This window comes from Strongylocentrotus purpuratus, unplaced genomic scaffold, assembly GCF_000002235.5.
Source record: "Strongylocentrotus purpuratus isolate Spur 01 unplaced genomic scaffold, Spur_5.0 spur5_scaffold_10, whole genome shotgun sequence".
NCBI lineage: Eukaryota > Metazoa > Echinodermata > Echinoidea > Camarodonta > Strongylocentrotidae > Strongylocentrotus > Strongylocentrotus purpuratus.
The window spans coordinates 2,776,280-2,848,368 of NW_022145595.1; the positions used below are offsets into that span (position 1 = coordinate 2,776,280).

The following is a 72,089-nucleotide window of genomic DNA, read 5'->3' on the forward strand; positions in this document are numbered from 1 at the left end:
TCAAATGAATTTAAATATTTGACGTACACTAATTTTGTTACCCATATCTGAGTAGTGAATCAACTTTACAACATGAAATTTGCATCAATTCGTATTTTAGCAATTATATGCTGCAATCCTTTCCTGTAATGCATTCCTGGGTATAACTAAAAGCGATATACTTTCCGAGCACGTATGCAAGGATTCGAACTACATCCATATCCCCATGGCAACGAAATTGGTTAAATGAGATCAAGGATGCGAGTCGTGCACGGATCAGATAGGAGCGTGTCTTCTTTTACCTGTCCTCCGAGAGAAAGAGATTAGTCTGAAAAGCAGACCGACATTTATTTTCGTGGGCTGTCTGCAAGAAGATCGTTATCTCTCCCCCCCCCCCCCGCCAAACAAAAATAATAACAACAAATTTAACACAATGCATTTACAGCCCTTTTGCGGCAGCCTAAGATTTATCATTATTTATCTGTTGTTGAAGGTGCAGCGTGCCTCCCCATAGTTAATACTTTGAATCAGTTCCATTTAAATTGGAAGAAAAAGGGAGAGAGAAACAAAATACTGAAATAATAAATGGCCACATAAAATTGTTTCTAGTAACCGTCTCCCCCGTCTATTTTTTTTGTTACCAACTTTTTATTTCGTTATCTGATATATTTAACTGACATAAAATAAAGAAAGTACCTTAGGTAATTCAGTGAGTAAAAGAAAAAATATAATAACAGAATTTCAACTTGTGTTGCGCCTATAATGTATGGGGAAAATGATTTTTTTTAATGTGCTGGAAATTAGGATTTTCTATTGCGAATTCTACACCAGGTAAATGGATTCTCTCTTCTTCACTTTCAAAAAGAAAAAAAATCAAAACGAGATACTAGGAATGAATTTTAATTTGCCTTTCATTTATTTGCCATGTCATCTATCGTATATATATATATATCGAACCTTCTTCTATTATAGAGTATAATGACTAAATTGACCATCATGACCATGAGCAATAAAAACAAAGACCGGAAAGATATAACGGACTGTCTGTGGGCTCTGGCCTAAAAGAACAGCAAATCGGTAAGCTGGCGATTTTTTGTTTATTTTACTGGTGAGTCAAATAAAAGAGATGTTTATAGGGTAGCAGCAGGCTTAGATGAAATGTTCAATATCCTATTTTAAGATTCAAAGTGTTTTATTAAGTCTGATCCTTCTAGCCTATAGTTAAAATTACCAATGGCAGGCGCATTTTGATTGCAGATAGCCAGGCAATTATTTTTGCATTCGATCTATAAACTAATTCACCGTAGTGTTTTAATGGAAGGCACTCGTTTTTCCGTAGTTTCATAATTCCAAAAATACTTAATTCCCAATATTAATAATTCCAAAAGCCTTATACGAATATCTCATGCCAAAAGGGTTCAGTTCCGAAAATGAAGTAGAGTTTTATTATGACGGTTCGTAATTACAAAAAAATGATACAGGGTTCTATCTGTGTCATTTTCGGAATTATAAACCCCATATAATTTCGGAATTGTGAACCCTATTTCATTTTCGGAAAATACGAACCTTGATAATTATGAACCTTCGGAAAAACGACATTTCGGAATTACGAACATTAGGAAATACGACCTTTGGATTTATGAACCTTCGTTGTAACCGTTTCAATGGATCAAAATATAACGGAACGATGCACAACCATTTTCATGATAGTACAGTAAATCATCATAATAGCAGAAGCGTAACCATAGTAACAACAAACGCGTGAGCTAGTGCACTTTCTCTTCCCATGTGTCGCCATCATAAACAATTTATTTTTCTCAGGTGACTTCCGATGAGCTTTTCTCTATAATAGTACTTTTGAAGTAGGGCTTAGATCCCAGAATCTTTAAGTGATCTAATATTCCATTTTATGTACCCTATACACAATTTACTAACATCACAACATCTAAAATTCATTACTCTTTCAGCCTTTACCCCCCCCCCCTCTTCCCCTACATCTCTCTCTCTCTCTCTCTCCCTCTCTCTCCCTCTCTCTCTCTCTCTCTCTCTCTCTCTCTCTCGCTCCCTATCTTTCTCTCTCTCTCTCTCTGTCACTCTCAATGAATTTCGTATGTTTGTTTGTCATTGTTTCTCAGTCTATTGCTTCCTCACTCTTTTCCGATCCCTCTCTAACTCAATACACTTCCTTCTATCTCTTCCTGTCTCTCTCTATTTCTATCTTTCTACCGCTACTTTCCATCTTTCTATATATATATTTCTCTCTCTTCTCTCTCAATCTTTCTATTTAATTTTCAATTTATCTTTCTATCTATTTCCATCCATCTTAAGTTGTTTTTGGCATCTCTAGTTTAATCTCTCCATCTCACCATTTTCCCCTCCTCTCTCCGTTAATACCTTCATTACTCCCCCTCTCTATCGTTCTCTTTCTCTCTTGTCCGTCTCCATATTTTCTTTCGGTCACAACATCATAATCATAATACTCTGCCCTAATCATCCCTCCATCTCTCTCTCTCTTTTCTCCATTCAATGTTCTATCGCTAGATTCGTCACCACTTTCACTCATTCGTGACGTCAAACTGCGCGCCAAACCCCACGAGTAAACAGGCGCTAGCCGTGTGTCCTAGCGTTTCTTCATCAGCCATTATACTACTCTACACAACATGCTTCGTACAAATTCGCTCCTATTTCGTTTGTACTTTTGTATGTGATACAGTCAACAAACACTGTAGAATCCACTCTTCAACCAATGCAGCATTTACTAAGCGATGAAATACCTCACCATTCGCTCGCTGTTTAACATTTCCTACTCGTGGAAACCTCTTGCCGTTTGAGTTAACGTTTGGAATACCACTTATTTATCTACGTTTTGCTAGTCATGATATGCAGCATTGCAGATTCGTGTTTACATCAAGATGTGCTCTGACTACTACCATGTGGAATTATCGTAATATCATCTACTCAGGATGACGTTAAAATACAGTAGCGGTATCATTTCTGCAATTTGATGGTGAGTTATTTCCTACATATACAGATATAACTATACATCTCCGCGTTCATTACATTGCATTTGTCATGTTAGTGTTCGTTTTGTAATTGGATATGTGATACAAATCGCACAGAGGTATATGCATGGTATGTAATATAATTTTCATTTAGCCTATCACTTGACAATTAATTGGGTATTATTCAGCAATGAAATTAGGAAAAAGTTGATTTTGATATTTTATCTCGAAAAGTTGGGGATCTATGAATAATCTTTCAATCCGCTTTATTTTGATATATTTATTTAAATTGGCATGACTGTTCTACGCATGTAACGCATCTTATTAGGCTTTATCTGCTATATATCTACTATTTCCATGGAAGTACCGTGACCGTTGTCTGTAGTTTTAAAATAACCGAAGGAAGATTCCTCCAACTGATCATAACATTAAGAAAAGCATGTATTCTCATGATACATTGTATTGACGGACGTGTTGTTTGCTTGGGAAGTGGATTAGTGGTAGATTGGAGTATCAAAGAAAATGAACATTTTAACGATCGGGACACATGCATGTATGTATGCATTGTATGCAAAAATCAAAACAAATTGATAATGGAAATTTAATTAAAAATATTCACAGCATCACACTGAGAGAGATGGAGGGAGAGAGAGAGAGAGAGAGAGAGGAGAGATGGAGGGAGAGAGAGGGAGAGAGAGAGAGAGGAGAGAGAGGGATGGAGGGGATAGGAGAGAGAGAGAGAGAGAGAGAGAGAGAGAGAGAGAGAGAGAGAGAAAGAGAGAGAAAGAAGGGAGGGGTAGAGAGCGAATGGGAGAGTGGAGGATTGGAGATCGGAGGGAGGCGGACAGTAGAAGAAGAGAAATGAGTTGGGAGATATAATTAAAGTTCACTTATCTTGCGTTCTCTCCCCCCCCACCCCCCTCCCACACGAATAAAGCAAGAATTAATACACAAATAATGCCTAGTATGTAAAGCCTATGTTGGGGGATGCTTATTTTGCGTGAAAATAATTACAAAATGTAAGGCTTCATAAGGTACCTCATTATGTACGCTCGATATTAAATGCTAATTTTATTGTAGGAGCTCGCGCCTTTGAATATTTTTCGAAGCAGATATATGGCGCCATACAAATGCTGTTCATTATCATCATCATCATTTGAACAGCGTGGTCTTTATGTTGTTTTGTTTTTGGCAGAGAAAAAAATGGATGATGATAATTGCTTAATACTATAGACACGTAGAGTATATACGCTGTGAGCATTATATCGCCGAAGCTTGGGCATCTTTTTGAATAGGAAAATTGAAATACGACATGCATACAACAATGAAATCCTTGGTGAATTCGTCCTTAAAACATAATGCAATCGCAACGTCGGGCCTATCATTTGGCAATCAAATAAAAACACTTCCCAATCATGCCAATTGTCAGTCACTGAACAATCATGTTAAGATATTTATTTCACTTGGCCAGACCATGCAGACGATAAACGATGTATGAAGACGTCATATAATTTCATTTCATTCACGTAACGATGACCAACTTCATATCTAAATCAGATTGTATTCACGGCCAGGAAATTACATACAGATGATTTGATTTGGACTGAAGGCTCTCCGTAGTCTGAATCATTTCTCAATGCGACACATAGTTACGGGGATCTTTTTTTCTTTCGTGCGGAGGACTGCCGAAAACCTTTATTCAACATCAGGCACATGCACAATGAACACTCATAAAATAATCTTCTGTCAAGTATTATTATATTTTTTTTCTCTACGGCGTCTCATTATTATGGACCAGACGTTTCGATCTATGGTGCTAGATATGGGGGTCATAATTAAGTATGCTCTCTGTATGGGTTGTCTAAACTTTTTTGGCACATCATGCTATATGTATATGTGTCCCCCCCCCCCTTTTTTTTTTGCTCCGCACACGAATGATATATTGAGATTAGATATTGCAATTCAAACTTATGTCGAATAAATGAGTTTCAGTCTCTACATGTTAGCGCAGCTTAGATTTTCAATCATCTTCATGCTCTAGTGAAGGGGAGGGGGAAGGGGAGAGGGGTGGGATGGGAGATGGTGGGAGGGGGAGGGGGGGAGGGTGTCAAGCCAAACTGAAAGATAGACTCACATTCCCCGATATATTGTTTATGGCAGGCACTCCTATTATCTTTTCATTAATACTTTGTTTGCACTTTGTTTTTGCACCAAACAATATGCACCTACTGACGGAAAGATCGTTTTTTGCAACAACATAGTTTTTTTAATTAAACATTTTCGGTCTTGATTAGCTCCATGACAACCCTTTTAACACCAGTATAGACTCATTCCGTTCTCGAAACATTTAAATAATCTTGAAGTCTTTGGTATATATATCCATTATGATACAACATGTACATGTGGCACTGGTACATTATCTGGTTTATATTATAGAGCTAATTTCCACATTGAATTCGTTTAGCTTTTAGAGGAAGTAATGGAATTATAATTTTCGATCGAGGCTCTTATTTATTCATATTTCATCTCCGTGTTTACATCATCAGAATGAACCGGATGGCAATTATTTGCGGATGAATTTGTGGAAAGTACTCCGTGTTTCATAGTTCATAGTTTGCTCCCATCAGAACACTACAGACACTGACGGACAGTTAATTGTAAAGCAAAAACGTCTTCATCACAGGTGAATTAAAGCCCTAAATTATTTTCGATGAGAGCCCTACAAATTATGCTCGATACATGAGAACAAAAGTCAAACATTGTTGGACACACTGCATCCATTTTCATGATTACATTGCGCATGTGAGTTGTAAAATACGCTTTAAACTCTTTGGCCCGAATTCACAAAGGAGGTTTGTCGACAAACCTAGGTTTTTGTGCGTCATAATTTTTGACGCGTTTCGACGCGTTTCAAACCTAGGTTTGTACCTTGGTTTGAAACGCGTCGAAACGCGTCATATGAGCACATAACCATGTTTGTCGACAAACCTACTTTGTGAATTCGCACAAGTTGACACATTACCAATTTCCTCATTTTGAAGACAATATGTGATCAATTTAGGCCCTAAAAAGACATTATCCTGAAAGGGTTAAGCAGGCTGGAATACTGTGGTCTCTAAGAGCCTTTTACAGCTCTTCCTTTTCCTCTGAGAGCTCACTAGTGAGGTTTCGAGCTGCTTGGAATTCACTTCACATCGGCAAACATCGGCAGGGTAGATAGCAATTCGTGATAAGAATTTCTATCTACGTTACCCGGTACAAACAAGCCACAAGCATTGTCCCCTAGATAAATCTTCACTGACATGTATAGGGGCATCACTTGACAGTTCACAAATGGGGGGGGGGGGGGGGGGGTGGGGTTGGGAGATTTGAGAACTCGGTTGAATATAGACATACTGTTCTTTAGTGCCTCAAATCAGAAAAAACGGTCACCATTCCTTCTTTCAAACTGCAGACAGCCTGTAGAATTTTATATTTGCCGACACATACAATTTTGATGGGAGTGTCACTCCGCACCCACCCCTTCCTCTTTCTACACATCAATTCAAACACGTTCCTTCCTTGCTCTCCGACATGTGTGACTTACATACAAGGAGATAATGAAGTGAAGAGATAATTAAAGGATGGAGATTAGTATGGAAGGAAAGAAAGGAACAATAGAAGTGAAAGAGATATTATGTCGAGGGGCGGATGGAGCGGCGTCGCTCAAAATATATGATAGGGTGGGGGGGGGGGGGGGGTACGGACTTATTTTGGTCCTCGCTCTGTCCATCAATGGTATCATCAAACGGCTGGAACGGACCCCGGTTGTTATATCTTCTCATAAAAGAATAAATAAACAATAAAAAGCATATTGTTACACTCAAGTGCCGCTATACCTTAATATTCACTGACAAGCCCCCCCCCCCCCCCACCCATCGTCACGAAAACAATATTTCTCTCTTTCTCTTGGGCGCCCATTAGGGTATAGAGTCTCAAAAGGGGCACACACATTTAGCTGCACATTTGTGTGTGTCGTACATTATACCGAAGCTGGCTTTAAAGGAGACTCTGTGCCGGTTGCGCCCCTTAAATCCATCATTCCATCAGCCACTCTTTAGCTAGTGTCCATGGTTTGGGACTAATAATCTACTAATCAGGATGAGCTGCTTGTCATCAACCAACTTGACGTATTTTGACAGATGCTCTCATTCTCCCCCACAGTCAGGATTCTATTCTACTCCAAATGATGCGAAAGTCTCTAGCAATTAAAGCAGAGAATGTATGCTTTGCCTGGTTAAATCATGCTCTTTAGTTCAAACACTGTAATCAAAGTATTAAAGAGAAGGTTGAGTTCTGGGAAGAGGTGAAAAATAATTTGTGAGCGTTATCATTCTTATTATGCAAGTGTGGAAGAACATCAGATAAGACATGTTCCCTGAAAAGCATGGCTCTTCAAATGCCCTCATATTCTAAATATGTCATGCAACATCGTAAAAAACCAGGGTAGGATTTTTACGCCACGTACAGTGTTTGTAACTTTACCAAGACTTGGCCAAATTTCTTATCGTTTTGATGATTCCAGAACCTTGCAATACACACAAATTCTTATATGCTAGATGATCAACCTTTTCTGGTCGATTCCACACCGTTTCTTTCTCAATGCAATCGCATGACCAGAACTCAACTTCATCTTTAAATGAAGCTATACAGTACAGTCCCTAGAGCATATTACTGATGTTTACCTTAAAAAAAAACTATATGACTATTAACATATTGTTTGCTTATGTATACTGAGATTTCATTTTCAGATTCTGCTGCCTCAAATTAAAATGCAACAGAAAATAATGAGTACATGTTTTTCTCATTATTTATGTTCTGATATTATGTAATCCATGAGATAATTGTCTCGTAACGGCGAACCCGTCATCAGCCTCATGTTGTCAGGGAGTTTGCATCTTTCTACTTTGTTTATCTAAATGTAAACATTGCGCTTTTGCAACAGGAAGATAGTCATAATAATTGTTTTGGCGAAATATACAGCAACTTGCGGAAACAGCACGTGAATTGTGGACAGCACGCTATAATATTCATAGCGTTATTATCATTAGCATTATTAACACCAGACCAATACGTTGTTTTCATCGCACCACTACTTTCGAAATATTGATATTTTTTAATCGGCGTTATTATGCTTCCATTCTGCCGCTATAATAAATACGAGCTCGTATAGCACTGAGTTATATATACCGACTCGAGGCAATTATCATTTCGTATTCCAATATCACGAGTCATCATTGAGATTAAAGCGCGTTAACCCCTCTCACCTCGCAATACTATATCAACTGCTATTTTACGAACCAAGCCTTCTTATTCTACTATCATCATGGTGAAATAGTGCTTATCAATTATCCAGGAAGTGTTGCTATGGTACTACAAGGCCGATAGTAGCTGCTACATGTCTATCCATGGACCTACTTCGTATAGCAGGTCTATGATATATCCCGGACAATGTCGATCCGTCGATAATATCAGGGTTTCTGTGTGTGATGAGTGTATTCACAGGGAAGCGGAATACTTATTATACGGGATCTAGCTGGCTAATATACTTTGTGATGATTAACTGAAACATAGGAAAACGATCTTGGAGGTAAAACAAATATTGAATATTGTATTGTATAATAAACTTTTATTTATGACCTGTAACCTGGATGTAAAGTTCAACCGTCACCTTCAAGCATTATTCTTGATCGTGAAACCTCGTAAAATGACCAGTGTGTTATAAGGTTGTTCGCTTCCACAAGCTGACAAGTGAAAAATAATAAGGCAAACCAATTTCATTGTGAATTATACGGAAAATGAATTAATTTTTTTACTAGTCAGTAGAACGTAATACTCAAATGAAATGTAATATTAGCTTTATGAAGATCTTTCACTTCAACAGTCTGGTCAGACAGCATGACACATAAATACGATTATAACCATAAAGAATAAGGAATAAAAATCACTCAAATATTCCAGTATCATTAATCTTGTAATTCATTTTATCTTGGTCAATCGCTGTCATTATTCCGATGTACATGCACTGTATCACATTAATAGTCATCAAAAATGTATTTGAGCCCTTCCGTGGATTTTTAGTGGGAAAATGCTTTCCACCGTGATTTTTGGTATTTGTTATTTAAGATCCGAATGATTTGATAAGCCCAAAGGTTAAAATCCTTTGATAACAAAGTTTTTTATATAAAGATGTTGTTCACAAATGAATATGAGATCCTAAGAATCCGGTAGTCCCTCCCAATCAAGACATGATTTAGTTTCAAGGGCTAAATCGATCACTTGTTGTGCTTCAAATTGGCAACAAAACTATTTTTCTTTTATTGCTACATTTTCGTAATAAAATGTATAAACCTATTACATTTGTGGACATTTTTAAAAATTGCTATTTTTATCGAAATTGTATGATTCTGAACCCCTCAAGGTTTTACACATGTAATTTGAGGAGTTTGAAGGTTGATTTCCTTTTTAAAATTCGAACACTGATCTTGCAACAAAATGGATGCAGACATTTTTTGCCCTCTTTACTGACGCATTTGGTATATTTTTTCGGGCTCTGAATCAAAAGTTGAACCAAACCACACCATGTGAAATGATTGCCGCGATCATCATGACAGTCTACCCTAAGTGTAATTACACTCAACTGAGGAACCCCCCCCTATTCTCTTTGCTTAGTCCTAAACGTTAATGTGCATGGTCTAATACGAAGAGAACAAAGTAAACATCATTTACATCTGTATCCATTTATTCATTAATTCCACTCCGTCACTTGTCACTAAGAGCCCTTTGACATTTTGCATGTTGGTGAGGTTTGAAAAGTATTAATCTTAGGATGTATACTTTCATTAAACTCCATCTCAACTCTCTCTCTCTCTCTCTCTCTCTCTCTCTCTCTCTCTCTCTCTCTCTCTCTCTCTCTGGTCTTAACGCAATGGGAGGGCACATTTTGAGGGTACTTAAAGTAAGCAAGAATACGACGAGAAAAAGTAAACACCATCAAGAGGAATACTTGTCAGAAACATATTGAGACGCATATGTAGAGACGAAGAAGAATTACAACGAAAGAGAGAGAGAGAGAGAGAGAGATAGAGAGAGAGAGAAGAGTGTTCAACTTCAGGGAAGTGTATTGAAAGTATTATAAAGCCTTGTCAAACATTACAGAAGGTAAAGTGTGTTTTAGTGACATAGATGCAATATATTTAAAGTGAAAACGTGATTATTACAATTCAAAAGAACCCAAGGAATACTTATTGATTCGCAAGGGTGCTCCCCCTAGCTGCCCGGAAGAGAAAAAGCCATTCAAGATTAGTAAGACCAGTATGTCTTCCCTCCCGAAATGGACTATTATTTCTCTCTCTCTCTCTCTCTCTCTCTCTCTCTCTCTCTCTCTCTCTCTCTCTTTCTCTCTCTCTCTCTCTCTCCTCTCTCTCTCTCTCTATCTCCCTCTCCCTCTTGTCCCACTCCCCTCACATTTTTATGTCATAATACCCCATTCCTACTCTACTCCTCTATTTTCATTTGCGCTTTGACTATACGTCACCCTAACCCCTCGCTTCAGACTTATTTTTCTTCAAAATTATCTCCCCCCCCCCCTCTTCCCATTTCTTCCCCTTTGATTTGTCCTTTGCATTTTCATTGCGACTGCGCTTTTACCCGGGAGCGTTAGTGACTCGGTCATATTGACTTTCTTTTCAAAATGATCCTGCTAGCATCCAGCCGCCCACGTATTAATATGTCTTCATGAAAGTGTGTCGGGTCAATGCAAATATGTACAGGACTTAATGAGCATAAAACAAAGGTCGAATCGTGTTCAAATTCGTACTCGATACATCATGTCTAAGAAACCAAGGAAACAATATATCTTTCATAAGCTATGAACTCTGGGAATCCTAGAGCAAAGTGATCACTTGTGGTGTTCCTCTATGACCATGAACCGACATTATGTTCCATCTTCATTTCGTCACCATAGCGATCTTGCACATATCAGTGAAATATACATCAGTAGTACCAGCCGTGGGATAAGTATTTTTAAAATGGAAGAGGGGTTTGCATAATTTTGAAGACAACACAATATCGCAATTATAAGTGGAAAATTATTTGTGGTTGTGAGGCAAAGGTAAGGATTCAATGGTGGACAGGGCCCACCTCCTCGAATTCGCAACCGAATTTTAACAATTATATTTATATGAGAAATTAAGAAAGTAATGTCACGGTTTAAAGCAATAATCATAATTTGGTTATTTCCATCTTTGGATCCTCTGAATGCATCATGAGGATCTGATCTACTTCTGTTATGATGATTATTCATTTAACAGTAATTTCCTAAAAACCTATTTCATGACCTAGATATAGCCATCGCTTAAATGCAAGACTAGACCGTGTCACTAAACACTTCGTCTGAAGATGATGATCAAACCCAGTGCGTCGATTCCTGGGAGAGTCAAGACCATTCAACAATATAAAAATAATAATAATCACATTTGTATAGTGCTTGATCCTACGTTTCTAAGCACTTACATTATAATTTTCATTACCCCAGTCATTTGATTCAATTGCTAATCCGCTCATGAAAGTGTAAACGCCCCACTCCCTGTGGAATGTCATGGCCATGCATATTTTATACGCGCGCACATGCGCCAATCCAACCTCATTAACGTTTGCATCCCACCGGGTACCAACACCGGGTGGAGAGTGGTAAATGGAGATTAATGTCTTGCGAAATATGTGATCCACAGTTCGGTAACATATCCACCAGCCCACGACATCTCTACCACAGTACTCCCGCTTATGTCTGTACACTATTCAAAGTGGAATAAGGAAAAATAATACGTAACTCGTTTCTCAATATAAACGAAACGCGTTATTCAATATCATGGTTAGGCCTTTCATTGAAGCATTTTCATATAATAACTCATGCATGACGCACTGATACAAGATTATACGCCGACAAATCAACTAATAGGAATTCATAATGCAGGCCACGTATTCTCACGGGCTTAAAGGCAGATATAAAGAGACTTTTACTCGCTGCTCGGCCTCTCGTACTATTCGGTTCGTTGACCTCGGTGACCTCGAGCGTCATGCTGAGTGGCACGTGACTTGGTTAACATCTAACGTAGATATTGGGAGGAGAGGGCGGTGCGTGGGAGAAACCGTGAGGAGAATACAAATCTACAACGACGTCGACGACGAAAACAATACTACCACCAGTAATAATAACAATAACAACAATGATATAGCTATTACGTCATAGTTATCAACAACAACAACATCCTCAATCTAATAACAACAACATCAAAAAAAACTACTTCTACTTTTACTACTACATGAACTACTACACAATAAACTAGATTCTCTTAGAAAACTCTATTTTTCACACTAAAACAAAATTGTCCACGATAATTAGATTTTTTTGCGATTCTCTTTGTGTTTCGGTCGATGAACTCAGTTTATCCGTCGAAAAACAGAGCTTTTTCAAGTTAAAAACATAGTATGTTGCCAATAAACTAACTTTTTGGCAATTTGGCTTCAATGATTTGTATTCCTGATAAACTGAGTTTTTCGACGATAAACTCTGTTTAGCACTTCGAAAAACTCTGTGAACTGAATTTATCCGTCGAAAATCTGAGTTTATCACTTTATTAGGCATTTGGCTTTCTATAAGCGTTCGGAGTGAGATGTTTCCATGTTTAATTTAACCATTAAAAATGCAAATATACCAGGCACATGCTACATGCAGTAGAACGTGTGATTGAATCAAACATCGGGTAGACGGTGTAAAACCACATTATACACCATTATACACTGTCTGGTACACCGGGAGGGAGATGCGTGCACAATAACCATTAACAAAGCAAATAAACCAGACTCATTAGGCAATGTATTTGTCACTGCCATCTGAACAAACATTGAGAACATATATAAAACCAAGCTGCAGTTATATGCATTTGACTCGAATGTAAAAGGGTTCGTTTGGAGCTAAGCTGAGTGTGACAAAGATGCAATGTCTATTGTCTTTGTAGTACATTATGACTGAATTGTGCTGTACCTATTTTAATTTTTTTCTATAAATTAAAGTTGATTTCTCTAACATGTGATATAATAGTGAAAGTACGTTTTAAAGGGGCTTGGTAACATTGTTCAGATGGGAGAAAATGGTGCTAGATGTACAATTAAAGATAATCTGAAAGTTTGATTAAAACAGACTATTATTAATGATTAAAAATGGGGAAAACTGATCTGATCGATTCTATAATTCTCCCAACTATATTATTACAATTAAATTACATTTCAGGTGAATGTAAATTGTTACAAAGCATTGAATTGGTTCTATATACCATTCCAGACAATTAAGTGTTAAGATGTTTTTAAAAGCCTGTCTAATGTCTTATTTTCATGAAAAAACGGTTGGCAAAATTCAAAAATGGTTGGAAGAATTTACTGTTAGAGAGTGTCGCACAGTGACATCTTCAAAGAAAACCTTAAATATCTTTGTAATTTGAGAATTTTTTCAGGATTGTTTGGATGTCAGTACAGTAGAAGAATATAGTAGGTAACATTTCATACAAAAAATACGCAATTTTTTCATCAACCTTCAACAATGTTATGCAGTTTTGAATGGGTTGTTATTCAATTTTGAATGGGTTGCTATGCAATTAAAAGTAGTTGCTGATTATTATGAGGGTTTGACGTCATCACAATTATAACAAGCAGATTAATTCAACAGAAATCACTGGACACAGATGTGAACATAATATAATGAAATCATGGGTTCTTGTATAGTGCTCATGTTTTGTCAGACACTCTTGGTACTCTACAATTACTACCCTGGCTTTGGCCTCGGTACCATTAAGACGCATACACTTTTAAAAAGAATGTATTCCTTCCAGGTACCCCATCACCTGAGGCGGATTGGGTGTATTATTCCATAGTCCTACCTGAAAAACCTTGTGATATTTTCTTGTATGTGCCTGGAGAGATGAATGAGGCAAATTTGAGAATAAAACAAAAGAACTTGGGAAAATAAAGCAAAGACAGATGGACGGGACGGAGGAGGTGGGTGGGGGGGGGGGGGGGGGGGGGGGGGGGGGGGGGGGGAGGGGGGAGGGTAACGGCGGTTGATAATCTGAAAATCGATATTTTCTCTTTCTCTACTTGTCAGAGATTATGTTGGACTGGGACCCCTCCAACTTGCCTCCATTGTGTTCGAATAATGTAATACGTCATTGTCAATTCGCACAAGTCAAAAGGCGACGAATAAAAAGAATTGTACAATTGCCTTGATTTCTCAAATTATTTGCTATCGTGTTATGCTTTTTTTTTTTTTTTTGCTCATCATTAACGTTTGGCAAATTGGACCCTTATTATGAAAATCTTTGTGCTGCCCTTTAAATGATATGTGGAAGGATTGATTTTGGACCACCAGAGCGAAGAATGATTTAAAGAGTTTTTTTTCTTCATTTCATTCTCTTTAATCAAGGCGGCGATGCTGATTTTCCTGATCAGATTGTAATTCTTTAGATTTGATTGCTCTATTGTGTATTCATGCAGGATTTGCAGCATTTCATTTAAACATGATTCTCCGCTTTTTGCCAATTCTTTTTTAACTAATGAAGTTTCAAAATTCTAGGACGATTACTGCAACCGGTTTTCCATTTGACTTGTCTTCATTGATTGTTAGTTGTATGTTCAATGATGAGTACGCCATTCATCGAGAGGGGATACATTGTTTGGACAAGGTATACTCGATGATTATTTATCAATGAAATTTACTGTTTTTTCCCTGAATTCGGGGATTTTACTCGAATTCTCAGACTTTTACCCGACTCCAAGGAACCTTTGGCAATGGCGGCGAACTAGTCCTACAGAGGCCCAATATCTTCTAGTCTCTGTCTCTGTCTCTCTGTCTCTGTCTCTCTGCCCCCCCCCCTCTCTCCCATTGGATATCTCTCACTCTCTCTCTCTTCCCCCAATCTATATCTCTCTCTCTCTTTTCTCCAAATCTGTCTATCTCTCTATCTCCCTCCCTCTCTCAATATCCATCTAGCCGTCCTTCCCCTACTCTCTGGCTCAACCCCCCCCCCCCATTTTGTATTATGTACTTCCTCTACCATGACATAATTATTTCATAAATATAATAAAGAAAATGAAAGGTTGCATTTCTAGTTCAACAATCAATCTTTACCACGTTCATTTGGAAACTCAACGTCTGCCCTTTCGGGAAATGCTTATGAGGTCTTTAAATGGACCGTGTTTTTTTTCTTCAGTCGAAATGTCACATCACAGGAAGATCAATAACGTTTAGAGAGCATCCTATCAATTTCAATTCAGTCTGCTCGATTCTGTAAAGCCCCCTTTGCAAAGTTCAGCGGTAAGAGAGCATCGATCATCGGGGAAAGGTGAGAGCGAGCCCTGGGCCTGGAAGCGAGCGACATTTGCATTTGTAGACTCCAGCCTCATTTCCTAGCCGGTGGTGGGGAAGGAAGAATTATTTCCTAATTTCCCTCGTCTTTTGGCGTCTTTTTTATTTGTATTTCTCTCTCGGTATCCTTATTTATCAAAATCTCTCTCTCTCTCTTTCTCTCTCTGTATTCTCGCCGAATATGCCTTTCTCCTTTATTTCGTAGATTTTTATTTTATCCATTCTTTCTCATTCCGTCTCACCCTCTCCCTCTCTCCCTCTCACTCCTCTTTCCTCCTCTCCCTCGCATTCTCTCTCTCTCCTCTCATTCTCTCTCTCTCACTCTCTCATTCTCTTTTCCTTTACCCCCTCTCTCTCTTTCCTTTCTCCCTCTCCTCTTTCTCTCGACCTCTCCCCCTCTCTCAATCTCGAATTGAAAGTGGCTCTTGAGCTTAATCAGTGTAATGCTAACATAAACCCAAATTCGGACCTTTAAATCTCTCTCTAATCCTCTCATGGTTGTTAACCTTTAATTTTCTAGAGAACCCCCCCCCCCCCCACACACATACACGAAAACGTTCCTTCCATAACTTTTTTTAAAATTATTCCCTACTCTTTTTTTCCCCTCCTACATTTCAAGAAAGCTTGCTCTTTTTTTAGTTTAGATTTTGTATTTCTTCATTACCAAGCCATCTTTTCTTTAACCCGCTAGGTCATAATTCTTCAAAAGAACGACGCTATAGCAGATGCATGAAGATACTGCTGCTAAAAAGTTAGTTGTCATGATAAAAAGAGATATTATCACGACAAAGTTGATATCACAACACTAGTACTTATAATGAAGAGTGAAAATGATGATAATTACCACCAGGAGACTTGTAAATTGAAAAATCTATATCGAGTGATTTTCTTCAAAACACCCACATAAGTATGCGTGTATTGTTCCATCGATACATTAAAACTATACACAAAAGAATGAGAACGACTGTTTTTAATCATTGTGTGTCTCTCGGACTACATCACTTGGTAACCATGGAAACAGGTAGAAACAGGCGTATACAGCATCCATTATTGACATACAAGCGACACAACGTGAGCGTTATGGCACGGTTATTGCTTTGTGTACTCTGCAATTATGCTGTCAGTCGGCTGCCAATCATTGTTAATAATGTTTGCGGAATATAGATCATTGAGGCTTACATGAGGGAAGACGGATAATGAAATCGTAATATCTTTGGAGAAAGCAGTGACGATAAACTTCATAATATCCCAGCATAGAGTGTTGAGGACAAATAAATCGCCATGGCAACAGAAGTATAAACAAAAATTGATTGAGGGCAATTTCGGTTTTCTCCTTTAAAAGATTTGTACAAGCTTTTTAGCTTCTAGTTTATCATTTTGGACTCTAACAGAAATAACATTTAAAGTGTTTCGGAAAAAAATATTAATATATAGAGAATTTTTTTTAATTGTAAACAATAGTTTAAAAAAGTGAATACATATAAAGTTTATCATTTAATCGTAACAAACCTAATTCAATTCTTTATTTTATCTAACGTTTTGAGAATAAATCATATTCAAGTAGTTATATCTCCTTCATCGTAGAATACAGCCTTCTTCAAGAATTTCAATATTAATCTTTGTCTATTACCATGGGAACAATCCTTTAGGCCTAACGAACGGAATAATAACAGAAAAGATGACATTAATAGCGCCTTTAGAGGTATATTGTAATAAAGAATACAACAGCGCTTACAAAATTACATATTTCAAGATACAAAACCTTTAAAACAGTAATTACTCATGAGAAGAACTTTTTAAAAAATATCTTGAAATTGGCGAGACAGCTTATTTCTCACACACAAACTTTGATGCCTTTGCTCCTGGTTTTTATGCAATAATGCACTGTAACAATAATTATATACCCAAAATACACACGTTTTTTTCATACAATGTACATTATTGCACTATTATAGGTGCCGTGGTGCAGTGGTTAGTTCACTTTACTCTCTATCCAAGGGTTGAGGATTCGAATCCCAGTCCAACACCAACGTCCTGTGGCAGGACGTTAATCCGCATTTGCTACTCTCCACCCATGTGTAAATGAATACCTGGCAATAATGATGTAAATAATTGTAGTGCCCGCATGAATAGCATATGGGGCTACCCTTGGTAAACTAGACCCATTTATTATGGTTATGGTAAACCGTTATGCAAACCGTTATCGGTCAAATGCTACCGGCTCGTAAGGAGAGAGCGGGGGAAAAGTAGCATATACTTTTTTTTTGCAAAATTAATTATACTACGTTGTTGATCAATGCCAATCGGTGAGAGCCATCAAAAAATTAGTCATGGAATAAAATTAATATCGAATACAGAACCACTCAGCGGACACGATAATGAGCCTTTAGTACTCTGTTATTGATTTCGTTCTTTCTATCTTCAAATCTGTTCAAATTTATTTTAATCGCTTGATGAAATTGTCCATAGTAACCAAGTGCTCATTAAGATGTGGTTTGCAAAGAAGCAGAACATTTTTGACGGAGCAGAATACATATTTCCATAAAATTATTGATCACCAAAAAAGCAGGAAAACGCGATTACGATGCCGGATTTTTGGCAGTGAGGACTCGGAATAAATAACAAATGGATGTATACAGAAGATCTAGAGGGAATAAAAAGGAACCAAGAGATGATACGGGAAAAAGGCAAGAATCGCGAGAGAGAAAGAGAGAGAGAGAGAGAGAGAGAAGAGAGAGAGAGAGAAGAGAGAGAGAGAGAGAGAGAGAGAGAGAGAGAGAGAGAGAGAGATAGAGAGAAAGAGAGAGAGAGAAATAGAGAGAAGAGAGAGAGATAGAGAGAGAGAGAGAGAGATAGAGATAGAGAGAGAGAGAGAGAGATAATGGGGGGGGGGGGGAGAGATAGAGAGAGAGAGAGAGAGAGACAGAGAGAAAGAGAGAGAGAGAAAGAAAGAAATGGGGGGGGGCAGTGAGATGAGAAGGATTCAGTATGGCTTCATTCCTGCGTTGATAAACTGAAATAAAACGTGTCCTTGGACGGTTTTCCTGTCGGTGCTATTTTTAACTAACACCATCGTGTATGAATATGCTTCTTCTTTATTTCTATTCGCTTAGAATATCCTAGAATTATTTTTCAGGCACTCCAAAGTTGTTTATTATTATTATTATTTCGTTGATTCAAGTTATCTTAGTTTTTTTTTCTGTGAATCAAACTGAACATTTTGCTTCATTCACTAAAATTACAAAAAAATGCTGCAAAGGTATTGTGCTAAACTAAAGAAATAAGCATGGACAAATGTCCTCCCTCCTTTATTTCACGTTTTGTATCAAGCTTCATCTTCATATCTAACAACCCCCCCCCCCCGCACCCCGCCCATTTTTCGCTCTTTAACACTCTTTCTTGAGGACTCTTGCAATTTCATATTATTTGTCATATCCATCATCTTTATATTTTCTTCACACAGGTTTTTTATGTAATTATCAGTATTCAAAATGTACGAACTATATAAAACTTTTCTTTATTCTCTGTTTCATGTATGTACAGATTTGACTCGGCCCATCCAATACGGCCAAATCGGCCAACATGGGAAGTCGACCCACTCGGGTGCGCAGTGTCGAAATTCAACCGGATGGAGTTGACGGCTCTGCATCAAAGGTCACCCTCAATGAAGTCCAGACAGAAAACACGCAATTGAAGAAACGACTGTCCGATCTGGAGAAGGTAAATCCAGATGAGCTGATCAAGGAAAACGATAGACTGAAAAAACAAAATGAAGATTTACGAAACGAGTTGATAAAGATCAGGGAGTCGTCGGTGGTCGACATTAAACGATCGTACTCATTCCCAGTTAAAAAACAATCCGATTTAAGCGTCGGAAACCATGGAAACGGTCATAACAATGACATGTTGTCAGACAACAATATGACCCTTACCCCGTCGCCGTCGATTGATAGGCGAATACTCAGTGATCGGAGCAGCTCGCCTGGTTATTCATCATGCAAGACAAGCCCGAACGTGAACGATGGTCGAAAACGAAAGATCGACCCAAACTCGGTGTTACAGAGAATGAGCGACATCGATGCGTACGGACAAGGACTCCCCTAGCGGACTCAACTCTCATGGTGAAAAACGTACGACGGACGCGGCATCGGAAACGGAAGACAACACAGAATTCGAAACCGAAGGACGATTCACAGTCAAATTCTGAAGGGACGACGAGTCCTACCGAAATACTGCCGAAATCCTCCGAGGAGGGGCATACGGACTCGGGTGTTCATTCAACCGATGTTGAACAGCATGTGCCGGATCAGAGGCAGCATCTTAGTGCTATTGTTATGCTATAACCCAGTCAAGTCGAATGAATGAGAGAACGTGTTGTACAGCCTATCGAGGTGACAATGACGTCATGTGTTTGAAACCTACTTCTAAATATCGCAAAGTTAAAACATTTTGAAGAATAACTAGCCTGGCCAGCTTGATCTCCAAGTTTAAACAGCCTTTAAGTTTAGGAAGAGTTTCGATGAGGATGATGAGGAAGACGATGGAGATGGTGATATTGATTAGGATGATAATGATTTGCATTTTACTTGACTGCTAATAAAGCAAGTCTATACTTGTCAAGAAGCAACTATAGGACCTACGGCTCTCAATCCTATCCGAGGGACTTTGTGATTGTGGATTAATGCCTTACTCTATTAAAAGGAATCAGCCTATCAACTAATTTCGAAACCGGGAACTGAGCCCGGTATTCATAAAGGAGACGGAATTGTTAGTGAACGTTCACCGTGTTATGAATACCGACCAAATATATTTTTGTTGAGCAATTTATTTCTCTTAATCCCTCTTATCATCAGAAGAAGTTTGTTAGAACGCTGCTATGGCAACGTATGGAAAAGAAATGTTACACCAATGACGCCAGTAAAAACACGAGGGCTCTAGCATTTAATGAGCTGTCTTCGGGGTTGCCTAGACGATGTAACATAAACGAGCAATAAGCTTCTTATTCACAAACACTTTGATGAGTTTCTTTGAGGCATCACGTTATTATTATAGCGGCGGATTTTAGCGGTAATACTACGCCGACTACATGTCACAGGCAGACTGGCTTTGTAGGTAATTTAGGAAGTCGTAGTCATGAGCAGATCAATATTTCGGCTTGAGGGCCGGTCAAATTTGTGGTCTAAGGGGCCAATTAATAATATCGAGTGGCCCAGTTGCATAAAAATTCTCCAACTAAATTAAACCTTGCTCAAATATGATGCGGCAAAAACCTCGGTGGATTAAAAAAAATATTTACGATGGCGCAAAGTGTATCTAATACTACAGAGTTCAATGGATACGCGCACGTCCAGTTTGTCGCGCGCGGATCGCCATTCATTTACATGTTAACGCGGCGATTAACCGCGTCATATTTGAACGAGCCTCACAATCCCATTCCGCCCCTGACTACTTGCATGATTTATAGATGGTAGACATGTGCTCTGGAGACGTAATGGTACAAGCTTTATTTCTACAAGGTTTCCGGTAAAGGCTCGTTCAGATTTGGCGCGGTTAAACCGCCGCAAAAAAAAAAAACCCCACCGCGGTTTATGTTATCGTGTAACATGCATGGCAACTGCACGCAACATAGTTCCTGAGAGTATTCACTGAGCTCTGTGTTATAAGATACAGATATGTGAAGCGTTTAACCCTTAACGTCATCATAACATTAAACACCGCCGAGGTTTGCCGCGTCAGGTCTAAACGACCTTTTAAGGTTGCAGCTTGATTTTAGGTGTAGGGTTAGGATTTGAGTGATTGGTCACAAGTAGGAGTTAGGCATTCGGTTCGTAGCCTAAAAGTATTGTAGAACCGATTAATTGGATCGATTTGCAAACTCGTTGAGATGAACATTTTTGTGTGTTTTCTTTGATTGTCGAAATGAATGTGTTTATTCATACATGTGCACTTTCACGGGAATGCACCCTAGAACAATAACCGTTTTACATTTTAAAATGTTGAAAATAATAATAATTTTGTTTTCATAGTACTATTTGAGATTTGTTGGGGTTCCTAAAATCTATATTCAAATTGCATGTCTATATGAAGAGTTTAATTCCAAAAGGAGCTAAATCCATTTTTGTAACTTCAGAGAAAATAGAAATAGTTTACCAGATTTTGTACAGGCGTCTACGAAAAAGTGATATTAGAAGGTGCATTTTTTCATTATTGTTCCCAAAATTTAGGTAAATTATTTTGTTGAAAGACGGGCTCTGAAGTAAACAATGTTTTGATATCAATTACTCAATTTTCATCAAAAGTGGATTTAGCTCCTTTTGGATTTAACTCTTCATATTTTGTTGTTTGATGAAAAAAACATTTAGTATGACTTTATTACGTGAAAATAGCTGAATAAAAATAAATGATTTTGAATCTGAGGCGAATCGTTTTGATTGATTGATGTAGCTGAAAATGTATAATTATAAGCTGGAGATAACTTGAACATAGTGCTGTAAATACATTTGTACATGGGGTTGAAGTCGTATCAGGAAAAAAATATCTACTGTAAATAGCACAAGATCAAATATTTTCTATTACATATTTATATCAATTTTGATACATATCTATGACAAATCTTTCTTGTCTGAATAGGATAAGCTTTTCGTATGTACTAGCTATTAAAACCAATTAGATTCTCATCATTGTCGTAGAGTAGGGGAAGGTCCTATTGTCTTTTAATAAAGGGCAATCTAACCCTTGTAATAAGTTGATTTGTTTGAAAGCAGAAAAATAAAAGAAACAGAATGGCAAAAATTTGAAATGAATCGGACCATTTCATCAGTTTGCCTCTTTGATTTATCAGATTTCTTTTAGAGTATTTGCTATTTGGATTGGATTTCCCTTCAATTTACGTTCCAATTATACCATCTCCATTTCTTCTTATCTCATTTACTCTTTTTAACTTTATTAATTTCCCCTTTTTTTTCTTAAAGTGAACATACAGTGTAGGCACTGGCGTTCTGATGGTTGGATGGGGTGGGGGAGAGGGCTTTGAATACAATTTAAAAGGGGTTTATTTCTAATTCGATACCAGTGATTTACAAATGTTGCTGAAAAGACGTGTTTTCCATGTTTTTTTCTGATGCGGATTTTTTTTTCTACCCCCGCCCCCAAAGTTTATGCTTATTACGCCGCTGAACAGGGGCAGACTGAATTGTTAATTGAATAGAAAATATCCTCGTTATTCAATTTTCTTTGGTAGGGAAGGGGGTCTACATTTTTTTCAGAGCATACCGAAACATTGATGTGCTGAAGCATTTCGATAACATAGACATTAAGGTCCGAATTCACAAAGCAAGGTTTGAGCTCAAACCTCCTTTTGTTTCGCCAAACCTCCTTTTGTTCTTTACAAACCAGGTTTGTAAAAAACGCGTAAAACGTGTCATATGACGTACGAAAACCAGGTTTGTCGACAAACCTCCTTTGTGAATTCGGGCCTAAACGATTGACCTATACTGCCTATATTTGTTCAATTTTGTTTCGATAAAGTGCTTAAAAGGGCAATGGCTGGAACTTAGCAGAAAAACCTGATTTATGACACGAGCCGTCAGATTAGATGATTTTATTTTCATGAAATGAATGCACAAACATGACAAAACAAATTAGTATACGTGCACACGATTCATGTACTATTGGTGTCTTGTTTGTGAGATACATACTACATGTATACAATACTGGTATGATGAAAATGGTTTATTACCGATATTAATTTGTCATGATATGGAAGCTAATGAAATAAAGGAAAATACAGTTCCTGGATAATTGCATTTGCCTAATCGTATGTGATGTGTTTAATACAGGCAGAACTGATGTGCAGAAAAAAGGAAGAGGGAGAGGAAGAGAGAGAGAGAGAGAGAGAGAGCGAGAGAAAGAGAGAGAGAGAGAGAGAGAGAGAGAGAGAGAGAGAGAGAAATGATTCTGATTTTGAATTGATTTATTTTCTTCTGCAACATACTAAACAAATTAAATTTCAGTAAACAACAAATACAAAATATAACAACTTTTTTGAACGTGTATATAATAAATAATAATAAATGATGACTTTGAAACAAAATTCAACTGATCAATACCAAGAAATATTTATTAAGAAAGTTGCAGAAGAAGAAGGGCTGTTATTGCTTGATAGCGTGTTAGCCGGGGGGGGGGGGAGAGTTAAAGGTACTATGTCCCATTTGCAGGCCCCAACAAATGAAAAGGTTAAATTCCAACGGCATGTGAAAGTAAATGCTAAATTTAGAACTTCCCTACAAAAAAGAGGGATTGAAAATGTCTTTAAGTGGGAAAATGACTATTAGTTGTCGAATCGACTTAAAAGCTATAGAGCCAATAAGTAATAGTCTGATTTTCAGACCATTGTACCGAATGGTCGTACGTTTTATGTTGCGCAAAGATTCAATCAGTTTAATTTTGGCCATTACAAGAAGTGGGTTATTGATGTAGACAAATGCTCATGTACCCTGTACAGCTGATTTTATGTATGTTATTACCAAAGAAGAAAAAAGGCCAGTCAGTCACTCAATAGTGTCTGACAGTGAAGTCTAGCAAGTTAACGGGTTTCCTTGCATAATTTGAATATTAGGACACTGCTAACGTTTAAATTCCACAGATAGGACATACATGACATATTCTTGCAAAGTTCTACATATTTTGATGTTGGCTGCAGAAGGGACACAGTATTTTTAAGGGGGCGGTTTGATGATAAAAACATACTATTAAAAAAAAAAAGGTTGTGGTGATGATGTTGATGATGAAAATGAATTTGATGATAGTGATGATGTTGAAAATGGAAACGAGAATTATGCTGATGTAAATATGTCTGACACAGAGATAAAGAACAAAAGGGGTGACAGACTGGGATGTTCTCATTTCTTAAAGGTAAATGGCGTGGTATTGTTGAAAGAGAAATAATTATAGAAAGATAAAGAGATAACGAGAGAGAGAGAGAGAGAGGGAGAGAGAAGAGTGAGAGATAGATAGAGAGAAACAAGAGCGGCGGAAAGGGAGAGGAGAGAGAGAGAGAGAGAGAGAGAGAGAAGTATTCAGAAGCTCGTCGTGCGTTGTCGTGTGTTCTTAATTGCTTACGTCAATCAATTACGTAGGCAGAGGTAAGCCGACATCAAATAGGAGACGATTTTGAAAAATAAATCCGAATCATAACATACATCAATATTGGAATTATGTATATGTTTTTTTTTAACCATATCGAGTAAACATAATTTACTCAGGAAAGACATTTTAGGGCCTTCTTTGACGTACTAATCAATAATCATTTCCCTGATAACATTTACAGAAAAATAAATTATCACGCATTTTGATTTTTTTCTCGCCATATTTTTCCTTCAATGGGATTTTATTGATATTTATTTGCAACAAATTAACAAATACATATTCAATGTAATTTACATCTATAACATGAATAAAATGTACTACTCAAGATACAAGTATTCGTTGAAGTGTTGAGTTTACAGAAAACTTACAAAATTTCAACAATGTATTTCGGACACTCATGAAAAGAAAAAAAAAGAAAAATATTACAAAAGATACATATTATTGTTTATTTATTGGGCTATAAAATCACATCGTTGTGACCACTGCTAATGATTAGGAAAATATCTCAAATTGGCGACACCTTAAAGGTAAAGGCCAGTATTGGAAACGCCCCAATTTCAAAAAATGAAATGGAAGCTCTCATTACCAATCATGTGAAAGAATATGTTTTGACTAATACATGATGATAACAAATTTGCCGGGAAACCGCCTACTAATTCATATATTTGGTAAATTTGTTTCTCTCATGGACTGTGAGAGATATAGGGTAGTCCCATATACCAGGCGCGGATCCAGGGGGCCGAGCGGGCCTTGGCCCCCCCCCCCCCCATCAAAAAAAAGAGAATGAAGGAAAGGGAAAGAAAAAAGAAAAAGAGAAGATATAGGGAAGGAAAAAAGAGGAAGAAGAAAAGAAAAGAAGGGGATATCAGTTGTGCAATTTTCCCGCCAACAAGTTGTGGATCGGGGGGGGGGGGGGGCAAAATGCCCTTGCCCCCCCCCCCCCCGTCCTCCGCTTAAAAAAAGAGAATGAAGAAAGGTAAGGGATATCAGTTGCAATTTTCCCGCCAACAAGGTATAGATCGGGGGGCGGCACTGGCGTACTGATAGGGAGGGGGGGGCGGGGAGCTTTGGGGAAATTTAAACGTGGTTTATTCTAATTCCATAACGGTCGTTTAGAAAAAAAAGCTGAAATGACATAATTTTCCGAGATTTTTCCTCACTTTTAAGTAAATTATACTTTTATATGCGTTTGTTGGAAAATGTCAAATTCCTAAATTTACAGCCAGTCAAGAAAATGCTTCTTGAGATGCCTACATGTCAAGGCCCGCGGAACGACGGGAATAGGGATCCTCGAGCCCTCTCCCCCCCCCCCCCACTTTTTTTGAAAAAAGTATATTAAAGAGAAATAGAAAGAAAGAGAGCAAGAAAGAAAAAATAGTTAACTGCCAGTGTCACATTATAATGAGGTATCAAAATATGCTTATCTGACCATGATTAAATGCCTAAGACCTCGAGGGCTCTGCCCCCTGGATTCCACCTAGGGCCCTAAGGCGGGCCCTTAGATGCTCATCTGACGGTAATTTAATGCCTAAAACCCTCATTTCAGGCGGCTCTGCCCCCTGGACCCCACCAAGAGCCCTAAGGCGGGCCCCTTGATGCTCATCTGACCGTAATTGAGTGCATAAACCCGTTGAGCTTCCAGGGGCTCCGCCCCCAGAACCCCACGCCAATTAGTGACCTGCCAGTGTCACAATTAGGTATCAAAATAATGCTCATCTGACCGTAATTAAACGCCTAAAACCCCTGAGCTTCCGGGGGCTCTGCCCCTGGACCCAACCAAGAGCCCTAAGGCGGGCCCTTGATGCTCATCTGACCGTAATTGAGTGCATAAAACCCTTGAGCTTCCAGGGGCTCCGCCCCCAGAACCCCACGCCAATTAGTGACCTGCCAGTGTCACATTTAGGTATCAAAATAATGCTCATCTGACCGTAATTAAATACCTAAAACCCCCGAACTTCCGGGTTCTGCCCCCTGGACCCCGCCTAAGGCGGACCCCTGAATGCTTATTTGACCGTAAATGATTGCCTAAAACTCCTAAGCTTCCGGGGGCGGACAAGGTATCAACACATGTTCATCTGACCGCAGGCGCGTAGCCAGGGTGGGGGGGGGGGGGGCTGGTGGGATGGTCCCCCCAAAAACGCTGGCCAAAAAAAGAGAGGAGTGAAAAGGAAGGGGGCGTAGGAAGAAAAGGGAGTAGACAAAGAACATTTTTTTAATTCTGACAAGGATCAAGAGTCGAGAACGATACAACGAAACGTCTTCTTTCTCTAATAATTTAATAAAACGTCAAAGCTTCCGCGCTTCGCGCAGGAGGGGGAGGTGGAACTGAATTCAGACAAGGATTAATAGTCGAGGATGGTGATAAGAATCGTCTTCTATCTCTAATGATTTAATAAAACGTAAAAGCATCCGCGCTTCGCGCGGAGGTGGGGCGGGGGGGGGGCTGAATTTAGACAAGGATTAAGAGTCGAGAATGGTGATAAGAATCGTCTTCTTTCTCTAACGAATTAATGAAAATGTCAAAGCTTCCACGCTTCGCGCGGGGGTAGGGTGGGAACTGAATTTAGACAAGTATTAAGAGTCGAGAACGGTACAACGAATCGTCTTCTTTCTCTAATAATTTAATAAATTGTCAAAGTTCCCGCGCTTCGCGCGATAGGGGGGGGGGGAGAAACTGAATTTAGACAAGGATGAAAAGTCGGGCACGGTACAACGAATCTTCTTCTTTCTCTTATGATTTGATGAAACGTAAAAGCTTCCGTGCTTCGCGCGGGAGGGGTGAAACTGAATTTAGACGAAGATTAAGAGTCGAGAACGGTACAACGAATCGTCTTCTTTCTCTAATAATTTAATAAAACGTCAAAGCTTCCGCGCTTCGCGCGGATGAGGGGGGGGGGGGGGGGATTGAATTTAGACAAAGATTAAGAGTCGCGAACGGTACAACGAATCGTCTTCTTTTTCTAATGATTTAATACAACGTAAAAGCTTCCGCGCTTCGCGCGGGAGGGGTGAAACTGAATTCAGACAAGGATTAATAGTCGAGAATGGTGATAAGAATCGTCTTCTTTCTCTAATGATTTGATAAAACGTAAAAGCTTCCGCGCTTCGCGCGGAGGAGGGGGGGGGGGGGGGGGGGACTGATTTTAGACAAGGATTAAGAGTCGCGAACGGTACAACGAATCGTCTTCTTTCTCTAATGATTTAATACATTCCGCGCTTCGCGCGGGAGGGTGAAACTGAATTTAGACGAAGATTAAGAGTCGATAACGACACAACGAATCTTCTTCTTTCTCTAATGATTTAATGAAACGTAAAAGCTTCCGCGCTTTGCGCGGGAGGGGTGAAACTGAATTTAGACGAAAATTAAGAGTCGATAACGACACAGCGAATCGTCTTCTTTCTTTTATGATTTAATGAAACGTAAAAGCTTCCGCGCTTTGCGCGGGAGGGGTGAAACTGAATTTAGACGAAAATTAAGAGTCGATAACGACACAGCGAATCGTCTTCTTTCTCTAATGATTTAATGAAACGTAAAAGCTTCCGCGCTTCGCGCGGAAGGGGGAAACTGAATTCAGACGAGGATTATTTTTGGCAACGGTACAACGAATCGTCTTCTTTTTCTAATAATGTAATGAAATATCAGAGCTTCCGCGCTTCGCGGAGGAGGGAGGGGGAAACTCGCCCCTCCCTGCACCCCCTCAATTACGTCACTGCTGGTTGCCATTACGTACCAATATTTGGCTCGCATAATTTCAAATTTGGGCCCCCCCCTAAGAAATCCTGGATCCGCGCCTGCCATATACATCTTTCTCTGTATAGTGCTTGTAACTTTACGAAGAATGGGCCGAATTTCTTATCATTTTGATGATTCCAGAACCTTGCAGATGCTCGATGCTAGATGATCAACCTTTTCTGATCGATTCCACAACGTTTCTTTCACAATGCAATCGCATGATCATAACTGGTCTTTACCTTTAAAGATGATGCACAATAATCCAGGTCGGAGCTGCGACTTATTTCCGGGGACAGCAATGCCACGCACCCTCTCACCAGCACAATAGTAACTGCTACGTCAGACAAACTCCACCATTGCACCGATAAAAGACAGCCATCTGTCGCACCACAATCAGTATACAATTCAATGCATAATTATTAGAACTTCTTAAACTAAATAATATATCTTGTAATGAAAATATTAATTTATTTCCGGGTCCAGTATGTATCCAGTGGTCCAACCTATCCGTTTCAATCTGTTCATTACAAAATGTACATTCTTTTCTTGGGATTAAATTCATTTTAAACAGTAGATCGTTCGTATATAATATGCGTTGCAAAATGATTCTAGGTAAATGAGAAGAAGAAGAAAAATAAGGAGAAGAACAACAAGAAGAAGGAGAAGAACAAGACAAAGAAGAACAAGAACAAGAAGAAGAGCAATAAGAAGAACGAGAAGAAGAAAAAGAAGGAGAACAAGAACAGGAACAAGAAGAAAAAGAAGGAGAACAAGAACAAGAACAAGAAGAAGGAGAAGGAGAACAAGAACAAGAAGAAAAAGGAGAAGAAGGAGATTAAGAAGAAGAACAAGAAGAACAAGAAGAAGAGCTATAAGAAGAACGAGAAGAAGAAAAAGAAGGAGAACAAGAAGAACAAGAAGAAGAGCAATAAGAAGAACGAGAAGAACAAGAAGAACAAGAAGAAGAACAAGAAGAACAAGAAGAAGAGCAATAAGAAGAACGAGAAGAAGAAAAAGAAGGAGAACAAGAACATGAACAAGAACAAGAAGAAGGAGAAGAAGAACAAGTAGAAGAAGGAGAAGAAGGAGATTAAGAAGAAGAAGAAGAAGAAAAAGAAGGAGAACAAGAAGAAGAGCAATAAGAAGAACGAGGAGAAGAAGGAGAAGAACAAGAAGAACAAGAAGAAGAGCAATAAGAAGAAGAAGAAGAGCAATGAGAAGAACGAGAAGAAGAAAAAGAAGGAGAACAAGAACAAGAACAAGAAGAAAAAGAAGGAGAAGAAGAACAAGAACAAGAAGGAGAAGAAGGAGATTAAGAAGAAGAAGAAGAAGAAAAAGAAGAAGAGCAATAAGAAGAACGAGAAGAAGAAAAAGAAGGAGAACAAGAACAAGAACAAGAAGAAGGAGAAGAAGAACAAGAAGAAGAAGGAGAAGAAGGAGATTAAGAAGAAGAAGAAGAAGAAAAAGTAAAATAAGAAAGAAAAGGAGGAGGAGGAGGAGGAGGAGGAGGAGAATTATACTTATCATCATCATATGTAAAAGATCGAAAAGGATGTCTGTCGCGAAACGACCGACAGTGTGAGTCAACAAAAAAGTTTACACTCAGAAAATTGTCATTAATTTTAAAAGTCAGCTATGAACGAAAGGTTATCATACATGTGTTGAAAGCGTGTTATATATTCCGATTTGTCTGGTACAGTTTTGTGGGGTATGTATTCACGTTTAAATGAACAGGAGGCATTGTTTGCGAGAGTGCATAAATCTATTCATGACATTAGAAATGGAAAATCGAATTCAAAATAACATTACTTTTGTGCATTCATTTACTCAAATAAATTATTGGAATTTTCGCATTATGAATAGGTTGACACTTGGCATTAATCAATTTACTAACAAATTCTTGTTTAAACCTGGAGTTTTAGGGAAGGTTGTGTTTTGGGAAAGATGAAAACAATTATTTGAGAGAGCTTTTATTCTTTGAAAGTCACTTTGGAAGAAAATCGTAGAAAGAATATCCTCTGAAAAGCATCGCTCTTAAAAATGTCCTTCAGTATTATTAGGGGCCAACAAACCCTGTCGAAAAAATAGAGACATTAATGATTTCCCTGCTGATCTTGCAATTAAAAAAGAAAACCCCAGCTGGTATTTCCAATACTAATTCGCAGTAATCATGGAAACTTGGGTCGGGATATAGATATTATGTTTTAATTGGTACTGGCGAAAACTTGCTTAGGTTTTCACTATATACTGGCAGAAATGCTTATCTCTCAAGAAGCGAAGCTTCTTTTACTTCTTTGTCTGTTCTTCACCAATATTATCTTTATCTCAATTCTCGTGAAGGAAAATATACTTTTCAGTACCCATAATATGAAATGGAAAGAGAAAGGTACATTTGTATAATTTTTTTGTTAATGGATAGTTTCCCCTATGTTATAACTTGCATGGTGACAAATATCCTTCCGGGAAATTCCCTATTTTTCCATATTCATAACATTTGAAATTCTTTTTCCATTTTTGTTCATGTCACTTCACTACTATATTTTTCCCTTTTTCCATCCAAGGGTTATATCCCAATTAAATTTGACTGATTACATAATAGTTTTATTACGTTTTAGCTAGGTCTTGAAAACTTCTGACAATGTCAAATTTGGGATAACACATTCGGTTCCCCGAAAATCTCCGATACAAATCAAATATATACTACGGAGCCCGAAGCGTGCTTTCTCTGTCGAAAAGTCCATCTTCTGAAGACGACAAATTGTCAAGATGTTTTCCATTCGAAATGGGATAATTTTTTCTGCCTTTGTACAACTGCGGATCGGATGTTGTGCATGTTGTTTTCTTACATTTCTTATATGTTGCACGGTCCCTGGACACATGCTATTAAGTGAACTTGTATCTACCCCCCCCCCGGAAAGCAGATACCTTTTATATTTGGCGCATGCTCTTTCTGTTTTTGGTTGATTAACTCGAAACGTTTGCTGTGATCCAGCGAAAAAGCACGATCCCCAGCATGTGTATGTAAGGTCACATGGGCGATGTTTTTGCTCCGAAGTATCAGGAAAAAGCGCGGACAACGGATGTGATGATAAAAGATATTTTGGAGAAGATTGTCCTTGTGTTGATAAAGGTGTTGATAAAGAGGTGTTGTGGTCAAGTGGATACTTCACCGACTGTCAATCACAAGGTCCGCGGTTCAAGTCCCGCCGCGGCACTAATGTCCTTTGGCAAGACATTGATCTACAATTGCCACACTCAACCCAGGTGAGGTAAATGGGTACCTAGTAGGATTATTCCTTGAAATGCACTGTGCGCTGATGAGGCTGCCGGAGCTATTAAGCTAGGGTAATAAAGTCCAAAGCTCCAAAGCGCATAGAGATGTTATTTCATAACGTATTATGCGCTATACAAGAACTGAACTATTATTATTATTATTAAACAGTCTGTTTGAAGAAGAAGATGACTCACTCGTTATAAGCCAGTGATTCCTTGACGGTGATGTAAAGTGTTCAGAGGCAAAATCTTTAATAACGCCCGGCTGGAATGCTCCCCAGGGAGTGGAGATAGTGCACACAATGTGTGCGGGCAAGCACTGAATCCAATGACTAGGGTAATAGTATATTTGTAAAGCGCTTAGAGACATTTGTATTAAGCGCTATATAATAATTAAATATTATTATTATTATTATTTATTATTATTTCTTAGATAGTTTTTGATAAGTTTAGATGTTTTTGATGAGTTTAGAATAAATCGGAAGCGAAGTTCAGAACGTATACTTATATTGTGGAACTTTATAGAGCTTAAACGCTTACGATATTTCTAATCGCTTGACGGAAATGTTCATATAGTAAAAGAAAGAGAACGAAAAAGCACTGGCGTACTAATGAGGGGGGGGGGGGCAGCTGCCCCCACAAATAAAATTCAAACGTGGTTTATTTCTAATTCAATACCAGGGGGTTACAAAATGTTGCTGAAACGACATGGTTTTCTGGGATTATTTCTCATTTTTGGGGTAAATTATACTTTTTTATGCGTTTGTTGGTAAATGACATATTCCCAAATTTACAGTTAGGCTAAAGATACGATTATTAAGAAGCCTATATGTCAAGGAAGCCCCCCCCCCCCCACCTTTCACCTCACTTTCTTGTTAAAGAGTATGTTAAAGAGAAATGGAAAAAAAGAATAATGACCTGCCATTTTCACAAATGAGGTATCACAATATGCTCATCTCCCCCCCCCCCCTTCACCTCACTTTCTTGTTAAAGAGTATATGTTAAAGAGAAATAGAAAGAAAAAAAAATAATGACCTGCCATTTTCACAAAATGAGGTATCAAAATATGCTCATCTGACCGTAATTACATGCCTAAAAACCCTGATCTTGCCGGGGCTCCGCCCCTGGATGCACATTTGACCATAATTAATGCTTAAAACCACTGAGCTTCCAAGAGCTTTGCCTCCTGCTCCCCACCAAGAGCCCTTAGGCGGGCCCCCGGAGCTCATCTGAACGTTATTTAATGCCATAAAAACCCTGGGCTTCTTGAGGCTCCGCCCCTAGACCCCATGCCAATTAACCTACGAGTGTCACAATTAAGATATCAAAATATGCTCATCTGACCGTAAGAAATAAATGCCTGAAACCCCTGAGCTACCGGGGTCTCCGCCCTCTGGACCTCACCAGGGACCTTAAGACGGCCCCTGAATGCTCATCTGACCGTAATTAAACGCCTTAACAAAACCTTAGCTTCCGAGGGCTCTGCCCCTGGACCCCACGCCAATTTACGCTTTGCTAAATACCTTAGGTCCCTTCTAATGTTTAGATTGAGAGATTGAGAGAGAGAGAGAGAGAGAGAGAGAGAGATAGAGAAAAAGAGAGAGAGAGAGAGAGAGAGAGAGAGAGAAAAGAGAGAGAGAGAGAGAAAGAGAGAGAGAGAGATCACTTAGACAATCACAAGATCAATATTGTTGAAAGTTTCAGCCAGTTTTTTTTACGTGTCTTTGCACATCTTTTCCAGACGTGAATAACTGTATTCGATATGCTCATTCAATACTTAACTAGTTTTCTTTTTTATTGATAAATCCGGGATTTTATTAGAGGAGGCATGTGGAGGTAGGGGGGGGGGGCTATGGCATATAGTCTCAACATACAATATATCTCCGAGAAGTTGAAAGAAATGTACATGAGGTTTACCGGTTTTCAACTCTCAAATCTTCCGACTAAATTGTAATCACCTCAAAGAAAAGGAGAGGGGCACTATCTTTGCTTAGGATGGTTTTAGGACAATGACTTCCTGGGTAATCACCCCTGCCCCGGTAATTACCAGCGGGACAATTACCCCCCGGAAAATTACCCCTAGGACAGTAACCCCCTCCCCCCCCCCCCCCCTCTTTGGACAAATAATAAGTATAATTACCCTCCGAAAAAAATTATTATCAGGGTGGACTTCCTTTTAATGAACAAGGAGGTGATAATTTTCTTAGTGGTAAGATTCAGGGGGTGGGGGGATTGTCCAGGGGGGGGGGAATTTCTTTTGGGGGTAGATTTACGGGGGGGGGGGATTTTCCGGCGGGTAATTGTCCGAGAGGTAATTGTTATGATACGGCTTAAATTGCCACTTGGGTTTAAAAAGGGAAGCAAGTGCCGCCATTGCCCTCATGATGTTTTCATGGAGAGTGTTGAATAAACTTTAAATGAATTGAATTGTTTGATATATTAACCACCCATGGTACTCGGTTCATATCTTTGATGTCCAAACCCTCAAAATCCGCATTTTTATTTCCAACACACTGGTAATTTTCGTATGTGGTTTTCAGACACTTGGAAACAACACCGTCTAACCTTTCTCAGGAGAAAGAAATAAAGATGGTTGAATATGAGGACAGCCTCGCATCGGAAAAACACTTCCAGGAATAATTTGACGGCCATCAAGCTTGATCATTAGACACCTGAGAGCAGTGGCGTAATGAGCAAAAACGTTTGGGGGGGGGGGGGGGGGCTGACAAAAAATAATCCGAATCACCCCACTCTAACATGCAGGCCCCGCTGAATTACGTTTCTCAAAGTGGGGTATAGGGGCAAAGGCAAGTGGGGTTCAAGGGGCGAAGCCCCCGAAGCTCAAGGGGCATGGGCATCAGTGGCGGATCCAGGAATTTCTTACGGGGGGGGGGGCACAAAATGGCATGGGGGTGAAATTTATCTAAAACGAAGAAGCAACAGAACAAGGCTTTAACGGCGAGGGAGCGGAGCGACCAAGCAGGGGTGGGTCTGGGAGGGGTTCTGGCCCCCTCCCAGAGTAAGAAGCATTCAATATATTTGTTTAAATTCAATATATGTGTTTAATATCGTTTATTATCTGTATAAAAATTATATACACTTGAAATATTGTATCAAGCCATATTATGTTCATGAAAATGTATGATGAAAAAAAGAAAAAAGATGCAGAAACCAATAAATCAAATCAAATCAAATCAAATCAAATTTGCAATTTTAGAACCAAATTAGACGCATTTTCAGGCACTTCCTGGAGCGAAGCGCGGAAGCTTTGACATGTCATTAAATTATTAGAGAAAGAAGACGGTCCGTTGTACTGTTCTCGACTCTTGAAGCTTGTTTCGTCCCTCCCGCGCAAAGCGCGGAAGCTATGACGTTTAATTTAATTATTAGAGAAAGAAGACGATTCATTGTACCGGTCCCGACTCTTCATCCTTGTCTGAATTCAGTTACCCCCCCCCCTCCCGCGCTAAGCGCGGAAGCTTTGACGTTTCAATTCATTATTACTCTTAATCCTTGTCTGAATTCATTTTCGCTCATCCCGCACGAATCAACACCAGTCGAGGTTCTAGAATAATAATTAGGAGGGGAGGGGCTAGGGATTCTTACATTCCTTTTCTAGTTGTGCCACATCTTAAATTAATATTATAATCAAACGTGCTCTAACGCTGGTTTTCATTTACTCTTTAAAATGTAATGATAATTCAACCTTTAATTCTGTTTGTTACCCTTTTCGTTTTTATCTGTCTTGTTAGATTCGTATTATGGTTTATGTTTTTGTCATTTTAATGCATGTTGACAAACGGTAGTTTGTGTACTGATGGGGCCACTCTGTTAAAATAAAACCTTATCAAATGTAATCCAAAAAAAAACTAGATGGAATTTTGACTGCGCGCAGTCGAAAATGACGCCTCCGCCATAGAGCAATTTAAACAAGTTTGGAGTTTAAATCTCCAGTGGTTCTTGAGATATCATGATAACAATCTCAATGTATGGAATTTCATAAGTTGACCTCTGTGACCCTTGACCTTTGACCTACGTGCTCCAAAATCTAATCAGATTGTCTTCCTATGGTGATACACACTATCATTAAGTTTGAAGTTTAAATCTCCAGTGGTTCTTGAGATATTATGATAACAATCTCAATGTATGGAATTTCATAAGTTGACCTCTGTGACCCTTGACCTTTGACCTACGTGCTCCAAAATCTAATCAGATCGTCTTCCTATGGTGATACATACTATCCTTAAGTTTGAAGTTTTTACATCTCCAGTGGTTCTTGAGATATCATGATAACAATCTCAATGTATGGAATTTTATAAGTTGACCTCTATGACCCTTGACCTTTGACCTACGTGCTCCAAAATGTAATCAGATTGTTTTCCTATAGTGATACACACTATCACTAAGTTTGAAGTTTAAATCTCCAGTGGTTCTTGAGATATCATGATAACAATCTCAATGTATGGAATTTCACAAGTTGACCTCTGTGACCCTTGACCTTTGACATACGTGCTCCAAAATCTAATCAGATCGTCTTCCTATGGTGATACATACTATCCTTAAGTTTGAAGTTTAAATCTCAAATGGTTCTTGAGATATCGCGCTAACAAACTCAATACAAGGAATTTCATAAGTTGACCTCTGTGACCTGTGACCTTTGACCTACGTACTCCAAAATCTAATCAGATCGTCTTCCTATGGTGATAAATACTATTCCCGAGTCTTAAGTTTAAATCTTAAATGGTTCTTGAGATATTGTGATAACGGTCAAACGGGACGGACGTACGGACGGACGTACGGACGTACGGACGGACAACCCGAAAACATGATGCCTCCGCCACCGAAGTGATGCCTCCGGCACCACCTTCGGTGGCGGAGGCATACAAATTGGAGTTAGCTTGAGTTTGAGTTTTGGTGTGGGGGGGGGGGGGTGTCCCATGCCCTCTCCAGAACCACCCTTGATTAGTGCGCACATATACGAATAAGGACGACATTGAGATAGGAAAACCGTCATAACCACCGGGATATAAGGTTTATCTGAGAAATCTTGATTTTTGCTTTGTTTACTGTTTCCGCTCTATTAGTCAAAAAGCAATCTCGTCACGTAAGAGTTTTTTTTTCTCTCTCTCTCTTTTAAATAAACACTTGTTTTCCACATATGCATATACAGGGAATAGGAGAAGGAAAGGGAAAACTCGAAATTGATTCGAGAGCAAAGATGAAAAAACGACGTAATTCGTTCTTAATATGTTCGCTCCCCCATGGTTTTAAAGCCATTTTCAAAATACCAAATCCATCCATGCATATAGTACTTTCACACAGGGGCGGATCCAGCCGGCGGCAGGGGAGGGGGCCCAATTCCTAAGAAAATATTTAGCGGCGAAACAGTCGGCCGATAATTTGCTTAGTGGGGGGGGGGGGGGGGGGGGGGGGTAGAGCACTAATTTCATTTTTGCCCTCGGAAATTTGAAAAATCGCACCCCCCCCCCCCCTTGAGTGCCAGGGGAGGGGGCCCTTCTCCAAAAAAAGCCCGCCTCCCCCGCCCCTGGATCCGCCACTGCTTTCACAGGCACATTAGTTCATGAAGCCGGGAATTGTTTTCCTTTCAATAATTATTCACAGATGAAGACAATCTTTTTTTTCCGGTAGAGTTAATTGCAAGTTCGTAATCCTCGGTGCAATATTTTCCCCAATGGTAGTTTTTGTATTGGAGAATCGAATACAATTTGGTTTACCACTTCAATAATTCTAATCATTACCAGAATATGGGGAGATCGATTGGGGAAAGAGGAGGAAAAAACGGAAGAGATAGAGTGTGTGTGTGTGTGTGTGTGTGCGTGTGTGCGTGTGTGTGTGTGCGCGTGCGCTTGCGCGTGCGTGTGTACGTGTGTGCGTGTGCGCGTGTGCGTGTGTGTGTGTGTGTGTTGTATGTTTGTGCGTGCGCGATCGCGCGCGCTTGCGTAAATTAGTGTGGGCGTGTGCTCGTGCTAGTATGTGATGGCTATCGCCGATCATCCCCCACTCCTCGATACGGATTTACGCCCCTGTTATAAAGTAACAAACACCGTACATAGAAAGATGTAGCCTATATACGACTACACAAACAAACTTTGTATAGTCCTAGAATACAATATGCATTGCAAAGCCAGAATGTGTTGTTATTGTATCTGCTCTACTGACGTCGCTCTTTTTCCAAATCCCCCATTTTAAGATATGACTTTCATTACGACTAAGTTTGTAAGCTTCAGAATGTTGGTAGTGAAGAATCGTAAATCACAGAACGTAGATAAAAACTAAAGCATATACAGTCATGTATGTTCTGTTAACCCTCTGAAGGCAGACAATGCACAATGCGATACACCAGCATCGCATTGCACTTTTTATTTTTTGTTTTACCGAAATGTTTTTAAAGTTAACTGTAATGTTCTCAAATATGTGTACATTCATTCTCTTCATTATCATTCTCATTTTCTTTTTCTTTTGTATTTAGTACCTGTTTACTCCTGATTATGTTGTTGTTATTACTTTTTCGTGGGGCGGTGCGTCATGGAAACAAATAGAACACATAAAGTTAAACAGACATATACGAAAAGAAAAGGAAAAGTTAGGATTCACGATCAAATACTATATCTAACGTACACCTTAATCGGTTATTAGGGACTTTTAAATTTGCATGAAGACAATGTGGATTGCTACGGTCGACGTCCTTTTAATGCACTGCCTTGAATGGACGTCACACGTATCAGTCCACGCAAATCTGAAAGTCCCTATTTACAAACAAGTCAACGGCGAGCTCTAAGCATCTATTGTCATATAGCTTTTACTACGTAGTCGCGCGCTCAGCGACTCAACGTTATTGTTCGATCGCTTTTGTCCAGATTTGCGGTTTGCCAGATTCTATCGTTCGGGTTGAGGATTAAGGATTTGGGAATCACCCAATTAAGTATTTGGTCAGTAGAATAGGTGTACATTTGATATCATGTTGATGTCTCGGCAAGGCATGTGTGTGTGAGGTGGGGGGGGGGGTCTCGTGAACGATCGGACCCTGGACCCCACCTAGGGCCCCTAGGCTCCGCCCCCTGGACCCAACACCAATTTATGTCCGGCCAGTGTCCCACAAATAAGGTATAAAAATATGCTCATCTGACCGTAATTTATTGCCAAAAACCCCTGAGCTTCCGGGGGCTCCGCCCCCTGGACCCCAGCCACTTTGTGACCTGCCAGTTTCACAAATAAGGTATAAAATTATGCTCATCCGACGATGATTTGATGTATAAAACCCCTGAGCTTCTGAGGGCTCCACCCCCTGGACACAACACCAATTTGTGTCCTGCCAGTGTCATAAATAAGGTATAAAATTATGCTCATCTGACGATAATTTAATGTATAAAACCCCTGAGCTTCTGGGGGCTCCGCCCCCTGGACCCAAAACAAAGTTATGTCCTGCCAGTGTCACAAATACGGTATCAAAATATGCTCATCTAACAGTAATTAAATGCCTATACCCCCTTAGCTCCACTCCTTGACCCCCGCTGAGAAACGTTCAGCGGGGCCTACATAAGAGTGGGGTGATGGGGATTTTTTTGTCTACCCCCCCCCCAACGTTTTTGCCACTGCCGGTGTCACCATTACGTACCAATATTTGGTTCGCATAATTTCAAATGTGGGCCCCCCTTAAGAAATCATGGACCGCGCCTGGTTGTAGTAGTAGTAGTAGTAGTAGTAGTAGTAGTAGTAGTAGTAGTAACAACAGCAGCAGTAGTAGTAGTGGAAGTAGTAGTAACAGTAAAGTAGTAGTAGTATTAGTAGTAGTAATAGTAATAGTAGTAGTAGGCCTTATAGCAGTAGTGGTAGACTAGTAGTAGCAACAGCAGCAGCAGTATTATTATAAGTAGTAGTAGTAGTGGTAGTAGTATTAGTAGTAAAAGTAGTTCGATTTGAAGTAGTAAAACTACTTTGAAAAAGGGTAGTGAACATAATTTTTTTTTTTTTTTTTGCCGCCGGAAATTTGAAAATCGCGCAGACCGTTATTTTCGCTCAGTGGAGGGGGGGGGGGTTGTGTGATCACTAACCAAAAAACTAAACTAAAAGAAGGCCAGAGGGGCGAGCCCACCCCCCCCCCCCCCCCCCCCCATGGAGCCGCGTCGTGTAGTAGTAGAAGAAGTAGGCAGTGGTGGATCCAGGGGATCCTGGGGAAAAACGTGTAAAAACGTTAATTTTACCTTTTTTTGGAGATGCCCCACCCCTAGCGCTTTATCAAATTTTCGAGGCCCCCCCCCAAAAAAAAAAAATAGTGCTCACTACCCCCTCCCCCCCCCCCCCCCCCGAGCGAAATATTGGCCAGCACGATTTTCAGCACACTAAATTTCAAATTGATTTCAAATTTGGGCCCCTCCCCTAAGAAATCCTGCTTCCGCGTCTGGGTGGATGGATAGAAACAGGTATAAGGGATGATCGATAAAGAGAAAGATGATTATAATGAAAGACATACTTACATCATATGGAAATGAAATCAATGACGAAAAGAACCAGGTACATCTCAATATTTCTTTCATAAGAATAGTATTGAATAATTGGTTAAGATAATGAAAATGCCAGCATGCCAGCAAGGCCAACGCTCAAAATGCACGGGGGCGGTGGGCGATTCGCCCCCGTGAGCTCCATAATCGCCCCCGTCAGGTTGGTCACGGGGGCGATTGCAAAATTGAAAATCGCCCCCGTGGAAATATAAAATAAAGATTATCTTTTCTGATATAACTTAAACACAATATTGAGTATCAATTTTCAAACCTGAAACAAATGAAATGGAACTTAGATGGCGCTATCTCTTCCATCTCTATGAGTATTACCGATAGAAAAAAACGGAAGCTCGCACTATATTGTGCGACCGTCAGCAGTGGCTATACTGCGCCGGTAGTACAGGTTTGCACGCTGACGCCCAATATCTGCTGGAGCTGGAGACGATCACGCAAAGACTGACATATGCAGACGTATTTCGTTGTGAAAAGTGTGAATCCTCTGAGATCTGGTGACTCTAAAAGACCAGCAAATTATGTACCTCGACCAGTAATCAATATCGAGAAGAAGAACAAGACCAAAGATGTTGCAGGGGCGGATCTAGGCGGTTTAGGGGGTTTAACCCTCCTACCCTCCCCCCCCCCCTCCCCCTTGGGCTGCCAAGTGAAAATGTGATGTGCATAGAAAAATGCCATCATTGTGTCCAGACCTACACAGTATAGATGACATTAGATGCCAGGAAAGCATCACTTACGGGGGTTCAAAATTGCACCAAAAAAAAAAGCTCCGCACGTTAGTAGATGCCAGGAAATATCACTTACGGGGGTCCAACAATGCACCAAAGAAATCGCCTCGCCGCTTCGCGGCGCGTAGACGAAGTTCCGCATGTTAGTAGATGTCAGGAAAACGTCACTGTCTTACGGGGGTTCAAAATAGCAACAACAAAAATCGCCTCGCCGCTACGCGGCTCGTGGACGATAAATGATAAAAAAACAAGGAATTTAGGAATTTCATGGGTACCAATTCAATGGAAATTTGTATTAAAATAAGAGCCCCGTCAGCACTAAAAGAGCCCCCGTGGACAAAAAAATAATTTGAGCCCTGGAAGAGGCGCTTCCAGGATTCCAATTTTCTTTTCTTTTTTCCTTATTTTTTTCTCCTTTGCTGAAAGTGTCAGGAAGTTAATTTCTGCGTCTAAATTTTGGTCTTCAAAATTTGGACGCGGAAATTATGCCCTCTCGTAAAAGTGCGAAAACGACGGGAAGTGTTTCAGAATCGTAAAGATAGTGATGTTAAACAAATGCAGATTCACAAATTTTGCACTCCGCGTCTTGTCCGCAGCCTTAGTGGACAGCACGTTTAAATGGTGTAAAATAGTGGATATAAAGATATAAAATGACATGAAATATTTGAAATTATACACTTGAATTGTCAATAATAATTATGATAACAGCTAGTTCTTTTATTATCATAATAGCGCTTTTCAGGACCGAAGGCCTTCTCGAAGCGCTTTACAATTGTATATATTGTTACCCCGGTCATCGGATTCAGGCTTTGCCTGGGGGAGCATTCCATGCAGCCAAGCGTCATTTTTACAAGAGCACACTTGCTAATCTAAGCAATTTAAAAACAGGTGCGTTTCGCTGTGAACAGGCGCGATAACAATATCGCCCTCAAAGCTACGTCTAAACTATGTTCCCGGCTTCACGGCAGCCACGTTTGCCTGAAACCATGTAGTAGGGTCCATGCTGAAAAATAGTGGTCTGTATTCAAGATTTGTTGGGTGTTGCTAAGTTGTCAAGGTCTATCACGGTATCCTTCCCCTCGTTGCTTCACGTCCATCCCGTTTTGTACGCAAAGGCCGGCGTGAATAGAAATGTAAACATAGCTTTAAACGACGTCACAATCGGAAAATGAGCGCCATTTTTTTAGGGAAAGCTCACTACGCTTCAACAAGTTGCAACTTCAAGCATCTCCATCTGGCTGCCGCCAGCTACAACTTTAAGCATCTCCGTACGGCGGCCGCCAGCTGGAAAATTTAAAGTTGCAACTTAACAACCTATTTTTGGCGGCGGCCGGCTTAGCCAATTATGGACGTGCCGGCAGGCGCGGGGGGGGGGGGAGGGGGTGGATGGGCCGATTAAATATTCCGGGGTAAAGCGCAAGCCGGCTGGGCTAATAAGTGAAAATTAATTGCCCCAGCCAGGCTTCAGCCGGAATTGTAGCCTCGATCAGCCAATACGTGAGGCGGCAGCCAGCTGGTATCGTTATTTTTGACGCCTCGCCTTACTTCATTTTCGCACAAACAGTAAACAGGAAAGTGGTCGCTTAATTCAGATAAAATAATACCTACATGGGTTTGACAAGAATCATTTGAAATAATGTTATCAATCAGGGATATGGAGTGTTCGTTTACATGAGTTGGATATTTCACAAGAGGGAACATGGAATACAACATAAAAATCTCTAGAAAATCATTAACAGATTATAATTTACCCACCTTAAGAAGATCAATATCAAAATTCCTCTGTAGGCCATCCATAATGGTTCAAGGCATGCCCACATAGAGGATTTGTTTATGTTGGGGGTCGGGGCAAAATGCAATGAATTATTGATAAGTTTTGCATTTTCTTTGTGTTTTGGGGGTATTTGTGGGAGCGGCGACGTACCCTAGCCCCCGCTGCGTAAAGTCATGATTCAGTGACTAAGCAATGGCCTCGACCGTTACTGTGAGGCCCCAGGATTAAAACCGTGTCGATGTGCTATATTAGTGTCCTTTTACGAGGTCATTTATGACTTAGGGACGTAGGTCCCCTAGTTGATTAGCATAGTAGCATACACATGCTTTATCAGTCACGCAACACAAACACTCACAAATTATTATTCAATAAAATATGAGAATGTAACCTATTATCTCAATCTATTAGGAATAAATCATTGTCAAAATGATTCCATAAATTGGGGTAAACATAATTATTTCACCATTATGACCAACAGTGTATTACTAAAAAAAAAAGCGCTCCAAATTATTAAAAACCAATGGATACCTTGCTCCTTCGTCTATTCATGTAACAGCTTGATTCAAACGAATCACCTAAGATATTCAATAACGTGTTTTAAAAAAACCAACAAAACTATGATTATCCAAAGCGACAATCTCATTCATATCATTTACCGAGAATGAGAACAGTGTCAGCATAAAATTATTTTTGATTTTGCTTGACCAAGTTTTGGAATTCTCTCGAGCTAACCTTGGCAAATGCTCCCACTTTTTGTGCTCATTTATTACGCCGTTTACGGTAAGTGAAAGGATGTTTTTTTGCAAAATTATCAACGTGCAAAATTACTTGTTGATGAGCGTATTAAATGAATTAAAGGTGTCATTATATTTACGTAGCTTCTTCAATGTTGTGTTGAACTCTACAATAAAGCAGAGTACTCATAGTTACGATTATTTGTGGATACAGGACTTGGCAACCCTAACCCTAATATATTCAGATGTATATATCATTAAAAAATCATGCACATAACATAAATCATAACTTAACAGGTTCCTCCCTTTGCAAATTTCAATAGGCTTCTCGTGATAAGCCTGACAGTCCTTCAGAGTTACAACTGCGTACAACCCCTTTTGTTGCAATATACTTGCTTGAAATCTTAAGAATTTAGGATGCTGCATCCTCTCTCTCTCTCTCTTTCTTTCTTTCTCTCCCCCTCCTCCTTCCTGTTCTTTTTTCCTTCTCCTTCTTCCTTGTCTATCCTTTTCTCTTCCCTTTTCCCTCTCTGTCCTTGCACTAAACTAGTTCTTTTCCCTATGTTTTCATTCTTGAATACAAGTTAGATTTTTTCCTAAAAGGGGACCTATATCTTCTCAAGCTCTGCTTCTTTTATAGGTTCCTCAACTTATTCTCAAATTAAGATATTGTTAAGAATGATGATATTTTCGGCAATTCTTTGATAATGGTGCAATATATATGCTCACTAAAGCAGTATGTACATAGTTTAATGAATAAATCGCAAGATTAGTATTGTACAGGTTGTGGTAATCCACTTACTGCTTTGTTTTGTTTGTGTTTTATTATATATATATTTTAAGCCAGTGGAAAAATATTAAAGATGAACTTTAAAATTGAACTAGTTATCAACCATACTGTCTCGTAAATTTACATCAAGTTAGATAAATCAATTAGCTGTGAGAAACGCTTTATACTTCCGACATCAAATTAATTAAATTGTAACGATGCCAAGGATTAATTGCACTGTTTCATTTAAAAAAACATAAGGTCCGCTTTTATTTGACCGATTGGAAATTATGGTGACCGTGATCTTGTGCTTGCGTAATCTCATCGACCCGTGATTGGTTGACAGAGAAAATTATGGGCGTGGCAATAGCGATCAACGCGACCTGGCAGGCAGTCCCATCGCCTCAATACCTTAATACGTTGAACACTAAGATATTTCATAAATCTAAATATATTTTATCATGTCCAAAATCACTCAGACAAATTTAAATGTTTACGGAGATTTAGATTTTAAAATGATTTTTACAGATGGGTCACAACTCTATACACAAATGTTAAAAGCAGTGTCAATGTAAACGGTTGGTTATTAACAGAACAAATTAACATAACAAGAGGCGTGCGTCAGGGATGCCCTCTTTCAGCCCTATTAGCTATCGAGATAAGAAATGAACCAGAAACGAAAGGAATTACACTTTTTGATTCAATTTGTTCAAAAGCATGTATATTAATCAATTAATTCATTTTACCCCCAAAATAAGTGATATTTCACATGGCAGGGCTTAAACATAATATCCGCATAGAAATAGCAATAGCAAGAAAAGCAACAAAAAAATGTTGGTCATATTGAAAGACATGGGGGTCTCTAGAAAGTTTGTTAGAAGGTAAAATAGGAAAAAATGAGAGGGAAGCCGAGAACCAACTGGGAGGATAACATAAACACCTGAAAAGTAATGATACTGCAGGAGTATACTAGAATGGCAGATAACAGAGATGTGTGGAAACAAATTTCTAGTAAACCTCCGAACTTGGAAGATACCAGGATAGATAGACAAGTATAATATATGGGTCATATCTACCTTGCCTAATCGCGTATCATTTTAACCCTTATGATATTTTGGTATAGTATTGTTATATATTTTTTTTTTTTTGTATTGTACAATTCAGCCGAAGCTTCGGGACCTACTTTGAATAAATATAGAAAAATATGTATACATATTGAATAGTAATTAATCAAACTCGCAAATTCACATACAATTGATTTAATTTGTTGTAATGAATGTCCACTTCATGTGTTTAGAGACAGTGTCACCCCAATACGCATTGATAATCATGAATTGGGTGAAGTGTCGGTTGTAAAATTACTTGGAGTACTGGTTCAAAATGATCTGAAATGTTCATGTCATGTGAATATTGTCAAGCGAGCAAGCACAAGACTACTCATCTACTCATGCTCAGAATATTGAACGGATTCAAACTTCCAGCAAATGATTTATCATCAATATGTGTCTACTGTTCGTACTTTCGGCCCCTGGTAGAATATTTTGCCCCTGTTTAGCACTCTGGGCTAACTGAAAACCAAAGTAATCAGATTGAAAGAATCCAAATACGAGCTTGGAGCGCACTACTGTAATTACCAAAATGCTCTCAACGAATCGGGACTGCCTTCTCACAATGTGTGTGTTGGGTTTTTACAGAAGTTTATCAATCAGATATGATAATTTACGTCTGGGAACCGACGTTTTAACGTCACCATCAGAAAGACGTGACTCAGTTTCGAACCTGGGTTCTCGGCTAGATTCAGCTAGATTACAGGCGCACGCAACAACGCCTAGTTGAAAGACGAGAGAAATAGCATTTAGTCCGGGCGAAAGATTGCCTAGCCCATCATCTAACTTTCACCACTGGCATCCTCCTTTGTAATCAACTTTACATTGTGGATCAATGCGAAATGGCCGAGACTATTCCGAAGTCTTTTGCAAAACGGAGCGCTACAAAAGAAGTGCTCTCCCCTATACCTCATCAGGCTCAAATTTAAAGTAATAGCTGGAGAAGATCCATAAATCTTTCGTGCAAATATACATGCACTGAGGTAAAAGTTGTTAACCAGCAACATCCCATTTTCTTCGGTTTAATACTTTTATCTCGTCATTTTTGTCAAATATTTAGTATCAACTAGATTATTATACAACATGTTTCTCACGCCATTCAAGCCCTACACATTTATTCGATACAATTTTATTGAGCACTTTGGCGGCTTGTAATTATGTAATATTTGTAATCTTTTTGATAAGGATACTGTTGATTAGAATTATATTCTCTTTTGTACTTTTCATAAATACTATGAACTTTAAATTCAACCAAATATCTATAACCAAATTATCGATATATCTGCGAAACAACCTACATGCTAGAGAGAGAGGGAGAGGGAGAAAAATGGAGAGAGAGAGAGAGAGAAAAGAGAGAGAGAAAAGGGACAGAGAGAGGGAATAAGAGGATGGATAGAATGGTGGGAACGACGGGCATAATTTATCGATCCAAATAACAATTACTTCTCTCTATGAACTATGTTTTGTGACTGACTTATGATATTTGTTTTGTTTTTGTTTGTTAAAAAACAGTATTTTATGTACCTTTAGTATCATCTGGCGTTTGTATAATTTTTGCAATTTTTAATATTCTATTTTTATGTATTTTTTAAACTTGCTGGTAAAATATAAACAATTTAGTTTTGGGCTGATTATCATATTTTATATTTTACCTTGAGTAAATGAATAAATAAAAATAATTAATTAAGTAATCTATTTTTATCTAATTAAAACAATGCCAAGGATTTTATTACGAAGAATGCATTATTCAACCGAAAACCATATGGTCTGGTTTGATTTTCCGATTTGATATGGTGGCCGTGAACCTGCGCCTACATGTTTGATCTCATCGACCCTCGATCGGTCAACAGTGAACCCATGGGCGTGGCATTAGCAATCAACGCGATCTGGCAGTCCAAACACCTTAATAAATACCGAAAAAACAGTAGGTGTAAAATCACTTTTAGACGGTATCTCCGCCAACAATAGATGTAACGCCGTTTAATACGTCGAGACAGATGCGTCGATCCTGCCGTGCCTTAGAAGAAAGAACTTCAGTCACCAAGATTTCTCCAAAGTATTTGGTAAGCAAACTATAACATGTATTAAATGCTCAGTGTAATCTAAAACGTGTAGTGTTGACTAATGAACATTTCCTAATCATTTTAAATCTGAACTCTACTTTTTCAAGATCAGACTTAATGTTAAGGGAATAATTGATGCTGATATCAAATTAGCAGAATATTAAGGCAGCAAAATTGGAATTACATCGGTGAAAGATTTATTGAAGATTTATCTTGGGAGCTTATCTGAGATTTTTATAAATGTAAACCCCCTCCCCCAAATAAATAAATAAATAAATAAATACATTGTTAACTATTCAAATTAGAAAGACATTTGCTGTCGTTGCCAGGGAAGGTTACAATTGGGCTATTGCCCTCGGCACGCCTCGGGCAATAGCACAATTCTAACCTTCCCTTGAGCGTATAAAAACGACTATTTCTCTCAAAGCAGTCATTAATACTATACAATATCACGTTTCCCAGCTGGGACCTGACATTAGGCCCTGCTCTAATTGCTTGTTTTTTTTTCTTCTTCAAAGGTATAGGGTTAGAGCTAGGCTTACATTTTGGTTTTAGATTAAGTATAAGGTAAGGATTATGGTAAGTAGAGCGCTGGGTTCAGAGTTAAAGGGAGTGTGGTGTGGCAAATACTGGTTAACGCCATCTATGTCTTCTTTTGGACAACTGCACGTAAACGAATGGACTTGATTAACTGGGTCAGTGCGTGCTAGCGTTCGCGAAACAGACCGAAGTTCTCCTCACGCTCCTGTTTCGCGTATGTTGCACGCACGTGAATGTTGCGTCGCGTCGTCCGTAGTCGTATTATACCCGATTGGCCCCAAGTAGGGCCACGGGAAAGACGATAGTCTCGTCATGCTACACACCCATTAACATTCAGAATTCGCTTACTGTAGGAGATTGACGCGGAAATGTTGTCACATGAGCAAGTGTCGCACAACTTTCCCATCATTCATTTTGAGCAACTCGCCATTAAATGCGGACCCCGCTAGTCGCAACGCTCCCAGTTCATTATTTTCTTATTTTCTTGATATCTCTTGTAGCATTCGCGGATCATCCAGAATGTTTGGCGGAAACCCTGTTTTTCTTCTTATTATCTCTACCCTGGTAATAATTCAAGATGACAAACGCTGCTGGGTTACGGCCGCTGCACTTCCGAATCCGCCCGTCAACCTACTGGACCGAATCGACCAGGCATCTCTTCCCTTTGATGGAGCTCCTTATGACAGAAGTGAGTCAACAATAATAATTATAATAACGATGATTATAATAATGATATTTATAATAATAATGATAATTATGATAATAATGATAATTATGATAATGTTGATAATAATAAAAATGATAATTATGATAATGTTAATAATAATAATAATGATAATAGTAATGATAATAATAAGAAGAATAAGAATAATAATTATAATAATAATAAGAAGAAGAAGAATAATAGCAGTAATAAAGATAATGATAATGATATTAAAAATATTATGATAACATTTTAAGGCACCGATTCCAAATGACATCAAACCAAACTCTCAAGGCAAAAAAGTGCAGAATATGAAATTCCAGTACTTGCATTATACACAAAAAGCAACAATAGTAGGATAGAACATATACAAATGTAAAAAACGATTTAATGTTTGTCAAATCAATCACATTTTACCTGGAAACTGCTAGGGTAATAAAAACTGCACGGCCCGCAGGAAGAGCCGTACTAACACTGTTATAAGACATTTTGTTCATTATTTTATTTGACTAGGTCTTTTTGACGCCATATATAATTCGACAAGGCCAGAGAAACATATGTGTCGGATTCGTCGGTTCATAAAACCGCCGACGAAGTTTTGTTTCACTGTCCTTATGTAGCCCTTCAGGCACCAGCGTACCTACGAGGGGAGGAAGGGGGCAATCTGCCCCCCTGACGGATGACAAGCAAGTAATTAAAACAATAAAGGTCATCATCACCATGGCTAAAAAGTGGATCAATGTCTCAACGTCTGATTGACAAGCAACAACAAAAAAGGAAAGGAAAGGAAAGGAAAAGGGAAGAAAGAAGGGCTAAAAACACGATTTAGAAGTGGACCCAGGGCACTCACTTATCCGTATATAGGCCAAGGCCCCGTGGTTCAGCTAGCCATGCTCCGAGATTTGGGTAGTTTTTAGGTCATCAGAACTAGCCCTTATTCGTGTTTTAGGCCTATAATATAAAAACAAATGCCTATGATCGCTCTACACTATAGGGCGTACAAGTTACAACGTTCAAAAGTATATCAGGACTCAGTAAGCTTCAGGTCCATCTGTCAAATCATCATGCCGTTACACAATGTACAGGGCCCGCGAAACGGTAGGCTCGAGGGGGGCTCGAGTCCCTCTCTTTTTCTTTTCTAATAAGTGTCTTTTTCCCTTTGGATATGTGCCGTATTTTCCTTTCCCCATAAAAAGTGTTCCTAGTTTAAAGCGATTGGGATCAACTGTGTCTTTAATTTCATCCGAATCTGGCTCGCTATTCTCGCTCGTATTTAAATTTTATATAATTATGTTTCTTATCAAAGATCTTTTCAGTCTTTCATGATTAGATTGTGAAACCCCGTCAGGATTGTTTTTTCCTCTTTATAAGATGTAATTTTTGAACTGCGACGTCACCACCAACTGCAAAGAACATGTATGATGCTTAAAGGTATTACAAAGTTTTGGTATGGGGTCATGAATTTGGTTCCAATGAACATATTGGAAGCATATGCGATCCTACAATATTCAGTGATCGTTGTCGCGGTTGAAATCGAGTCTAAAGTTATGAAATTTTAAATATATAACTCTTTATATTGTATAGCTCCCTCTCAAGGTCAAGATATTAATTAAGCTATAAAACAATGTTTCTTGACTAAATTCGACCGATTAGCTATTCCCGTTTGGAAAATTATATATCACAGCTACATATTCTGAGATTTTCATGGTCAAAGCTATTATTGTACGGCCGTAGGCGCTATTTGAAATTTATCCAAATTTACCGGGAGCACCGGTAAATTTTTATATTCAAATTTTCTCAAAAGCAGAAGTGTTTTAGGGGCTAAATTTTCTAGTGCTTATAATACATCCACAGGGGCGCCAAAATATATCAAAATTGTAAAGAATCACTCTCCACCCAATTTTCAAAATTTCCAAAAACTTTATATTACAGTTAAAGCATCCCTGATAATGTACTCAAAATGTAAGGGTGTATACCAATTTCTTTAAAAAATGTATATATTCGCTTTGAGGTTTCCCTCTGTAGGTGCCCCCTTTTCCTGGAAAGTGCCCTTTATATTTGGTTGCCCCCCCCCCCCAAAAAAAAAAAAAATATATATATATATATATATATGTATATAATAATAATAATTGAAAAACGTTGAAGCCAGACACCAGTGATTTTTCTCTGCCCATCCCAACTGCTGTACTAGTCTTGTACTGACTGGTTTTAACAATCAAGTGATACCTGAGGTACTAGGAAACTGTACCATGTCAATTATGGTTGTCAACATTGATGCATTGAGGATCTTGTTTAGAAATGAAATAAAAAGGATAAACATTATACGTTATGGACTCTTGATCTTGTTGATGGAATTATTACTGGGTTTAGTTAAAAATGTATCAATATTAAACACTAACACCTCGAGGTACCGGTGTCATGAATACCAGTGTCCTAAAGACTTTTTTTTCTACACCGGCGTGTCCCGCTTTTTGTGTTTACAGTCTTTTCCTCCCAGAAATCCAAGGCTTATCACAATTACATGCTGGAAAAAGTCACAGATTTAAAATGATATCCTGGCAAAATGTATACACCAAATCGCCCGAATTGAGTTTGAAATTTTTTCTTCAGCTTCTCAGTGGGGCACACCCCCCTCCAGACTCCACCCTGTCCGTGCAAGCGCGAAACGCCTCTAAATATTTTCTCACGAATTGCCCCCCCCCCGTGTTTTGGGTACAACCCTAGTCCCCCTTCACCCCTTTCCACACCAACATATCCCTCTTGCTCCCCCCCCCCTCCCCCTGACGACGTATGCCAGGTACGTCACTGCCTTCAGGGTTAGACTATACCCGACCCCCAGCTTTGTAAGGTCCATGTTTTTGTATTTTTTTCCTCAGATGATGCGACAGACGTGACTATCTTCATTCTTGATACTGGGGTCCTGTTTACTCACGATGAGTTTACCAACGGCCGCGTTAGGTTTTATAACGATACCGTTACACCAAACGTGAGTATTATTATTACTTCACGACTCTTTAGTATCTTACGAGAATCAAATCAATATCCCCGTTATTCCTCTCATGCGTATTACGAAGGAAACATCACTAATAAAGGCCTAACGTTAAAAAAACGGGGTGAAGAAAGGTGATAATTGAATGTAGACCTAACAAAGAAATGCCCCCCCCTCCCCCATCCCTTAACAAAAATCTCATTACTAACCATGCATGCTACGGAAGAAATAGAATATATGAAAAGTGGTCAAAAGTCTTGTTTGTCAAAAACCGGGAAATATGGCGTAATATACGTGGACCACTGAGCCAGGAGCCAGGATTTTGTGAGAAGAAAAAAAAAATCATTAATTGGGCATTTTTTTTATATTGTTGTTGTGTTTTATGGGTTCCGTTGGGTACATGTTGGGTAACAGTTGGATTTTAAGGGGGCAGGGAGGCCTATATAGGGATGATTGTCCAGCTTGAATCCGATACTGTTTGTAGGAAATGGAGGGGGTAGTGTAGACAGGCGATTGCGGATGCCTACAGTCTGGTTCATATATGATGCGGTAAAACCGCCGCCCCCCCCCCCCTCCCCAAAAAAGAGGGTTTTCCCTTATTTTTTAAAAACGGGTAAATGTATGGCAAGTGCGGGCAATAAAGGTCCTACGTGTATGCGCTGAGCTCTGTGTTATAAGATTAAGTAATGTGAAGTGTATTACACTTTATATCCCGCATACTAAGAATCTTGCAATCTGATTGGTCTAAATGAGGTCACATGATCAATGATAGATAAGTACTATCTCCCTACGATAGGACTTGTGTACATTAATTTTTTGCTGCTGCCCCTCTTGCCCATTGAATAAGCATAGCAAAGTACGTTACGCCAAATGTCAATGTCAATATCAATGTCAAATGAGCGCGCATCGACTTTATTACATGTATGCATGTTGTGCTATGTAAAATCTAGCTGAAGCTAAACTGTCTACAGAATTAGTTCTTTTAATTATTTAAAATTCACTTTAAATAGACCTTATTGCCGATTTGGGATATAAAACAAATATTAAACTCCTTTACTCTGGCAATATACAAACTATCATCGCCGAGGGAATCTCGGGGCTACCATCATCCCTCGCCTTGCAGCTCGTGATGATAGTAGCCTCGAGATCACCTCGGCGATGATAGTTTGTAATTCTACCCTCGTAGTCGATTAATATTTGCTTAGTATATATAGGCCTAAATGTTTTGTTTACTACAACAACAAAAAACAGCCGTTAATTACAGCTAAATACCTGAAGGAGGCTTTCAATTGTTACGTTTTCATTTCTCTCATAAATCCTTATTCTTGCTTTGTAGTCGCCCTTTATGGTGGACGTCAATGGCCATGGGACCCGCTGTGCGAGCACAGCCGCCGGGGCCAACATAGGAGTCGCTCAGGGAGCGACCGTAGAGAGCATTCGGGTAGCTGGATCAGATGGCTTAGCCGCCGCTAACGACGTCCTCGCAGGTTTGTACTTTGAACGAGAATTTAGACAAGTTTGAGCTCTGGAAAAAGTGAAAGGAAATTGGGAGCTTTTTCATTCTGTTCATTTTTGTGAGGAAGGATGGCTCTTTACATGCCCTCATGTTCATAATATGAAAAATACTCGTTAAATATATCATGTCACAAGCACAGCCCAATATACACATTTCTGTGCCGATGTGACATTCATAAAAACTGGGCAAATTTATCATCATGATGATGATTCCAAAACCTCACAATTTCCAGAAATACTTATCTGCAATATAAACCTTTTCCACGCAATTTCTTTTACTATTGAATCGCATGAAAAGAACTCAACTTTATCCTTAAAACAATAGCAAAACCGAAGACAAAAATAACCCTACTTGTCATCACCTTTGGAATATGTAACATTCGAGCGAACATATTTAAATAATCCCCCCAAAACACTTTTATAGGGCCAATACCATAGGGAAGAGAATTTGGTCTTATCGATTTCTTGAAAGTCTTAGTGATCTATTTGTTCGATTCTATGAGTACATGAATTTATAAACAGGAGGGGAAAAACAAGAAGAAATCAAAGAAAAAATAAATTAAATGAATAAATAAAACTAAACACAAAGTAAACAAACAAAGAAACAAACAAAACACATAAAGGCCTTGATATAGAAACGTTGTTTATTCCGGTTATTGCACTTCTGAGGGATCAGTCCTTCCAACATGTCAAGAAACATATAAAAGCGCCATCTACGGTTCCGACTGTGCTTAATGTATACCCTCCTATCTGCCACGTCGACTCCGATGCCTTGAACACGTTTGCATTTTTCAGCAACCGAGTTTCTTTTTTAAAGACCGTCAATACTACTGGGCCAGAAGAGATTAGACCACCCAGCCAGGTCACTGACAGGTGGCTATCTCATCAACTCAGCTCTCATCTAACATAAGAAAAAGAGGATCATGGGGGACCAACAGGAACCGATTGGGGAAGTTTTCTATATAGAGGGAGCAAGTAGCTACAAGTAGGACAGTGGGGCTTAAACAACAGAACTTGGTTAAATTTAACGAAACGATCCACTTAGACCATGCATGATACATATTTCCACGAACCTCTGGACCCTACTGCATAATTCGTCGCTGTTTTCACGAAGTGACGGTAGTGAAAAAGAATTGCATTCACTTTGCGTTACGATTTTCCTCACTACCGTCACTTCGTGAAAACAAGGACGAATTGTTCATGTGCAGCTCTATATCTCTAGAAACATGTTTGGATGACATAAAGCTATCGAAAATGTTGAATGATTCAATATTATTAAATCCAGAGTCGTTTCCTGTTTAGCACCTTTCACGTCGTTGTACTTAAAAATCAAATCGCAATTTGATCCACATAGTAGCTGTGTAAGAATTGTATTAAGTGGTATGTATTATATTTAGAAGAAAAATGATCCGCTGGTAAATCTGTGATGTTTCCGGTAAGTGGCTCGACATATTGATTCACGTCATTTTGCTACAAAATTCAATAACCGAATTCTTAACTGCAAATTTGGAACCCAAACTAGGCCAAAAATTATTGTTTAGATACCCAACCCTTATCCTAACCCTAACACCTACCCCTAACCCCCAAACCTAACCTTCAATCCAATCGCAACCTTAACCATTACTCTATACCAATCACGAAATAAATCAAGCAGCAATATTGTGGCAGGAACGCATGTCTTGTCACCTATATTTTGTTTTGTTTTTCTTACATCCTATTCATACAGGGCTTGACGATGTTCAACGGTGGTGGAACAAAAACCCGGGCTCTAAGTGTGTCGTCTCCTACTCACTGATTTCCACGTCATTTAGTACGACACTCAACTATGCTTTCGGGAACGTCAGCAAAAACACTGATTGCGTGGTCGTCGTGGCAGCCGGAAACCAAGGTTCAGATGTCAGCCAGGCTGATGCCTGTAACTACTCTCCGTCTGCATCACCCCATGTAATTATTCACCGATTCGGAGAGCTCAACGTGGAAGGGCGTACGAGCGGTTGAGCGTGCAGCGAGAATGCGACTTGTTTGACTTTTTGCCTTTTGTTTAGGTCGAGAATACGATAAAGAGTTTTAACAGGCCATCTTCTCATCTCCTCGTTATTAACAAGGCTTCTTGGCGAGTTTTAACAATTCACCTTCTCATCGTCTTGACTTAAACAAGGCGCTCTGCCGATCGAGTTCAGTTATCTTCTCTACTTCTCGACTGAAACGAGGCCTCTTGCCGAGTTTTAACAAGTCGCCCTCTCGACTTCTTGGCATTCAGAAGGAGCAATGGCGAGTTCAACAAGTCACCTCCTCGCTGCACATTATTTTAAGCTTCCATTTAAGCTGTACGTGTAAGCCCCCCCCCCCCTCCGGTCAATAATGGGGAGGGGAGGGCCTTCGAGGGGCATCGAGTACGCTTTATACTAGTTTTAACTATTATGTTAAAAACTATAGTTCCCGGACTACCTGGCACCAATCTGATTTAATAAGACAACGAATCATCTGTTGTTATGCTCTTTGATGGCCCCCAGCTCTGTTGGACGACGAAGAACTACAGTGCTCCCAGAAACCATTGGAAGAGAATCGGTTTATACAAGTCCTGTAGTCTTAAAAACATTTAGAATGCTCCTTTTCTTTAACATTGAGTGGCCTTTCCCCCTGCAAATAAGTGCCCCCCTTCGTCTCTTACAAGCAGCTATTCAAACAAGAGAAGTTCCCCTTTTTAAAAACGAAGAGTACCCCTTCAGTTTCCCTTCAAAAAGAATGCTCCTTCTCTGATAAGTCGCTATTCAAATCTGAGAAGTGCACTTCTCTGTTAAGTCACCTTTTCCTTTAACATTGAGTGGCCTTTCCCCCTGCAAATAAGTGCCCCCCTTCGTCTCTTACAAGCAGCTATTCAAACAAGAGAAGTTCCCCTTTTTAAAAACGAAGAGTACCCCTTCAGTTTCCCTTCAAAAAGAATGCTCCTTCTCTGATAAGTCGCTATTCAAATCTGAGAAGTGCACTTCTCTGTTAAGTCACCTTTTCCTTTCTAATGAGTTTTTTCTCCTTTAAATAAAATTGAATTGGGCTTAGTGTCCCTTTTCAAATGTGATAAGATCCCATTGTCGAATCTGGTAAACTCACAGGAACTGCAAAGCACATTTAAAAATCAATCATGTTGCAAAGAGGCATTATCACAATAGGTGCTATGATCAGACATATTTCTACCCCTCCCCTTCCCCCAAAGCAATATATCCCTAATTTAAAGCAAGTGAGAGCCCTATTTTGTGAAATTACCCCAAAGCCGATTGGCTACACTCGCTCACATTATAGTTCATGTAATTATGGAATTAATCTTAAATTTCCCGTTCACTTGATTCGCTCCCTCGCAAATAAAGTATTACGTTAATTACAAACAACTGCAAAGTATGACGCTAAAACCGCTATCTATAACCGCGTAAGGAGAAAAGCAATAACATATTGATGATCCTTGGAAATATATCAACTAGAATTTAGGGATACACATGTATACAAATGCCTCAAAATTGTATTTTTTCCGCCTAGCGGTTACACTTTGTCAGTACCCCATCTTCCCTCCCGAGTTTCTGCTACCCCTCCCCCTTTGAAAGACGCTTCGCGCCTTCGACACCCCTGTACAATACTTATTTTTTTCACATTGCTTTTTGCTCTTAGGTTATCACGGTCGGAGGGTCGAGATTCCGTCAAAATGGCATGTCCGATGATCGTATCGGAATCTCCAATTACGGTCCTTGTGTCGACATCTACGCCCCAGCAAGAAATATCGATCTCGCTGCCCCTTCCGGTAGCAGTAATTCCCACTACCTGAGATCATCCGGCACCTCCTTTGCAACACCTGCGGTGGCAGGTAAGAAAAACAAATTATAATAATAATAAAATCAATAATAATTATAACGATAATAATAATAATAATAACAATAATAATTAAAATATGAATAATAATATTAATAAAGAGTAAAATAATAATAGCAAGGGGGAGAGGGTTGCAGTTGGGTGTTGGGCTAGAGTTGTGATTAAACCTAACCCTAAAAACCTTCAAATGTTTGGTCCAGGGTTGAAGTTATGAATTCGGTTTGTGTGGGGAATTGAAGGTAAAGCAATGTCCTTAGATTAGTACAGCAACAAATGATTTTTGTCACAGAATGAATCTAATTGTAATGCTTATAGTATAGGTGTAAGTAAATGATTGCAAGTAGAGGTGTCGTGGTCTAGTGTTTACGTCGTCGGGCAATATAGCTCACATGGTTCGCAGCACTACATTTGCCACTGGCCATCCAGGGGTTAAATGGGTACCCGTAGGAAGGAATTCCTCGAATACTGTGAGGATCGAGAACCGTAGCCGGAGAAATATTGGAGTACCTTGAGCACCTTGCGTGGTTGACATGTGTGCTATAAAACACATAATACAACTATTACTATTATTATAATTATGATTATTATTATCATCATATCTTTCACGGTTGGTGTACCTAGGTGCTGCGGCCATGATTCTGTCCACCACTAGCCTGACACCTACTGGGAGGAAGACAATGACTGATCTCGTCCTGGACATCCTTGTTGCGACAAGTTCCAAGGATAAGCTAAGGAGTCTTCCATCCAGCAACGCCGCGACTTTACCTTCCAATAACCGCCTTCTAAACGTTGCCAGCGATATTTTCTACGCGTAAACCCCGTTGGGCGTAATTGTTAATGATAATGTAACGTGGTGATTGACATTGTCGATATTATTGTCATTGACTGATTACAACATTGATGAAGTAATATTAGTGACGGTATAAAACGTTTCTATATTCTATTTAGATCAAGATTTCGTTTAATTTTCTCGACATTATTGGTGGTTAGTTTTCGCTACTTGCCAGGACTTTTTTTTAAACTAATCTTTCTTCTCATGTCCACCTCATGCCATTAATTCTTTAACCAACGTGCATGGAAATTGTAAAATGCCATAACGTTTTTTAGTATATGGTACATATACAATACAGGTGTGATAAAAGTCGACTGTAGCAAAGCATTGTTTGTTCCTTTAGACCACCAAAGCAAGGAAGGATTAAGTTAGTCATGATATCGCAAATTCTTACATTTAAAAAATTCTGTATCATATTCATTTTTCATTCAGTCCCGGGTCGGCCTCGTCCGGTGAGGCTTGAGCATTTCTGTATTCACAGGATTATTTAAAAGTATCTTCATTTCTAGAATGGAGTTTGCATTTCTATTAGCTATTTCTTTCTTTCGCAACCAACAATCCCTCAATTCCTTCAACAAAAACAAAAAAACTCACCTCTTTTGTTACATTACATAAATTTAAAGCGCATTTGAACTTATATATGGAAAATGCACTGTATAAATACTCTATTATTTTTAATATAATATATATATCTGTTTTTGTTTAAATACAGATATCAACTGGATTGAGTTAGAGCATTCCCTTGGAGCTCGCTTTTACCACTCAGGGAATATAAGACCTTATAGTACACCCCATCCCATCAAGCACAAGTTAGATTAAGATAATGTATCGTGTTCATTATTCAGTGTTATCAAGATTGCTTAACATTCTGTCCCATTTTCTTTACCGTGTATTCTGAATATTAGATTTAAACTCTGAAATGATGATAATAAACGATTGATATTGTTGGTTAGCATATATATGTTTCTTTGTTTTTCGTATATATATAATATTTGTACTTTTTTTCATTTTCATGTATTTGTTAATCAGTGTTAATACATGTTGATTTGACACTGTATGTGTTGGTGTGGAAGCAGCCAGAGAATGATTTTATGCCAATTTAACGTTCATTTTGGGGTTTTTAACATTCATCTATTTATGCACAATAAACGTGCCAGGACGAAATTATTCATTTTCGGAACCTCCCTTATTTGTTCTCAAAAATAAGTATCTCAAATTGTGTGAAAAATATTTGAAAAGGGATATAAAAGAAATATCCTCCAGGACTTATATTTTTGTCTCCATATTCTACCATTTGTCATGATAATGAGCATAAGGAATTGAATTCTCTAGTCTTCTCGAAAAGAGAACATTGAATATGTTGAATATATATATATTTATAATTATACTCTAATTTTAATGGTTTTAACATTTGTATCATATAAAACTAATTCTATCAGAAACAAATCATACAGACGCGTTAAAATCAAAGGAAGAAAAATAAATAATCCTGAAAAACAAAAGGGGTTGATCGGATAGTTATGACATCCTATCCCAACGGCCAGTTGCTAGTTTGACCTCCACCACGCCTGTATTGATCAGATCCGTGGAGGAGCCGAATACCCGCTTCACAAGTCCGTGGAACATGTGATCCAGATCCAGAATAATACAGTCATTAATCTTTAGTTTGACGTTTTTTTATATCCCGTCTACCAAATAGGAGCATTCTTGACTTTGAATAGGGGACACACACTTCCAATCTTTAACACCAGTTTTCTATCTCTTTCAACGCCGATTGAACTATTTAATGTGAATTTTAAGTTTCGGTTGGAAAACCAGATACAAATATAATCTGCAAAAAATGAAACGTTGGCCGTTTTGTTTAAAAAAAAAAAAAAAATCGGGATTCTTGAAAATAAATGTAAATAGTAGTGGACTGATTACACTTCACCGTACTGCCTTCCTGTTTGACAGTGTCCCGTCTACTCTAACTTGAGCAGTTCTCCGGCTGATAATCGCTTCGACCCATTCCTCTCAAACCTGTTTCGTACATTTTATATATAATTCCTTTTCTCCATAGCACATCGTATGCTTTCTCTAAGTCTAGGAAGACCACGATTGTATACTATAAGGCCTTAAGAATATCAGTTTCTAATCTAATGATTTGGTCCACTGTGCTCCTCTCTTTTCGAAAACCCGGTTGCAACGGGGTTAACATCATATATTTCAATAAACCATGTCAAACGGTTTTTAACCACCCTCTCCATAAGCTTACAGTGTACTCTAGATAGTGAGATTGGTCTGTATGATGAAGGGTTTGATGGATCTCTTCCAGCTTTTAAAACTGAAATTAGAATGGCATGTTACCATTATCCGGGCAGGATGCAACTGCCCCAGATCCCATTAAACAAATCGACAAGATAATGGAAAGCGATATCTGGCAAGTGGCAACCGTCTAATCAGTCTGGGTAATATTCCGTCCTACCCGGGCGCTGAATCCTTCATCTCAGTTATAGTCCTTGTCCAGCTCAGTTACTGTAAAATATTTGTTTAATACATGTTCACTGTCTTGACTTAAATCAAGCTAATCAATAACTTCCAGTTCAAGCTCGTTCCTTCTTTCACAATCATCTCCACTCAAAGATAAGCCAACACTAAAAAATACTTCCAGAAAGGTGTTTGCTTTGTCAAGCGAATTTATAATGGAGACTCTGAGCTTTCTCGAGTAATGGTAGTAATATCACGTGGTTGGGCATTCCTTATACCTTTAACATTTTCCCAGACCGTACTTATATCCGTGGTACGAGATAACTTTGTACAGTGTTGATGCCAGTCAGGCGCGCCGGAAGCAGTTTGGGATTTTTGTTTTGGCGGGGGGGGGGGGGGGCAAACATTCCGGGGGGCTCCTCTTTCAGGGGCGGTGGCGTAATGAGCAAAAATGTTTGGGGGCATCACCACCACTCTTACATGTTACATGCAGGCCCCGCGGAACAGTATTGCGTAGCGAGCGTAAATTGGCGTGGGATCCAGTGGCGGAGCATCGGCGGGGTCAAGAGGCGGAGCCCCAAGAAGCTTAGGGTTTTTAGGCACCCTTTTTTGACACTATATGGCGGGCGGTCCAGGGAGCTGAGCCCCCTAAATCTTAGGGGTTTTAGGCATTCAATAACGGTCAGATGAGCATCCAGTGGCCGCCTTAGGGCCCTTGGTGGGGTCCAGGGGGATGAGCACCCGTAAGCTCAGGGGTTTTAGGTATTTAATTACGTGAGATGAGCATATTTGATACCTAATTTTGTGACACGGCCGGTCACTCATTTTGTTCTTTCTCTTGAAATTAATGCATTAAGAAAAGTGACTAATTGGATCAAAGTGAATAAACTCTCATTGAACTTACAAATAATTAATTACATGCTTTTCAGTAACTCCATTAACGTTCTTCCAGGTGATATAATCTTTGACTTGTTGGACCAGGGGCGGATCCAGCCGGCGGCAAGAGGGGGGCCCAATTCGTGAGAAAATATTTATCGGCGACTCAGCAAGCCGGCAAATAAGCGGGGGTGTGTGTGTGTGTGGAGGGGTGGGGGGTAAAGCATTATTATTTTTTTTGGGGGGGGGGGCGGGGTAAAAGCACTATTTGTTGACCTATCCCCCCGAACCCCCCCCCCCCCCCCCCTACGTGGATCCGCACCTGTGTAGAACTCCCCGAAGGGGTTGTACATTTTAACTTTACGATCTCAAATGCTGTGAATCATTATCATCATCATCTCACGAGGGGAACAAACATTATCAAACATTAAGGTTAAATAATTCATATTAACAATTCAATATAGATAATCATACAAATCATCACGGTTCATATATTCTTTCGGGCAAACAAAACATACACACAATAATCAAGTATCTGAGTGAGAGATCAACTCTCTCAGACGTCAATAATTAAAATGAAAATAACTGTGACCACTGGATAAATAATCTACGGGTCTATCTCAAGGGAGTATGAAACTCACATCGAGGTTTATCACCTTCACGATCAAAAATGAATGCACAAATATAATCAATCATACAAAAACAACAATAATCAATCATCAAAAATCAAGCACAAGAATGCTCATGGTTTTTTTTATAGTCACTAAGGGGCCGTGGCCACTAACAGTAACACTAGTAAAAAAAATCCTTTCCAGAAGCAACTGTGACAAGCACTGCCGGGCGTTCCATACTTACATCATGTAACACTGCACATATGTACCGTTAAGGGGGCCCAGTGGGAAAATTGAATTCAGACAAGATTAAGAGTAGTGAACGGTACAACGAATCGTTTTCCTTCTTTAATAATTTAATGAAGTATCAAAGCTTCCGCGCTTTGCGTGAGATGGGCGAAAATGAATTGAGACAAGGATTAAGAGTCGGAACCGGTACAATGAATCGTCTTCTTTCTCTAATAATTTTATGAAGTGTCAAAGCTTCCGTGCTTCGCGCGGGAGGGGGGGGGTAAAACTGAATTCAGACAAGAACACGATGCAACGAATCGTCTTCTTTCTCTAATAATTTAGTGAAACGTGAAAGCTTCCGCGCTTCGCGCGGGATGGGCAAAAATGAATTCCGACAAGGATTAAGAGTATAGTTTAATGAAACGTCAGAGTTTCCGCGCTTCACGCGAGATGGGCGAAAATGAATTCAGACAAGGATTAAGAGTCGGAACCGGTACAATGAATCGTCTTCTTTCTCTAATAATTTTATGAAGTGTCAAAGCTTCCGTGCTTCGCGCGGGAGGGGGGGGGGGTAAAACTGAATTCAGACAAGAACACGATGCAACGAATCGTCTTCTTTCTCTAATAATTTAGTGAAACGTGAAAGCTTCCGCGCTTCGCGCGGGATGGGCAAAAATGAATTCCGACAAGGATTAAGAGTATAGTTTAATGAAACGTCAGAGTTTCCGCGCTTCACGCGAGATGGGCGAAAATGAATTCAGACAAGGATTAAGAGTCGGAACCGGTACAATGAATCGTCTTCTTTCTCTAATGATTTAATGAAGTGTCGAAGCTTCCTTCAGACAAGGATTAAGAGTAATAATTTATTGAAACGTCAAAACTGCTTCGCGCGGGAGGGGGGGGGGGGGACTGGATCCAAACAAGAAATAAGAGTCGAGAACGGTGCAATGGATCGTCTTCTTTCTCTAATAATTTAATGAAGTGTCACAGTTTCTGCGCTTCGCGCGGGGATGGGGGGGAGAACTGAATTCAGACAAGAACACGATACAACGAATCGTCTTCTTTCTCTAATAATTGAATGAAACGTGAAAGCTTCCGCGCTTCGCGCGGGATGGGGGAAAATGAATTCCGACAAGGATTAAGAGTAATAATTTCATGAAACGTCAGAGTTTCCGCGCTTCACGCGAGATGGGCGAAAATGAATTCAGACAAGGATTAAGAGTCGGAACCGGTACAATGAATCGTCTTCTTTCTTTAATAATTTAATGAAGTGTCAAAGCTTCCGCGCTTCGCGCGGGAGGGGGAAACTGAATTCAGACAAGAACACGATACAACGAATCGTCTTCTTTCTATAATAATTTAATGAAACATGAAAGCTTCCGCGCTTCGCGCGGGATGGGGGAAAATGAATTCAGACAAGGATTAAGAGTAATAATTTATTGAAACGTCCAAACTGCTTCGCGCGGGAGAGGGGACTGGATCCAAACAAGAAATAAGAGTCGAGAACGGTACAATGGATCGTCTTCTTTCTCTAATAATTTAATGAAGTGTCAAAGTTTCCGCGCTTCGCGCGGGGGGAGGGGGAGACTGAAAAATAACTTAGTTCCTGGCCACAGGTTTAGAGGGTTAAATTTGTAGACATTTGGACATTGGCATCAATATAATTGTCGGTAATTGGTTGCTCCTTTTGTCTGTAATCGGTGGCCTCTACACCCTCCCCACTTCCCCACTGACAAAGATCTAGCGACGCCCCTGATAACGACACAGTTTATACACTCGAGAATTTTTTTGCAAGTACTACTGATGAAGTACCGGACCACCGTCTTTGTGCATTGTGCGGCATCAAAGCATATACAACGTCTCAAGATGTGACAGATCACTTTTCTCTAACTTCTAACCAATAAGAAGGCCTCGTTTTTTCCCAGGAAGTGCCGGTGGACATTAATGCGCCAAATGTGGTTCTCAAATTGCAAAAGATCCCTACTCTTGGAAGGGATAGGAGAAAGCAACTTTACGTCATATCACTCCAGGAAGTGCCTAAAAATGCATCTAATTTGGTTCTAAAATTGCAAATGCTTCTTACTCTGGGAGGGGGCCAGAACCCACTCCCAAACCAACCCCCGCTTGGTCGCTCCGCTCTCTCGCCGCTAAAGCCTCGTTCTGTCGCTTCATCGTTTTACATATATTTAACCCCATGCCATTTGGTCCCCCCCCCCGGTAAGAAATTCCTGGATCCGCCACTGATGCCCATACCCCTTGAGCTTCGGGGGCTCCGCCCCTTGACCCCCGCCGGAGCTTTGCCCCTATACCCCACTTTGCGAAACATTCAGCGGGGCCTGCATGTTAGAGTGGGGTGCTGCGGATTTTTTTGGTCAGCCCCCCCCCCCCCCCCCCCCAAACGTTTTTGCTCATTACGCCACTATGAAGGGGTGATCGTCATCAGCAAGGGATTTGTTTGTCAGCTTGTCTGTCAGATTCTTTCGGCGTAGTCTTGGTGGTGCAATTCCTACAATGAATGGGAGGAGATATGTGGGTGTAGGCCGTAGACATCCAGTGATGAGCCGCACGGTGTCATTAAGTGCACAGTCTGGGGAAATATATTCAACACCGCTGAAAACCAGGGCTAGTGCTCCTGTGTGAAGGGTGGATGTTGATGCACCCCATGATGTATTATCCAAACGGCGCAACAAGTTGTTTCGTGCTGAGACTTTCGCACGTAGGGCTTCGAGGTGCTGTTTGTAGGTCAGCTGTCTGTCCAGTTTCACTCCAAGATATGTTGGGTGAGGGTTCTTGGTAGGGGTGTCCTGTTATTGCCGCAGTGAGGTCCACTAGAACGCAGCATCTGATTTGTTGCATTTTTCAAAGCTCTCTTTTATATCATTAGTCAGCTTGGCAATCTGATGGACAGTACACCGACCACGACGGAAACCGGCTCAACCACCGGGTTGAGTCGGGCCAAAAGGGGCCTTCCGAGAATTTTGAATGGCGCGCACAGGAGTGAAATTGGCATGTAGCTCTTAGGATTATCTGCAGGCTTGTTTGGTTTTAGAAGGGCAACAACGGTAGATATCCTCCAGATATTCGGGATATGCAGCCTAGTGAGGCAGGTCGAGTAAAATTCACGGAACCAGTCTAGGTTCTTGGCGCCAAATGTGAGCTCAGCAGATGCGAAGGGTTTGGAGAGGAAACGCCTAGAGTATTCCAGAGTCTTGAAGTTTCCTGTTTTACAGTCCGGGTATGCCTTTGTCTGCATTCTTGAAGTTGTCATTGGCAAGCAGCTGCTGGGCAATGGAGTTTGATGTGACAGGGCAGTGCTTCGGACGGGAGTTGCGGCCAGTGAGACGGTTAAGGGTCATCCAAGCCATCCTGCTAGCAGGCTTGGGGGGGGGTGGGGATTGTACCCCCCCCTTGACTTTTTTATGTGTGTGTTTAGGAGGAAATCCCCCCCCCCCCTTTGCGTTTTTTTGTGTTAATACAACAAAATAAAAAATAAATAAAATGGTAATTAATGGGTGACCCCCAAAACCAGACCTTATCCCCCCCCCAACGAAACGATCGGTCAATTTTTCAAATTTTGGGGCAAAAAATAAATGAATATGTCCTCTTACCCCCCCCCCCCCCCCCCTCCTATCCTATCCTATCCATAAACAACTTTTTTTTCTGTAAATGTTTGGACGCATGCTCTCTGAAGAAGATGTTGTGTTCTTCCTAACTAGGTTTTCGATTCCAATACATGTGTATTTGATTTAGAATTGCTCTTCTCATAATACTATAATCGAATATATTTCCTACTTCCTCATCCAGCTGTTTGTTGACATAGTATTCTCAAAAGTTCAATAATCTTTTAATGGATGAGTGTGGAATACATTGAAGGGGAAGTACACCATGATAAAAACAGAAAATGAGAGAAACATATTATTGAAAGTTTGAGGAATATACGATCGAAAAATAGGATAGAATTTGTGAAGTTATCATCTGTGAAACACAAATTGACAACACTGTGACGCATCATGCGAGCTCTTCTCCAATATGATCTGTAGAGAAAATTTAATAAACTTTCATTTTCTTAAAGTTATTGATGAAGAAATAGAATTGCGTCATACAGAGCTCGTATAAAACAAATTTGTGATGATTATATTTAGGGTGCATATATGATTGGACATTTTTTATAGGGAAAAATAGAAGTTTCAGGTTTGTTTATAGTACAAAGCAAATGGGAGGGGAGCTCGCACGATACGTTAAAGAGTTGCCCTGCTCCTCTCAATGTTCTGCTTCTATCAAAACCAACTTAAAGGGAAAGTCCACCCCCAAAATAAGTTTGTTTCGATAGAGGCAGAATAATAAGAAAATCAGGTGAGTGAAAGTTTGAGCAAATTCTGAATGAAAATAAGAAAGTTATGAATTATTGAAGTTGTGATCAATCAAATACAAATTGGCAACTCTGTGACTTATCATACGAGCTCTCCTTCATTTGCTTTGTGCATAATATTCCATAAAATCATGTTTTCTTCGTTATTGATGACGGAATATATATTTGTTCCTTGCAGGGGGAGTATAGAAACATATTTGCAATTATTATATTTAGGGTGCATGTATGGTTGAAATTTTTCTTGAGGGAAAATGAAAATTTTAGATTTTTTTAGTACTGAGCAAATGGAAGTTGAGCTCGCATGATACGTCATAGAGTTGCCAATTTGTGTTTGATTGATCACAACTTCAAAAATCCTAACTTCCTTATTTTTAATCGGAATTTGCTCAAACTTTCACTGACTTGTTTCTCTCATTTTTCTACTCCTATTAAAACTAACTTAATTTCAGGTTGGACTTCCCCTTTAATATCAGGGAGGACTTCCTAGGCAAGATATGAACCTATCAGAATACAATTTTCTGTTGTGTTTTTCACTTCTCGAACAGTGTTTAATGTGGAGGGAAATATTGATGAAAGCAACCCCTAACAATTGCATTAAAAAAGGTCCCCTTTACTTTTGTTCTGCGTCAAAATTTCCTCCATTCTTTTCGTTCAAAAATCTGTTTATCACTATTAACTCAAACATTTCTGTAGGATTCCATCACGTACGATGTAAGCCATTTTTTACCAGAAAAAAAATCCTGTTTCTATATGATGTAGGTCACCAAGGTTTAAAGTTACTGTCATTAAAGATAAACTTGAGTTCTGGTAAAGAAAGAAAATTAATTCTCACAGAATCTAACGAAACTTACACGGAATGTTCAAGATTACAAATAAATGTCATGTGCCAAACAATTTTGGAAGAAAATGTATACTGGCTGAGTAATGAGCATGGAAAGATAAGGAAATCAGGGTAGTACTAGCCCCGACACCATGTGTGTTGTCCAATTTCTGTGTAAGTGATTGTTACTTTACCAAGACTCAGCCAAATTTATGATGATTTTGATGACTCCAGAACCTTGCATTACACACCATTACTTACATGCTATATGATCAACTATTCTGATCCATTCCACACCTTTTCTTTCACAATACAATCGCATTGCAGAACCCAAGTTTATCTTTAATATCGGAACAAATAGGTTTGTTTTAGGTTCGGTTGTTCTTTGCTTGTTCTTTGCTTGTTTGTTTGTTTTTCCGATTTTTTTTTGTCGGGGGAACAGTAAAAAATTAAAACACTCACACTTAAATTGGTGTACTCTTATCAATTGATTAGAGTAATTATACGAATACTAGATAACACAAGATTACAGGCCTACACATTATTTACATGAGCGTCACAGAGGGCTAAGGCCAATGGTACCGATAGTGACTGTTAAATTAGTTACTTTTTTTTTTAAAGAGGAAAAGAAGAAGAATGAGAACAAGAAGAAGAAGAAGATGGAGAGAACAAGAATAAGGAGGAGAAATGAAGAAGATGGAGCAGGGGAAGAAGAAGGAGAAGATGAAGAAGGAGAAGAAGAGGAAGGAGAAGGATCGAGGAGGAGAAGAAGAAGAAAATAATAGGAAGAAGAAACGTTTACTCTCAATTTACTCATTGCACAATGTCAGAAATGTCATTTAAAAGTCTTTAGAGAAGGAGAGAGAGAGAGAAAGAGAGAGAGAGAGAAAAAGAAAGAGAGAGATAGAAAGAGAGAAAGAGAGAGAAAGAGAGGAGGAGAACAAAAGGGATGCCAAAAATAAAAATTTTCATAGGTGAAATGCATAAACCGTACACGTTAAAAACGTCACCAAAAGTCAGAAAATGAAATATGAAAGGAGAAATGTCGTGATTACCCAACCTGAAAATGCGCCTTTAAACAATCATTCACAAAGCTGTACTGCTTAAGTGCCAGCCTACACTTACAACGGAAGTAGTGAGGGGTGACTACAACTTCTATTGTGTCGATCACGCAAAAGTAATGATCAGCTATTGCGACACACGAAGAACTAAGGGGGAACTTATCCTCATTAATTAAAACCGTTTCGATGATAAGGACACGTTCACTGTTAGGTCCGCAGAGCATTAACTTTTATCATGCCACAGGGCTAATCCCTATAGTGCCAGGCCACAAATCCCCCGAGTGCCAAATTTATAACGAGATAATTGGATTAACGCGATGGTACTGTCAATAGCGCGTGCGAAGCACTAGGCACAGTCCAATGGGCATGAACAATAACTGCTATTACATCTGCGTGCAATCATGCAAGAAGCAGAGGAGCAGTAGCTTGCTAGCGAGCACAAGGCACTATAACAATAGCGTGCATGCAGCCTAATGGCAGGCTATGAGTTAACAAAGATATATCTGTCGCAAATTTATAAACATTCAACTTGACATACCTTGTCTTATACTCCGTGTTGACCTGCGAAAGAAATATCATCATCTGAGATATTGTAGATTAAAATAGAGAAATGATCGCCATATTAATTGCTCACAGTGATTAAATTGTTGTGTGTAAATCAGATTACTTCTGCTTTTGACGGTAAACTTTGTAAGAAGACTGCTAAGCTATGCTGGTCGAACGCCTCAGTTTGCTGCTTTTTTTCTCAGTCGGCCTGATGGGAACCAAGATCTGCAAGGCCCAACAGGATCGTAATCCAATCGAGCTAGAGAATGGAGCTTATAACAACATACTCATCGCTATAAGCAAAGATGTCGAAGAAGATTCAAGTATCATACAAAATATAAAGGTAAGAAATCTTTTTCTTAGGGTGTCAAGAGGGTAGGTCTGCGGGGGTGGGGGTGGGGGTTATACATCCTACTGTTACGATGATATATCAACCAAATCCTCTCCCTAAATCCATCCCTATTCATTTATTCAGTTAATCGGAGTAGAAACCAATCGAAAATAACAGATTTCAAAGTTATTTGGTGGTTGCTATATACGTTTTCAAGAACAAACCGTATTGTCACAATAACTTCATGAAAAGAGTAATATAGTACCCAAGTCACACTGACAAAAGTACGTGCCAAAATTTGACCGATCGACATTTTGTTCCGTGGGGGGGGGGGGGGGGGGTAAGGTCACCTTTTCTAGGTTTCTTTGTTTCTTTGTTTTCGGTATTTGTTTGTTTTTGTTTTTGTTTATTTGGGGGGGGGGGGGGTGAAGCATCATCTAACGATAGTTCTGAGAAATAAAGAAAACAGAGGCACCTTGCATATCCATGTATTTACACACACTGTTAAAAAAGTTGGGCAGATGTTACTGGGTAAATCGAAGTTGGGCAAATTTTGTCCGATAAAATGGGCTTTTTTTTCCAAACCATTTTACTATATGAAGTTACCTCATGAAAGGTAAAAAATAGGCTAGGTAGGTGTTACTTGGCAAATCGATGTTGGACAAATGTCGTCCAACAATTGGGCTATTTCCTACCAACCTTGTAGTTACCGATAAGATAATTGGGAAATGTTATTGAGCAAATTAGGGTTGGGCCATTTTTGTCCAACATTTGGGGTTTTCCAACCATTAACTACATGTACACTGTCGCTCATAAAGTTGGAATATTTTGGTTTTACCCAAATTTATGGAATTATTTTAAAAATTATTTAAAAATAATAGATTTAGATAATAGTATACATTCTCAGATTTTATTAAATAATAATTTCCCAATGTGTGTTTTGCGTGACTGCTAAAGCATGTGTATGCTATTATGCTTATCAACTAGGGGACCTACGCTCTTAAGTCATAAATGACAGTAATGATGATTAATGCCCCATAAAAGGGCACTAATATAGCACATCGACACGGTTTTGATCTTGGAGCCTCACAGTTACGAGGCCATTGCTTTGTCACTGAACCATGACTGTACGCAGTTGGGGCTAGGGTAGGGGGCAGTTTCCATAAATAAAATATAAAACAGAAAATGCAATAAATTTTCAATAATTTATTGCATTTTACCCCGGTCCCCAACATAAAGAAATCCGCTGGATGGCCATGCATTATGGCTCAAGGCATGGTCACACAGAGGATTTTGTAATGTAAGGAACCGGGGTAAAATGCAATAAATTATTGAAAATTTATTGCATTTTCTTTTTTATTTGTTTTATTTATGGAAACTGCCCCTACCCTAGCCCCCGCTGCGTACAGTCATGGTTCAGTGTCAAAGCAATGGCTTCAATATTGTGAGGCCCCAGGATCAAAACCGTGTCGATGTGCTATATTAGTGCCCTTTTGTGGGGCATTAATCCTCATTACAGTCATTTATGACTTAAGGGCGTAGGTACCCTAGTTGATAAGCATAATAGCATACACATGCTTTAGCAGTCACGCAAAACTGACATTGTCTAATTATTATTCAATAAAACCTGATAATGTATACTATTATTTAGATCTATTATTTTTAAATAATTTTTAAAATAATTCCATAAATTTGGGTAAAACCAAAATATTCCAACTTTATGAGCGACAGCGTATTTATTAAATGACATGATCAATATAAATTGGGCAGATGTAACTGGGCAAACGTAAGTCAGACAACATTGTTGTACAACGATAGGATTGTATTCTTATAATAGAGGTGTTGTGGTCGAGTGGATATGTCACACGACCGTAGATTACAAGGTCCGCGTTCGAGTCCCGCCGCGGCACTAATGTCCTTTTGCATATAATATTTTATCCAACTTAATTGCCCAACTATTGTCTGAAATATATGCTACACATTATGGTGAGAATTGGGTGAATTTATGATTGGGTAAATTTTTGTTGGTTAAAAGTTGGGTATTTTCTTTTTATCCAACACTGGGTAAAGTTATGCAAAATCTTTAATTTACCCAACGGTTGGTTGGACACATAATCTCCCTAAAGTTGGGTAAAAATTGGGCAATTTTTTGCCCAATATTTTTAGGAGTGCAGCTTTCAAATAACCCTCTATGAGAAAAGTGCGTCCGATATCGACAATTGAACAAAAATAAAGCTAAATCATTGCATTTTCAGCGGATTAAAAGAAAACAGGTAAGGGCAAATATTAACAGCATTCATCTTAATTCGAATGAACATTTTAAGACATCGACTGCCCATTCGCCAATTGAATGCCCGAGTTTACCTTTCAGCAATTACCGATGAATTTGAATGAACCTTGGCACACGAGCTTGACGGAATGAATTTGAAAGATAAAGTGCAAAATATAATATTATTTCTATAAATTCTATAACCCAAACTGATCACACGTTGAGATAAACCTCATTCGGTTTTAAGGGTGTGGTCAAAATGATGGCTTACTATTTTAAATGGTAACCTAGTTGTTTTATATTTTGATAACGAGATAAACCAGAATGTACTGATGTTTTGTCTTATGAACACAGGATATCTTCAGGGCCGGATCTTCTATCCTTTTCAACGCTACCAATCTGCGGGTCTACCTTGGGACTATCACGATCCTAGTCCCGCCAACTTGGTCCAGAAACTCTGAGTATCAAGTTGCCCAACGTGAAGCCTATGAGAATGCTAACGTTCTCGTTACTGATCAACAGTCTAATCATCGTCCGTTTGTCGATAAACCATTCAAATGTGGACAACAAGGAAGATTCATGCATTTATCCAAGACTTTCCTCGTCGACCAAGCTTTACGCGAAAATCAATTTGGAGATTCTGGTAAGACAAACTGTTCCACCGAAATGTTGTTCTTCAAGTTTGACACATACTTAGTTTCTTCTCCCTTTCATTATATATAGGCACAAACACATATGTAATAGGGACAGAAACGAATAGGCGAAGGGCCCCCACA

At 39.3% G+C, this 72,089-nt stretch overlaps 3 protein-coding genes and 1 long non-coding RNA gene across 4 annotated transcripts in view; all 4 read left to right on the forward strand.

Moving 5' to 3' along the window:
* The first annotated feature begins 2,635 nt into the window (after positions 1-2,635).
* LOC115921556 lies at positions 2,636-20,727 on the forward strand. Its single transcript, XR_004062992.1, has 2 exons — positions 2,636-2,986; positions 18,982-20,727. It is a non-coding gene; the product is annotated as an uncharacterized LOC115921556 (long non-coding RNA).
* Positions 20,728-24,288: 3,561 nt separating this feature from the next.
* On the forward strand, positions 24,289-29,776 carry LOC115921819 (protein PXR1-like; the record flags this gene model as incomplete). The annotated part of the gene is given in 2 exon segments (XM_030980046.1): positions 24,289-24,351; positions 29,108-29,776. Coding segments are annotated over 2 exon segments (732 nt in total), but the record flags the coding sequence as incomplete, so codon positions are not given.
* A 17,313-nt stretch (positions 29,777-47,089) lies between these two features.
* On the forward strand, positions 47,090-58,690 carry LOC100890382 (extracellular serine proteinase). The gene is made up of 7 exons (XM_030979098.1): positions 47,090-47,299; positions 48,340-48,527; positions 51,419-51,528; positions 52,868-53,018; positions 54,773-54,990; positions 56,704-56,896; positions 57,523-58,690. The coding sequence occupies exons 2-7, from the start codon at positions 48,359-48,361 to the stop codon at positions 57,714-57,716; spliced, it is 1,035 nt and encodes a 344-aa protein (XP_030834958.1). The 5' UTR covers positions 47,090-47,299; positions 48,340-48,358; the 3' UTR covers positions 57,717-58,690.
* A 9,971-nt stretch (positions 58,691-68,661) lies between these two features.
* Positions 68,662-72,089, forward strand: part of LOC590546 (calcium-activated chloride channel regulator 4A-like) — a 24,790-nt gene continuing 21,362 nt past the window's right edge. The window contains exons 1-2 of the mRNA XM_030979099.1: positions 68,662-69,056; positions 71,668-71,956. Coding sequence (XP_030834959.1) covers positions 68,877-69,056; positions 71,668-71,956 — 469 coding nt within the window. The 5' untranslated portion in view covers positions 68,662-68,876. The remainder of the gene's footprint in view (positions 69,057-71,667; positions 71,957-72,089) is intronic.

Bases quoted from the DNA above. Each gene is read 5' to 3' on its own strand.
- LOC100890382 (XM_030979098.1), top strand. From the start codon at position 48,359: ATGTTTGGCGGAAACCCTGTTTTTCTTCTTATTATCTCTACCCTGGTA. The intron at 54,991-56,703 runs GTAATTATTCAC...TTTTGCTCTTAG, and splicing joins CTCCGTCTGCATCACCCCAT to GTTATCACGGTCGGAGGGTC. The intron at 56,897-57,522 runs GTAAGAAAAACA...TGGTGTACCTAG, and splicing joins TGCAACACCTGCGGTGGCAG to GTGCTGCGGCCATGATTCTG.